Source organism: Vidua macroura, chromosome 9, assembly GCF_024509145.1.
Source record: "Vidua macroura isolate BioBank_ID:100142 chromosome 9, ASM2450914v1, whole genome shotgun sequence".
Taxonomy (NCBI): Eukaryota; Metazoa; Chordata; class Aves; order Passeriformes; family Viduidae; genus Vidua; species Vidua macroura.
Genome location: NC_071579.1, coordinates 18392 through 86671, shown reverse-complemented (window position 1 = coordinate 86671; position 68280 = coordinate 18392). Strand labels below are relative to the sequence as shown.

General features: G+C 51.2%; 1 protein-coding gene and 5 long non-coding RNA genes across 6 annotated transcripts in view; all 6 read left to right on the top strand.

Annotated features, from left to right (window-relative positions):
- LOC128811257 (uncharacterized) overlaps positions 1-3557 on the top strand; it is a 13004-nt gene extending 9447 nt beyond the window's left edge. The window contains exons 4-5 of the long non-coding RNA XR_008438277.1: positions 2972-3057; positions 3161-3557. This is a non-coding gene — a long non-coding RNA (uncharacterized LOC128811257). The remainder of the gene's footprint in view (positions 1-2971; positions 3058-3160) is intronic.
- Positions 3558-3957: 400 nt separating this feature from the next.
- Positions 3958-5252, top strand: LOC128811259 (uncharacterized). Its single transcript, XR_008438279.1, has 3 exons — positions 3958-4090; positions 4359-4500; positions 5178-5252. It is a non-coding gene; the product is annotated as an uncharacterized LOC128811259 (long non-coding RNA).
- A 20243-nt stretch (positions 5253-25495) lies between these two features.
- Positions 25496-31200, top strand: LOC128811261 (uncharacterized). The gene is made up of 5 exons (XR_008438281.1): positions 25496-25900; positions 26990-27220; positions 28740-28951; positions 29343-29374; positions 30872-31200. It is a non-coding gene; the product is annotated as an uncharacterized LOC128811261 (long non-coding RNA).
- A 6743-nt stretch (positions 31201-37943) lies between these two features.
- On the top strand, positions 37944-38927 carry LOC128811258 (uncharacterized). Its single transcript, XR_008438278.1, has 3 exons — positions 37944-38472; positions 38726-38790; positions 38905-38927. It is a non-coding gene; the product is annotated as an uncharacterized LOC128811258 (long non-coding RNA).
- Positions 38928-38935: 8 nt separating this feature from the next.
- LOC128811256 (maestro heat-like repeat-containing protein family member 6) lies at positions 38936-43673 on the top strand. The gene is made up of 13 exons (XM_053984711.1): positions 38936-39234; positions 39418-39566; positions 39824-39971; positions 40179-40363; positions 40446-40583; positions 40854-40968; positions 41141-41278; positions 41511-41687; positions 41813-41968; positions 42117-42218; positions 42580-42682; positions 42957-43016; positions 43306-43673. Exons 1-13 carry the CDS (start codon positions 38986-38988, stop codon positions 43407-43409), a joined length of 1824 nt encoding a protein of 607 aa, XP_053840686.1. The 5' UTR covers positions 38936-38985; the 3' UTR covers positions 43410-43673.
- Positions 43674-45054: 1381 nt separating this feature from the next.
- On the top strand, positions 45055-46693 carry LOC128811260 (uncharacterized). Its single transcript, XR_008438280.1, has 3 exons — positions 45055-45252; positions 46144-46229; positions 46333-46693. It is a non-coding gene; the product is annotated as an uncharacterized LOC128811260 (long non-coding RNA).
- The last annotated feature ends 21587 nt before the right edge of the window (positions 46694-68280 follow it).

The window sequence follows — 68280 nt, the reverse complement described above, 5'->3', positions numbered from 1 at the left end:
ATATGTATAAAATATAAAATAAAATAAATTATAAGCAATAGGAAAGAATGTAAGAAATGATAAAATTATCGTTATACATGAATATACATTCTAAATCAAACTGTGAATATAAATATGAAACATAAGAATAAAATAGATTGAAAACTAGTTTAAAAGAAAAGATTTTTTATTTTGGTTCTTATTGGGTTAGAGGCAGGGTTTTCTTTGTTGGTGTTTTTTTTCGTGCGGGCTGTTTAGGGGCATTTATTGCAGAGGATGTTTGGAAGGGGGTCGCGCCTGTTCTTCTTTGCGCGCCTTCCCCGCCTGCAGCCCCAAGGCGGGCGGCAGTGCCGCCGCCTTGTGGCCAGAATGCGGGACTGCAGCCCTCGCCCGAGGTCCTCCCGCGGCCGCCATCTTGGAAGTGGGTTGTCGCGGACTCGCTTGACCTTCCCAATATGGCGGCAAAAAGGGCGGGAAAAAGGAGGACCACGGTCTGTTTACTGCACTGCCTGCACGCCACCCTGACGCCGGCGCCGTCCCCGCGGGATTTTTTACGCTCTTTCCCGTGTCGTGGCCACGGACTGTGAGCTCAGCGGCTCCGCAGGCGGTCAGGTTTTCAGCGGGCGCCGACAGGCATCGGCATAATCGCCTCTCTCTTCCCAGGGGCCTCACGCGGCCGCCATCTTGGAAGTGTCGCGGCGTCCGGGACATTCTTGACCTTCTCAATATGGCGGATAGAAAAAAAAAAAAAAAAAAAAAAAAAAAAAAAAAAAAAAAAAAAAAAAAAAAAGCAAGCGCGGGAAAATCGTGGTCCGCGTGCTGCACTGCCCGCGCGCCACGCAGGCACCGCCCCGCCGGGATTTCCCGCGGCCTTGCCAGTACTGCGGACACGGGCTGTTGCCACACTTGCGCCGCGGGCGGGCGGGTTTCAGGCAGCATTTTTCTTTTAAATAAGAGATCGTTAATATTAATATCATAGAGATAGAATTTGGTTACAGGCAGGGCTTTTATTTTAAATAACAGAACTATTTTTTGAATATAAATATAGAAATGTATATTAATATATCTGGATATATAAAAAGATAAAATATAAATAAATAGAAGTCATAGGAAGATATTTAATATAGAATCGAAATAACATCATGCATCAATATACATGATAAATGGGAATGTGAAAAGTATAAATATGAAAGATAGTTCTAGAGAGTTTAAAAGAAAAGGATTTTGGAGGGGTTTTATTGGGTTAGAGGCAGTGTGTTTTAGTTTGTGTGCGGCTGTGTTTGGGCCGTTTATTTTTCAGGATTTTTCCAAGGGGATCGCCCCCGTTCTTTTCTGCCTCCCTTCCCTCCGGGCGAGCGGCAGCCCCCGGCTGTGGCCGCCGCCGGCGGTGCTGCCGCCTTGTGGACAGAGAGCGGTACTGCAGCCCCCCCCAGCCAGCGCCCTGCCCCTCGCCGCTGGGTGCCGGCTGAGGGGGGAAGGACGGCTGCCGAGCGTGGGAAGGGCGAGGCGCGGGAGCGAGCGGCAAGCGGGGCGGTGTCTGTAAATAGAGGGGAGGGGTGAAGGAGATTCGGGAGAGCAAAGGGACCCGATGACCGAGAAGAACGGCAGCGGCGAGGGCGGCCCGGCGGGGCCGCTTTCGGCGGGCGGCGGAGGCGCGGTCGCAGCGCTCACGGGCCGGGGGCGGCGGGCGGGGGGCGAGCGGCGTCGGAACAGGGCTGCACTCCCCTTTCCCGATCCCCGCGCGCGTCCCTCTCTAGACGCTGGAAGCGACCGCGTGCCGGAAAATGCCGCCGGGGCGGCGCGCAGGCGGCGGAGCGGGGCCCCGGCTTTCCCCGCCCCTCCTGCCGCCATCTTTGGAAGGTCAAGCGAGTCGTCGCCGTCCCGCCGCGTCCCCGTCTCGTCCCGCCGCGTTCCCGCCGCCTCCCCGTGCTTCCCCGCCGTCTCCACTCTGACACGATCCGCCCCCGTCCCGGACCCCCTCCGCTGCAGGGAAATGCAGGAGAACGCGAAAGCATCGGGGCAGAGCAGCCGCTGGAGGTGCCCGAGCCGTCTCCCCCTTGCCCGCAGGGCCGGAGTTGCCCACCGCCGGGAGCTGACAGGTACGCTGACAGCACGGGCGGCTCCGGCACGCTTTGCCTCGCTGTGTTCCGGTGCCGTGCTGCTGCGGGAGGACGGGGCCAGCGCTCCAAAGGCCAGAGCAGAGCGCTGGCGAATGGGAGGCGAGGAAGGCTTGGGCTAAGGATGGATTGCAACCGGGCTGCCTGTAAGTGCGCAGAGAGAGACCTTTGTCGTCCACGCTGCCAAAAGGAGCACCTGGCACACCCTATAGGTGTGCCTTGTGTTTCACGTGTTTTCATTTCCTGTTTGTGTCATCCCAAAAAGCAGGGACGGAGCAAATGGGACTGGTTCCCACTGTTGCTGTGTGAAGGCTTTTTACAGGCTCCTGTATTGATGTCATCTTTTTTTCACCCCAAGCTTGGCTTCTCCCATCCTTTTCCCGTGGCTGCGGCATTGGGTGTTCCCAGGAGGGCTGGGTTCCTCAGCAGGGGTCTTAGGAGTTGCTGTGGATTCTGATTTTTCTGAAGCTGTATGGAAGCGTGCTAGCGAATCAGCTCTTTTCTCTCCTGAAAAGCTTTCCATCTATGTCCACCCGTGTGTCTCTGTGTTTTAATCACATAGCCGGACGCACTGAGGTTTTTACTTTCTAAGCCAAAAGCTGAAGCAGATGACTGTTTGCTTTGTGTGTGTGAGGAGTGGCATTTGTGCTGGAGAGCTGCGGTTGGGAACAAAAGATGGACTTAATGTGCTCTGGGGATGGGCACGGGAGGAAACGCACAGAAAGGCAAGCAGTGATGATTGCGGAGGAGAAATGAGAGGTGGTTGCTTCCGATCCGTGGGGACTTTCCTTGGGAATGATCGATCAGAGAGCATATGGAAGTAGAGAGCATCTTCTGGCTGCTTCTGTTCTGTAAACTTCTCCCTGGCTTCACAGGTCCGTGCTGGAGAGTGGGAGAAGGGTCCCTGCTGGCTGCCGTGTCCTGGGTGGGCACAGAGCTCTGACCTTGGCCAGATGGGCTGGTGAGTATTGAATCAATCCCTGGCTCCTCGTGAACAAGTTGTTTGAAGGAGTTTGAGGCAGGGACGGCTTTTAGCCGGCTGCAGTTCGGTTTCTTTCTCACAGGTCTCCGGGTGTTTTGATCCTGACGCTGAACTGGGGCTCTTACCTGTGTGACCTGTGAAATGTCCCGGAAGCTGATCGATGTCTTTGTGCTCCCGCTGTGTTCATTTGGGCTGCGCTTCAGGCTTCTCTCCCTGGGCCCTTGCCGTTGCTGTATCTCTTGGATGCCGTGCAGAACGGAATCAGGCAGCCAAGCCTCAGGTTCACCTTCTCCCTCACCCTCTGCGCTGCTCGTGTGGCACAGCAGATCCTGAAGCCAGGTACTGGAACGTGCTGCGTGTGTCACTGCTGGGGTGAAAAACAGAGCCCTGGGGAGTGTCGATCCCCTCACCTGCTCTGTGCTCGTGCGCTCTTGCCTGAGCTTTTCCTCCTGGGCAAGAGAAGGGGAGGGTGGGCAGCAATGGGAACGCGCCTCAGAGCAAAGGCCTTCTGCAGTTGCCGGGCTGTTCTCCCAGCTCGGAGCGCTGCACGCTCACTGACTGCAGCTTCCACGAATTGTCATCCGTGCTTGTGGATTGGGAGCGCTGTCCTCCTCCACCATGCCAGCCTTTTCTCTTTACAGAGGAGCACGTGTACATAAGGGTAAAGAGATTCCTTCTGTCGCACCGGTGTTTGGACCTGAGGAAGGTACCGGGTTTTCTCCAGCTTTTCTACAGTTTTGATTTTGAGGTGAGAGTCCCATTTTAGGTACCCAGTAATTCTTCAGAAATGTATTAAAAACAGCTGCAAAAATACAATGAAACCTCATTCTCCCACAGGTAGTTAATTAGAAGCGTCTTTCTTTTGTTTCATGTAGGAATTCAAAATGTTATTTCTGTGAGGTTTTTGTTGTCTTCTTAATACTAAGGCACAATGAGTTGTGCTGCGTATGCTCTGTGAGCACAAGAAAAGAATGTTCTGCCCCGGCTAGCTACAATTCCTCTTTGAGTTTAGGTTAGTAACTTTGAGTTCAACTGAAGTATTTTAGAAACAGCAACTTCTAAAATTCCATTTCCACTGCATGTTTGGGCTGCAGACTGACTGTTCCCAGTGGATGTTAGCGATTAAATTTGATAGGAATGGAAATTGAGAAGTCCAGAACAAGCTGTGGTAATTCCTGAGCTGGCACTCAGAGGGAACCGGGGTTTTCTGCTCTTTGGAGCAGGTATCCTTTGGAAATGTCGGAATGTCTGACGGTGGTATTTTTCTTTATGGCTTCCAGTACAAAACAGCACGAGTGGATCCTCAGATTTCTTGGGGAAGGGCTGCGTGACAAACATTGCTGTGAGCTTTATGTCTACCAGAGGATTTTCCGGGTCATTCTTTCCTTTCTCAGCAGTCCTTTGTGTGACCAGGGCTCCCAGGTAAGAATTGAAAAAGAACAGTTCCCAAATACCCCAAACCACAAAATATATATTTGTGGCCATATTTGAGGCCAATATATTTGAGGCCAATATATTTGTATGGCCTCAAGATCTCAAGTACAAACCAGAAAGGAATAGCTGATTCTGCCTTGGTCCTCTTGAAAATCTGTTCCTTGTTGGTTTTGTGTATGTGTGGAGGGGGAAATAATTTAGATTGTGTCTAAGCCAGTCCCATCCTGATCCCTTGAAATTGGAACAGGTTCCTGCCATCGTGGAGCCTCACGGGGGTGCCGTGGTTTTGCTCCTGCAGTCGGGGCCTTTTCTTTTTGGGGTCTCTATTCCCCCAGCCAGCACGTTTGTCACCTGCACAGTGCTTCGGCAGGAGGGAAACTCGCCTGCCGGGAGCTCTCAGGTTTGGGAGCATCCACCCTGAGGATTTCAGGTATCAAAACCTCGGACAAAAAGAGAAAACTGTCTTGCTACCTGAATACTTCTGGTAAGAGCAGCACCTGTGGTGTGAAGCGTTGAAGGGAGAATGTCTTTCCTTCTCTGGAGTTGCTGAGAACAGGCGGTGTTCATTTTAGCTGGAAGTTGATCGGGTACCAGCCAAATTGCTCATTTTAAGTTAGATAATCAGATCTTGGCTGTAAAAGAACAAGTTGCATTTTCTGTTTCAGAGTCGTATTCTGGAGATATGACAGAGTGCTGCCCGTGTCACCTCTAGAGCTGCCCATGAGCTGATAGAGGATCACAGCCTCCTCTCGTGGGTCCCGCACGGCTTAGAGAAAAGGTAACCAGCCAAGTACGGGAGAAATGGGGACAATTTCCTGTCCACGGCTGAAGAATGACGTGGCTGAGGATGAAAGCAAGGGGGACAGACCTGGAGACGGGGGCACCCCGAGGGCTGCACTGGCAGAACTTGCTGAACTCTGAGGTGTCCCTTGTGTTTTTGAGAAGAGAATCAAGAGGCTTTCAGGTGGTGGTGGGAGGGACGATGGTGGGGGGGCTGTGTGATTTGGGAATCACTTCCTTGACAAAGCAAAAGGACACCTTGTGCTGGTGTCCTTAGCTTTTAAATGTCAAGCAGCCTCAGTTCCCATCCTGTCACAGGACCTGCTGCACAGGAAGTGGCACAGTAATGGATTTGAGCTGTCTAGAACGTTATTTCTCCTCCCCTTGCCTCTCCCTGGCAAAAAAAAATCTCTTCTGCAAGCACAGAGTGCCCTGACAGGTTCCGGCAAGTGCACCAAAAGTGCCCTAGAATATGGTCCCCCGTAGGAGATGGACCAGCTGCTGGTGAGGATCTGCCTTTCAAATGTGGTTTTCTTTTCTTTTTTTTCTTTTTGTTCTGTTTCATTTTGTTTTTCGGGTTTCTGGAGAACCAGATGATAAATAAAATGATTTCCTTACTCCATCCTCTGTGGCTAATAAATTTAGGAGACAAGAGAGAAAACAGGAATCGATCCCAGATGCTGCTGTTGAAAGGTTTGTTTAAAAGGTCTTCATCCTGGATTTAGTTTATGTGTTTTTCTGTATTAGTAGTAGTTTAATAAAGTTTTTTTCCTTTGTTATTAAGCTTGGCCTGCTCTGCTCTGTTCCTAATAACATCTCACAGCATTTATTTAGAAAAGGTGCATTTTCATGGGGACGCTGGCATTGCGCCAGTGTCCAACCATGACATCTTTGTATATGATCTACCTGTATATAGATATATGTGTATCAATGTATATCTGTGTAGTGATAATAATGGGAGTTTTTATGATACGTTGCTTTACTGTCTTATATTTTTAATAAAGTGTGATTTTAAGTTATTAGGTATAACATTTTATTCTGCTTATTGGCTAAAGTAACATTTTCTTGTATTTTATTGGTATCGAGTAATGTTAATCATTAATTGGTAAGAGTTTATAATGAATTATTAAGGTGTGAATATTGTTCATTAAGGTACGTCTTTTTTTTACTGTCGGTATTTTCACGTGTTCGTATGGGTTTTTATGTTAATGATTTTGGGTTTTTGTGTTATGAATATATTAGTATTTTATTAGGGTTTTTTTGGTTAGTTTACTTGTTTGGTGTGTAGATCACTCCTGTTAAGTATGTTTATCTATATATGTTTTAAAATTTAAGTTATAAATCTACTTGTTAAGGATTTTTGTAGAGTTCTATGTAAAAATTTAAATCGGTAGGGGAGATAAAAAGCAGTAATTATTAATAAGATGAGTATTTTAGTTTTTAATAATGATTTAAGTTATTCAGCGATGTTTCAATTTTTGAAAATATTATTTAGTTATTTTTTATGTGTGATTGATTAATTTTTTTTAAAGAATTAGTAATGTTTTTGTAAATTGATTTCTTGTGATTTCATCAATTTATATATTTTTAAAAACGTTTTCTATTTATGATTGTGTGTGAATAATAAAAAATTAACAGTTGTTTTATTTTGTAAGGTAGTATGTTTAAAGATGTTCATATTTGGCAGTAATTTATTTAACGTTATACATGTGTTATTGTTTCATTTGGTTAGTTAATAAGTAAGTTCATTTGATGTGGTTCAAGTGTGAGTTGTAGTTATTTTAGGTGTTAAAAGAGATGTAGAACTAATAGAATTAGGTTGTTAAAAGGTTGTACGATTTTGATCCTGAGAAGTAAATTTGTGTTGGAGTGATTGGGTATTTTTGGGCGGGTGTTCTTTTTTTTTTGGTTGTTTTTTTTTTTGTGTCTTATTGTTATGTTTGGTCTTAGTGGGTTAATTGTTTTAAATTGTAGGTTTGCTGTTTTGAGGTAACTTCTTTGTGGTTTTGTGTGGTTTGGGGGTTGTTTTGTAACTAAATATTGTACAAGTATTTGTTTGTAATGATTTGAGTAATTTTACTTTTGGTGGTTTACCTGTCATTTGGGGCATGAGTGTATAAATGTTACTTGAAGAGTTTATGTTACGTGTAAGTTTTTTGATTTGCAATTTAGTGTTTGTAAAGGATAAGGTTAGTTGTGAGGAGGTATACAAACGAGACACGTTGAAAAGAGATTTTTCGGGTTGGTGACTGATAAACAGAGCGTATGTGGACGTGTGGTTTTAGTTAGTGTTACTTGTTTGTTCTGTTTTGGTTGTGGAACTATTTCTTTCGGGGTTGGGTGTTTGGTTTTGTTTTTTTTTTTTTTGGTGTGTTTTAAATAAGGCTTGACACAGTGAGTAGGACTCTTGTGTGATTTTTTTTTTTTTTTTTTTAATTGTGGAACCATAAGTATGACGTGTTCTTTAGGTTATGAAATTGACGGGACTACATTATTGGCTGCTTACTAAATCTTGTAGTTGTGAGTAGGTTTTTGTAACTCTGATTTTGAAATCAAAGAAGAAAACTGAGGAGACGAAGGAGGTAGAGAAGTTATCTCCTTCTAGGACAGAAAGGGTTTAGCGCAGAAACTGCTGGCTCTGATGTGGCGCGGGGGTTTCCGTGCGCCGGCCGGGCCGGGCGCGGGGCTCGGCGGCAGGAGAGCGGCGAGCTGTGCGCGTGCGCGGGAGGCGCGCTGCCGCGGGGAGCCGAACGGAGCCGAGCGGAGGTGAACGGAGCCGAGCGGAGCCGAACAGAGCCGAGCGGAGGTGAATGGAGCCGAGCGGAGCCGAACGGAGGTGAATGGAGCCGAGCGGAGGTGAATGGAGCCGAGCGGAGCCGAACGGAGCCGAGCGGAGCCGAGCGGAGGTGAATGGAGCCGAGCGGAGCCGAACGGAGCGAGCGGCTCCGAGTTGAGGCGAGCCGAGCTGCGCCGAAGAGGCGAATCCAGCCGAGTCTAGCGGAGAACAGCCCGAGTGTAGGCGAGGAGCCGAGTGGGACCGAACCGAGCCGAGCTCCGCCGAGCGCAGCATCCCGAGCAGGGCGGGCCGCCGGGGCGGGCTCGGGTGGAGTCGGCGCTCTCTGAGGCTCCCCGTCCTGTCCCGCTCTCTACCCCTCCTTCTTCCTCCCCGTATTCCTCTTCTTTCTCTCTTTCCCCCATTTCCCGCTCTCCCCAAAGCCGACCCCTTTCTCTCCCTTTTCGGCCTCCCCTCTCGTCCCCCCCTCCATCCTTCCTTCCTCCTCCCCGTATTCCTGTTCTTTGTCCGCAGACCCTCCCCTCCCCTCCTCTCCCTCCCAAACCCGACACCCCGCGCCCCCCCCCCCCCACTCCTTCCTGCTCTGTCCCTATCCCGCTCCTCCGTTCTATTCCTCTTCTCTCCCTCCTCTGTGCACCGTCCCTCTTCCCCGCTCCCGGCCTTTCCCTTGCCCTCCCGCTTTCCTCCACAGCCCGACCTCCCTCCCTCCCTACCCTTTCTCACGCCCTGCTGTCCCTATTCTCTTCCCGTCGCCCCGTTCCTTCTTTCCCCGCAGCCGCGGGGCCGGGGGCGCCGGAGCATAAAGCCCAGAGGGCCGGAGCCCGGCGGCCCCGGGCCCTTGCGGGAGTCCCCGCACGGGGCCGGAGGCTCTCGGCGGATCCCCCCGTGCCGGTCAAACCCCGCCCGGCCCCGCCGGACCTGCGGCTTTGCCGGCATCGCGCTGAGAGCGGCCCCCGCTCGGTGCCGTGCCGTCCGTGCCGCGTCCCCGCCGTCTCTGCCGCTCCCTCTCTCTGCCCCTCGCCCGTGACAGCGAGGCTGGGCAGGAGCTTCGACCCTTCTGGGGGCTGCCCCCCTTTCTCGTTGCGGCAGAGTCCCTTTCGGGGGGGATGTACATGTGGAAAGGGATGGAAGCAAGTGCTGGGCTGCTGTCCGGGGCAGTTAGACTCCTTCTGTGCCTTCTTTGGGGGCCAGGAAAAAGGGGTGAAGACTCGGGGCTCTGGTGTCATTTGGGGCACCCCAAGGTCCCTAGGAGAGGGACGCACGCTGCGGCGGAGGAGCAGGTGGGTGGTGAATGAGGGGGGGTTCCTGCCGGGTGCCGTCCCCCCGAGGGACCCAAAGCTGCCCCAAAATGCACAGGGAGGGGGGTGTGTAGAATACTACTAAATCCTGGCAAATGTTTCGTTTTTATAGGTCTTGGTAAAAATAGGAAAGTATTGCTAAATTCATTTGGAAAGAAACCCTCTCTCTATCCACTCATTTATATCCAGGAATGTAGGAAACTCTGACTGGGCATGGGTAGTAGTTTTGAAAATAATGCCATAACGTTTTGATCTAGGAATGAACCAAGCAAGTGCCCTGAAACCATCAGAACAGCTGCAGGGGCTGAAGGGAATAGAAAAGGCGCTCTGGCACCTTTTGCCTCCATTCTCTGCCAGTCCCCAAAACGTGTCACAGTCTCGTAAGAGGCGTTTGTCATCCAGACTGCCAAAATGAAGACCTGTAAAATCCTAGCTCTGCCTTTTGTTTAACGTGTTTTTACTTCATATTTATGTCATCACAGAAAGCAAGGAAAGGAGAAATGTGACTGGTTCCCACTATTGCTGTGTGCAGGCATTTTGAAAGGCTGGTGTACTTCTGTTCTCTTTTTCCACTCCAAGCTTGACTTTTCCCCTCCTTTTTCGAGGTCTGCTGCTTTGGGTGTCCCAAGGAGGGCTGGGTTCCTCAGCAGGGGTCTTAGGAGCTGGTGCTGATTCTGCTTTTTCTGAAGGTGTATCAAAGTGTGCTTCCAAAATGACTATTTTGTCCACTGGAAAGCTTTCCCTCAATGACCATCAATGCATGTGCGTGTTTTAATCGTCTAACCAGACGGACTAAGAAAAGCCAACACCCCTAGTGGATTTCTGCTTGGTGTGTGTCTGTGAGAAGTGGGCTGTGTGCTGGACAGGGAGACGCGCTGTTGGAGAGTGGCAACAGCGCCAGGTGTGAGCTGTGAGGATGATGAGGGCTCAGAGCAGCCCCAGGTGTGAGCTGTGAGGATGATGAGGGCTCAGAGCAGCCCCAGGTGTGAGCTGTGAGGATGATGAGGGCTCAGAGCAGCCCCAGGTGTGAGCTGTGAGGATGATGAGGGGGCGGCTCCTGCCGGCGGCTGTTTTAGGGCGTTTGCCTCAGCTCACTCTTGCATGGAGCTGTTGGAGAAGAGGAGTTTGGGGGGGGGGGGCTCCCGGGGTTGTCTCATGGAAGGACAGTGAGAGCTTCAGACAGGGTCTGGGGGATCGCTTGGATACCTGGAGCATTGCTCAAAGGAGGTGCCGAGGGACAAACCTTTGTGCCGGGAAACAGCAGCCAAACAGGTGAGGCGGTGTGCCTTTGTAGTGGGGCCTTTTCTCCTTTCCCTTTTAAATTTCGTTTTGCCAATCCCTCCCCATTGCTCCCCGAAAAAAAAAAAAAAACCCACCAAAAAACCCCAAAACAAAAAAAAAAAAAAAAAAAACAAAACAAAACAAAACAAAAAAAAACAACAACCCCAAACAAACTAGGGTTTATTAAGACAAAAGAAATTCAAAATGAGGGAAGCAACTTCTCTTCCATTATTGCCTGTGTTTGAACTGGGCGGGATTCCCGTGCACTCGTGGTTTTGAGGGTCTTGATTGAAGGAAAACATGCCTTTTCCAGGGTGTTAGGGGTATCCCGGGGTGGCAGCAAATCCCTGTGTTCTATTTCAAATAGAAGGGGAAAAATATTGTTGTTGTATGCTGGGTTTTAACTTGAGGGTAGCCCCCCCCCCCCCCCCCCCCCATTTTCATCATCCTGAGGTTTAAATGGAGGGGGTAGCTGGTAGGGGACGTGTTGTCCGTCCTTGTAAAGGGTTTGGATTGCGGTAAAAATCCCCCTTTTACCATCATTTGAGGAAAGTACTTTCTTTTCTGCTCTTATAGGGGCTGAAACTGAAGGGGAGAATACATTTATTTGCCCTTGTTGAAGTGAGGCGAGCACCTGAGTGTGGCGTAAGTTCCGGGGGTTGAATTGAAGGAGGCTGCAGCGTTTGAAGGGTTGGAATCGGGCTGTGCCGCTGCATTGGAGGGCGCTTCTTCTGCCCCTGGCCCGGCAGCCAAGGCTGTGGCGCGGGAGCTGCTGGCGTTGCCTGGGGAGCTGCCGAGGTGGAAGGGGACTTGGGCGCGGCCGGGCTGGCGCGGGACTGCCGGAGCCGCGCCGGAGCGAGGCGTGCGGAGCCGCGGGGAGCTTTGCCGGGCCGGCGGGCGGGAGAGGCGGCGCGGGCGCTGCGCCGGTGCCGGCCGGTGCCGGCCGCTCCGTCCGCTCCGGGCGCGGGGCTCGGGCGCCGTCGGGGCCCCCTGCAGCCCTCAGGAGCCGCCGGAGGAGCCGCTTTCTTACCGGAAGCCGCGTTCCGCCCGGTGCCGGCAGCGCGGCTTTTAATTTTCCAAAGTTCCTTGATGTTGTGACTTTGAGGTGGTTCTTAGGAATTGATTGTATCGTTTTATTTTGTTCGTAGTTGATGTATGATAACGGACATGGTGTACTTCTATAATGTTATGGTTCTTGTTTCAGGTGCTGATGGCAAGGGTTTTTTGGGATTGAGTTTTGTTGAATATTTTTTGTTGTGGAATTTGCTAGATTTTTTTGTTTTGATTTTTTTTTTTACTATGTAGTAATATTTTTATGCTATAAAAATATAATTAAAAAAGTAGAATTTTACGAGGATCTGTTGTTTAAGGTCTACAAAAGTCTATATGGGTCATACCATGAAGTAGAGGGTAGGTTTATAATTCTGCTGTAGTGGGTTTTATAAGTGTGAGTATGTAGTGTTCGTTTTGATGGGTTTTAGGTACTGTCCTGTAGTTAATCAGTGAGGTATTTATAATATTGAAAATTGCATTATTACTTATTGTATAATGGAGGTTTTATTCATTTAGTTTGTTTGATTGTCGTGTATGTTTTATTTGTTGTTGCAGAGAATCTGTGAAATACTGATTATGGTAACATGTTTCTTTGGTGTTCTTGATTGTAGCTGAGCAAGGGGCCTAGGAAATTGCCAGCGGGCGAGGCGGCCTTCCTCGGCACCGGACGTGGATTCTCGTCCCCGGACGTCCGAGAGATAAGTCGAGGGCTGGGACCCTGAGAGGGGATGGAAGCGAGGCGCTGGGAGGGCTTTTGGAGGCAGCTTTGGAGATGGGGGTGGCCCTTTAGGCCACATAAAGGAAAAGCCTCGCAGTGCTGAAGTGCTCAGGGCAGAGCAGTGCCGGTGCACGGTGTGTCACTTGTCTGTCGTGCCTTCTGTGTCTTTTGCCTTAGTCCTTTGAGGGGCTTATCGGAAGCCCGGGCGTCCATCTTTGCATCTCTCATCTCTGTGTTCCTCGGCCCCGTGCTGATTCCTTCTCACCTTTGGCTCGGGAGCCCGGACAGGCCTTGGAGTAGCATCCGGTCAGATGTCTTTTGAGGTCTTGTTCTGGGCTGTTCTCGACAGCTGTGATTTGTGACAATAGTGACGGCAAGGATGCGTTCTAGCAGATTAGGACTCGTAGCAATGCGGAGATCCGTAGAGCATTCTGACGCTAGGGTTCTCGGGCATCCGTCTCTGCCTTGCTTGGAATAGGTCATTCAGTTAGCATCTTGTTCCTGCAGGGCTCTCTGAGCCTTAGAGGCTCGCCATCAGTCTCAGCTAGGTCATCTCATTCTGCAGTCTCTGTCTCCCTGAGGGCATTCTTCTCGCTCAGAGCTTTCTCCCCCTGTTGTGTCCCCTTGTTTGTCTTGTTCTGTGTCACGGGTGTCTGGGTATTTGGCTGGAGCTGCTCTGCCCTGCTGCATAGCCTGGTGTAGGTCTAGAATGGGGTGTGTCCTGGGGCCTGGAAATTTGTAATGTGGGGTGTATTTGGACTCTAGATGGGATCTGTAGATTGATGAAGGCTATCTGGAGCTGTTAAGTTATCCTGCAGTGCTCTGACTTTTGTCCTAACGTTCTTTCAGATGCAGCCAGATGGAATCCGTGGCAGAGGGCCCCGTCCCGGGTGAGGGGGGTCCCCCGAGAAGGTCAGTCACCGTTTGTCTTTGCAGGGGGAGTATAAATGGTGCTTCTGTATTACAGCTATTTTCTTTGTTGTTATTTTTAGGAACTAAAGCCAGATACTAGCAGTCAAGGTAAGTGAGCAGTGAGCGGTGGCAGGCAGCAGTTGTTCTTGCTCCGGTCTCAATTCCCGGTGCAGCTCTTAGGCTCCGTTCTTGTTTGCGTGCTCTAGGCGGTCCGCTCGTCTTACGCCGAGACCCCCCTCAGCAACGGGGCCGCAGACCCGCTTGGTCACTCTCGTGGGAATTCGGGAAGCAGTGCACGGATCTGTGATGAAGGCTTGAACTTTGTCATTTGAAGGTGTCACCCGGGGAGCCTTCAGGAGCGGCCGAGGAGTAGCTGTAAGTCGGGGAGCTAGGGAGGAGGAGCCAGGGTCCACTCGAGTTTCAGCAATGCCACGTCACCTCGTCTCCTCTTCACCCAGGCAGACCCTGCCACGAGGGCATCGGCCTCCGGGCGCGGCCAGATGAGGCGGACGTTCTTAGGAGAATGGTGAGTAGCAGAATTGTTATTGGTTATTGGCCGCTGTGCAGCTAAGATCCTGCAGTGATGTTTGGTGTTCTTGATTGTAGCTGAGCAAGGGACCACAGTCGGTGACTCTAGGAAACTGGGAGCGGGCGAGGCGGCCTTCCTCGGCACCGGACGTGGATTCTCGTCCCCGGACGTCCGAGAGATAAGTCGAGGGCTGGGACCCTGAGAGGGGATGGAAGCGAGGCGCTGGGAGGGCTTTTGGAGGCAGCTTTGGAGATGGGGGTGGCCCTTTAGGCCACATAAAGGAAAAGCCTCACAGTGCTGAAGTGCTCAGGGCAGAGCAGTGCCGGTGCACGGTGTGTCACTTGTCTGTCGTGCCTTCTGTGTCTTTTGCCTTAGTCCTTTGAGGGGCTTATCGGAAGCCCGGGCGTCCATCTTAGCATCTCTCATCTCTGTGTTCCTCGGCCCCGTGCTGATTCCTTCTTACCTTTGGCTCGGGAGCCCGGACAGGCCTCGGAGTAGCATCCGGTCAGCTGTCTTTTGAGGTCTTGTTCTGGGCTGTTCTCGACAGCTGTGATTTGTGACAATAGTGACAGCAAGGATGCGTTCTAGCAGATTAGGACTCGTAGCAATGCGGAGATCCGTAGAGCATTCTGACGCTAGGATTCTCGGGCATCCTTCTCTGCCTTGCTTGGAATAGGTCATTCAGTTAGCATCTTGTTCCTGCAGGGTTCTCTGAGCCTTAGAGGCTCGCCATCAGTCTCGGCTAGGTCATCTCATTCTGCAGTCTCTGGCTCCCTGAGGGCATTCTTCTCGCTCAGAGCTTTCTCCCCCAGTTGTGTCCCCTTGTTTGTCTTGTTCTGTGTCACGGGTGTCTGGGTATTTGGCCTGGAGCTGCTCTGCCCTGCTGCATAGCCTGGTGTAGGTCTAGAATGGGGCGTGTCCTGGGGCCTGGAAATTTGTAATGTGGGGTGTATTTGGACTCTAGATGGGATCTGTAGATTGATGAAGGCTATCTGGAGCTGTTCAGTTATCCTGCAGTGCTCTGACTTTTGTCCTAACGTTCTTTCAGACGCAGCCAGATGGAATCCGTGGCAGAGGGCCCCGTCCCGGGTGAGAGGGGTCCCCCGAGAAGGTCAGTCACCGTTTGTCTTTGCAGGGGGAGTATAAATGGTGCCTCTGTATTACAGCTATTTTCTTTGTTGTTATTTTTAGGAACTAAAGCCAGATACTAGCGGTCAAGGTAAGTGGGCAAGGTGAGCAGTGAGCGGTGGCAGGCAGCAGTTGTTCTTGCTCCGGTCTCAATTCCCGGTGCAGCTCTTAGGCTCCGTTCTTGTTTGCGTGCTCTAGGCGGTCCGCTCGTCTTACGCCGAGACCCCCCTCAGCAACGGGGCCGCAGACCCGCTTCGTCACTCTCGTGGGAATTCGGGAAGCAGCGCACGGATCTGTGATGAAGCCTTGATCCTTGTCATTTGAAGGTGTCACCCGGGGAGCCTTCAGGAGCGGCCGAGGAGTTGCTGTAAGTCGGGGAGCTAGGGAGGAGGAGCCGGGGTCCACTCGAGTTTCAGCAATGCCACGTCACCTCGTCTCCTCTTCACCCAGGCAGACCCTGCCGCGAGGGCATCGGCCTCCGGGCGCGGCCAGATGAGGCGGACGTTCTTAGGAGAATGGTGAGTAGCAGAATTGTTATTGGTTATTGGCCGCTGTGCAGCTAAGATCCTGCAGTGATGTTTGGTGTTCTTGATTGTAGCTGAGCAAGGGGCCACAGTCGGTGACTCTAGGAAACTGGGAGCGGGCGAGGCGGCCTTCCTCGGCACCGGACGTGGATTCTCGTCCCCGGACATCCGAGAGATAAGTCGAGGGCTGGGACCCTGAGAGGGGATGGAAGCGAGGCGCTGGGAGGGCTTTGTGAGGCAGCTTTGGAGATGGGGGTGGCCCTTTAGGCCACATAAAGGAAAAGCCTCACAGTGCTGAAGTGCTCAGGGCAGAGCAGTGCCGGTGCACGGTGTGTCACTTGTCTGTCGTGCCTTCTGTGTCTTTTGCCTTAGTCCTTTGAGGGGCTTATCGGAAGCCCGGGCGTCCATCTTAGCATCTCTCATCTCTGTGTTCCTCGGCCCCATGCTGATTCCTTCTCACCTTTGGCTCGGGAGCCCGGACAGGCCTTGGAGTAGCATCCGGTCAGCTGTCTTTTGAGGTCTTGTTCTGGGCTGTTCTTGACAGCTGTGATTTGTGACCATTGTGACAGCAAGGATGCGTTCTAGCAGATTAGGACTCGTAGCAATGCGGAGATCCGTAGAGCATTCTGACGCTAGGGTTCTCGGGCATCCTTCTCTGCCTTGCTTGGAATAGGTCATTCAGTTAGCATCTTGTTCCTGCAGGGCTCTCTGAGCCTTAGAGGCTCGCCATCAGTCTCGGCTAGGTCATCTCATTCTGCAGTCTCTGGCTCCCTGAGGGCATTCTTCTCGCTCAGAGCTTTCTCCCCCAGTTGTGTCCCCTTGTTTGTCTTGTTCTGTGTCACGGGTGTCTGGGTATTTGGCTGGAGCTGCTCTGCCCTGCTGCATAGCCTGGTGTAGGTCTAGAATGGGGCGTGTCCTGGGGCCTGGAAATTTGTAATGTGGGGTGTATTTGGACTCTAGATGGGATCTGTAGATTGATGAAGGCTATCTGGAGCTGTTAAGTTATCCTGCAGTGCTCTGACTTTTGTCCTAACGTTCTTTCAGATGCAGCCAGATGGAATCCGTGGCAGAGGGCCCCGTCCCGGGTGAGGGGGGTCCCCCGAGAAGGTCAGTCACCGTTTGTCTTTGCAGGGGGAGTATAAATGGTGCCTCTGTATTACAGCTATTTTCTTTGTTGTTATTTTTAGGAACTAAAGCCAGATACTAGCAGTCAAGGTAAGTGGGCAAGGTGAGCAGTGAGCGGTGGCAGGCAGCAGTTGTTCTTGCTCCGGTCTCAATTCCCGGTGCAGCTCTTAGGCTCCGTTCTTGTTTGCGTGCTCTAGGCGGTCCGCTCGTCTTACGCCGAGACCCCCCTCAGCAACGGGGCCGCAGACCCGCTTGGTCACTCTCGTGGGAATTCGGGAAGCAGTGCACGGAACTGTGATGAAGCCTTGATCTTTGTCGTTTGAAGGTGTCACCCGGGGAGCCTTCAGGAGCGGCCGAGGAGTTGCTGTAAGTCGGGGAGCTAGGGAGGAGGAGCCGGGGTCCACTCGAGTTTCAGCAATGCCACGTCACCTCGTCTCCTCTTCACCCAGGCAGACCCTGCCGCGAGGGCATCGGCCTCCGGGCGCGGCCAGATGAGGCGGACGTTCTTAGGAGAATGGTGAGTAGCAGAATTGTTATTGGTTATTGGCCGCTGTGCAGCTAAGATCCTGCAGTGATGTTTGGTGTTCTTGATTGTAGCTGAGCAAGGGGCCACAGTCGGTGACTCTAGGAAACTGGGAGCGGGCGAGGCGGCCTTCCTCGGCACCGGACGTGGATTCTCGTCCCCGGACGTCCGAGAGATAAGTCGAGGGCTGGGACCCTGAGAGGGGATGGAAGCGAGGCGCTGGGAGGGCTTTTGGAGGCAGCTTTGGAGATGGGGGTGGCCCTTTAGGCCACATAAAGGAAAAGCCTCGCAGTGCTGAAGTGCTCAGGGCAGAGCAGTGCCGGTGCACGGTGTGTCACTTGTCTGTCGTGCCTTCTGTGTCTTTTGCCTTAGTCCTTTGAGGGGCTTATCGGAAGCCCGGGCGTCCATCTTTGCATCTCTCATCTCTGTGTTCCTCGGCCCCGTGCTGATTCCTTCTCACCTTTGGCTCGGGAGCCCGGACAGGCATCAGAGTAGCATCCGGTCAGATGTCTTTTGAGGTCTTGTTCTGGGCTGTTCTTGACAGCTGTGATTTGTGACCATTGTGACAGCAAGGATGCGTTCTAGCAGATTAGGACTCGTAGCAATGCGGAGATCCGTAGAGCATTCTGACGCTAGGATTCTCGGGCATCCTTCTCTGCCTTGCTTGGAATAGGTCATTCAGTTAGCATCTTGTTCCTGCAGGGTTCTCTGAGCCTTAGAGGCTCGCCATCAGTCTCAGCTAGGTCATCTCATTCTGCAGTCTCTGGCTCCCTGAGGGCATTCTTCTCGCCCAGAGCTTTCTCCCCCTGTTGTGTCCCCTTGTTTGTCTTGTTCTGTGTCACGGGTGTCTGGGTATTTGGCCTGGAGCTGCTCTGCCCTGCTGCATAGCCTGGTGTAGGTCTAGAATGGGGCGTGTCCTGGGGCCTGGAAATTTGTAATGTGGGGTGTATTTGGACTCTAGGTGGGATCTGTAGATTGATGAAGGCTATCTGGAGCTGTTCAGTTATCCTGCAGTGCTCTGACTTTTGTCCTAACGTTCTTTCAGACGCAGCCAGATGGAATCCGTGGCAGAGGGCCCCGTCCCGGGTGAGGGGGGTCCCCCGAGAAGGTCAGTCACCGTTTGTCTTTGCAGGGGGAGTATAAATGGTGCCTCTGTATTACAGCTCTTTTCTTTGTTGTTATTTTTAGGAACTAAAGCCAGATACTAGCGGTCAAGGTAAGTGGGCAAGGTGAGCAGTGAGCGGTGGCAGGCAGCAGTTGTTCTTGCTCCGGTCTCAATTCCCGGTGCAGCTCTTAGGCTCCGTTCTTGTTTGCTTGCTCTAGGCGGTCCGCTCGTCTTACGCCGAGACCCCCCTCAGCAACGGGGCCGCAGACCCGCTTGGTCACTCTCGTGGGAATTTGGGAAGCAGCGCACGGATCTGTGATGAAGCCTTGATCCTTGTCATTTGAAGGTGTCACCCGGGGAGCCTTCAGGAGCGGCCGAGGAGTTGCTGTAAGTCGGGGAGCTAGGGAGGAGGAGCCGGGGTCCACTCGAGTTTCAGCAATGCCACGTCACCTCGTCTCCTCTTCACCCAGGCAGACCCTGCCGCGAGGGCATCGGCCTCCGGGCGCGGGCAGATGAGGCGGACGTTCTTAGGAGAATGGTGAGTAGCAGAATTGTTATTGGTTATTGGCCGCTGTGCAGCTAAGATCCTGCAGTGATGTTTGGTGTTCTTGATTGTAGCTGAGCAAGGGGCCACAGTTGGTGACTCTAGGAAACTGGGAGCGGGCGAGGCGGCCTTCCTCGGCACCGGACGTGGATTCTCGTCCCCGGACGTCCGAGAGATAAGTCGAGGGCTGGGACCCTGAGAGGGGATGGAAGCGAGGCGCTGGGAGGGCTTTTGGAGGCAGCTTTGGAGATGGGGGTGGCCCTTTAGGCCACATAAAGGAAAAGCCTCGCAGTGCTGAAGTGCTCAGGGCAGAGCAGTGCCGGTGCACGGTGTGTCACTTGTCTGTCGTGCCTTCTGTGTCTTTTGCCTTAGTCCTTTGAGGGGCTTATCGGAAGCCCGGGCGTCCATCTTAGCATCTCTCATCTCTGTGTTCCTCGGCCCCGTGCTGATTCCTTCTTACCTTTGGCTCGGGAGCCCGGACAGGCATCAGAGTAGCATCCGGTCAGCTGTCTTTTGAGGTCTTGTTCTGGGCTGTTCTCGACAGCTGTGATTTGTGACAATAGTGACAGCAAGGATGCGTTCTAGCAGATTAGGACTCGTACCGATGCTGAGATCCGTAGAGCATTCTGACGCTAGGATTCTCGGGCATCCTTCTCTGCCTTGCTTGGAATAGGTCATTCAGTTAGCATCTTGTTCCTGCAGGGTTCTCTGAGCCTTAGAGGCTCGCCATCAGTCTCAGCTAGGTCATCTCATTCTGCAGTCTCTGGCTCCCTGAGGGCATTCTTCTCGCCCAGAGCTTTCTCCCCCTGTTGTGTCCCCTTGTTTGTCTTGTTCTGTGTCACGGGTGTCTGGGTATTTGGCCTGGAGCTGCTCTGCCCTGCTGCATAGCCTGGTGTAATTGCACAAGTCCTGGAGACCTGCAATTTGGAATGGGGGGACGTAGTTGTATTCTAGATGGTATTCCTAGATTCACACAGGATGCTTGGACCTGTTAAGTTATCCTACAGTTGTTTGAATTTTCTCCTAACTTTCTTTCAGATGCAGACATTTAAGATCTGTGGCAGGGCGACCCTCCTGGGTCAGGGGGTTTTCCCTGAGAAGGTCAGTTGCTGTTTGTATTTGCAGGGGAAGCATAAATGGTGACTATGTTACAGCACTGTTCTTTGTCTATTATTAGGAAGTCCAGGCAGATAGCTGCAGTCAAGGCCAAGTGTGCCAGGTGAGCAGCGGACAGAAGCAGTTGTTCTCGCACAGGTCTCAGTTTCTGGTGAAAGTCTAAGCGTCCCCTTTTTTTTTTTTTTTTTTTTTTTATTTTAGGCGGTCCTCTTGCGAGATGTGTCTGATCCCAGATGTCTGAGGCCAGGTGGGTGCAAGCTTAAGGTGTAGGTGGGCGTACTTGTCGGGTCAGGGTGGTGGTCTTTTCTCGGTATCTCAGTGTGGTTTTTTTTGCTTTGTTTCTTTGCAGGTATCATTGCTGCCCTAGGCGTGTGAGGGAACAGAGTCAAGCGGGTGAGTCGGCATTTAGGCAGGGTGACTCATAGGTGACCGTTATGCGGCAGCACGCTCAGCCTGTACCTTTTCCTTTTGTAGGTATCCTCCTGGCAGCCCGTTGAGTCGCGTCAAGATTTCAGGTGAGCCGGGGCAGCGGTGCGTCAGAGTTCCGGGGATTCCTCTTTTGCAGGGCGCCAGTTGCATTTTCTGTTTTGTCTTAGGTACCGTGAGGAGGCGCATAGCTGAAGTTTGGAAACGGCAGCACCGAAGCGGACGTAGAGAACGTGTCGCCGTCCACGTCCGGCTGACGATGGATTTTGTCCGGTCGTCTTGCAAAAGCTAAGTGTCGGGGCCAGTAGGTGGGAGAAGGGGAAAAACCTTTACTATCACAGGAGACAATTAGATGTTAGCTTAGAGGAGAGGCCCGTAGTGGGACGGGCCCCTCGGAAGCAGAGGGAGAGGGTTTCTCCTCAGCCTCACCAGAGTCTTCGCCGGGCAGGGCAGTTCCGATCCGTCTTCGCGTCCTCGCGAGGTTCGCGTCGGCGGCCTTCTTCGACTCTCGATGTCGTCGTGGATCTTTTCACCCGAGGAGCCCGCCTTCACGTCCGGAGCTATAGCCACGGTCACGCCGTAGTCATCGCTTTCTTGTCTAGGCCTACTGAGCTTCTTAGGCTTCCTCTTAAGTCCTTTGGCACTAACATCTTGAAAGGAGTTAAATTTCATTATCACATGCTATTGCCCTAGGGCTTTCTTTCCTTTGGCATCATCGGCCTATGACTCATCTTGGACTAGCAATCTTGGGTCCATAAGGTGGAACTGGCAGGCAGTTTCCACTCGTGTCTGTGTTATGTCGTCCGTGTCTGTGTTATGTCGTCCGTGTCCATTGATTTCTGCGTCATAGGCCTTTGTTACATCTCGAGGCTTTATCGGCATTGTTCTCTGCAGTATCGGCCATATTTTACTCGTGTACCTTCCTGGATATCGCTTATTCCGGCATCGTTACATTTTTACTTTTTGAGACGGGAAGAAGTACAGGAGACGTTCTCATCCATCTTCTTTCTCGCCTTCGGTAGCGCCTTCTCTTCCCGTGCCATTCTCTCGGACTTCTAGAGGGAGCGTATTAGACCCTCATCACCTGACCGCAGTAGTTCCGTAGCTTGCGCCTTCTCAAAGGGTATAGGGCTCAACAATTAATCTTCCGGAGAGTTACGTCAAGTCCTCACTTATATTGTATCTACGTCGGCTTATATTGTACGTGCTTAGGTTGTACCTACCTATGTTGGCTTATACTGTATGTGCTTATATTGTATGTACTTATGTCGTATGTACCTATGTCGGTTTATATTGTATGTACTTATACTGTATGTACCTACGTTGGCTTATATTGTGCATATATTGTATGTACCTACCTTGGCTTATGTTGTACATGCCTCTGTCGTGCCACTTACGATCGGAGCTGCCCTGCCCAGGCGCGTAGTCACGGTTAGGTAGAGCAGTTATAAAACTTTACAGTTCATCTGTCTTCTGTGGGGGTTTTGGGTACAAAATTTATGGACCCGGAGCGGGAATAGCTCCTAGCCGTCAGATAGTCACTCGTCGACCGCCTCCCGTCGTCTCTGTCGTCTCGCAGGTCCCCGGGTCCCTACACGTTATCCCGGAATCTACCGCCGGACGTGGAAGAGCCGCGGTCAGAAGACGCGTCGAAGCGTCAACGTAGCGTTTCAAGTAAGGGTCGCGGTCAGCGTGTAAGCGGAAGAGCGTGTGAGAGAGCGTGATTGGCCGTGTCTGTCTGTGAGAGCTTGTGTCTGCAGGTGTGAGTGTGTGTTGACCGGTTCTAACCTTGTGCGTATGGCCTTTGCCTTTCAGGTTTTTCAGCTCTTTTTTAAATTTAAAATAAAAAATCCCCAGCTGGGGTTTTTTTTCTTTTTCCCCCCCGGCTGGGTTTTTTTTTTCCTCTGTCCCGGCCGGTCCGCGAGGCGAAGTTCATCGCCAAAGTTCGGAGGCGGACCGTCCCGGGACCGGGGTTTTCGTCAGGCAGGAGGATTTTTTAGGAGGCTCCCGGGAACCACGTTCCCGAGGAACAACGATTGCAGGGGCTTAATGGAGCGGTTGAAACGAGAGCAACAGTGAGTTTGCGTGCAATGTGAAGGAGGCGGTCACGGTGGATGACTGTTGGTTTCTGTGTGCTATTTTTGTTTTGGTCTTTCCTCTAACAATCAAACAAAATGTAATGTAAATAGAAAAAAGTTATATTGTGTTAATATGCGTTTGGTTTCTATTGCCCCGTATCGTTCTGTGTTTGCATTTGCCGCCGCATTTCCACATACGGCTCCGTAAGTAAGTGCGATTTCTACCGGTCAGCGTACGGATTGTATCTACGCTCCCATTCGTATACATCGTTTCCATGTGTTTTGCTGGAGTGTAAGTAAAAAAAATCATTCAATAAAGTTGAATCAACCCTAATAATGATGCCCCCCGCTCCCTCCCCCTCCCCCTTTGGCTCCTCTTTTTTTTGGTGTGGTTTAGTAATTTTTTTTTCCCCACTGTATTTCTTCCTTTGCTTCTTCTCTTAGTTTTCTTTCTGTCTCGTCATTTCTGTCCGTTCCTAACTTTGTTTCTGTTTCTCACTGTTTCTAACTCTCTCTCTGCTTCTCTATTTCTCTATGTCTTTTCTTCTGTTTCTCTATTTCACTATTTCTAACTATTTATTTGTCTCTCTAGTTGATGCTTTTACTCTTTATTTCTTTTTCTCTCCAGCTTCTCTTCTTTTTTTTCTCTCTTCTTTTGTCCTCTTTTTCACTCTCACCCTCTGTCTTTTTCACTGTAAACCTTCTCATTTTTTACTCTTTGCCATTGGTTTCCTGTTTCTTTTCCTCTCTTAAGTCCTCTCTTAAGTCCTCTCTCGAGTCTTAAGTCCTCTCTTGAGTCCTCTCTTGAGTCCTCTCTTGAGTCCTCTCTTGAGTCCTCTCTTGAGTCCTCTCTTGAGTCCTCTCTTGAGTCCTCTCTTGAGTCCTCTCTTGAGTCCTCTCTTAAGTCTGTCTTTTTCTTTCTTTCCATCTTTTCATTTCTAACTTTGTTTCCCTTTCTAGCTTTCAAAAAGCAGCAGTAGAAACTTTCAGGCTCCCTGGGCGTAAAATAAAAAACAAACTTTAAATAATTATTAAAAAAAAAAAGAAATTATTCCCCGGGAGCCTGAAACTTTCTTCTGCTGCACCGGACATATAGTTTTTCTTCTTTTTTATATATACCTATACAACCCCTAATTAGTGCTCCACCTGGCACATTACAATACCCACTACCCACATCACCCCCACCATGTAGACACCGCCACCTTGCTCCCCATCACGTGACCCGATGGGCGCCACCATCTTGCTCCCTGTCACATGACCACACGGATGCCGCCATTTTGTAGAGCTAAGGAGCTGCGTTCAGGGTTAGGGGGCAGGGGTTGGTTAGGGTTGGGTTAGGGTTGCGGTTAGGGGTTGGGGTTAGGGTTAGGGTCAGTTTGTAGGGTTCCCTTGGGACTGTCAGGGCAGCACAGGTTTGAGGTGGGGGCAGCTTGGGTCTGCGACACATCTTCGATCGTTTGGATTTTTGGAGGTGTCCGGCCACTCAGGGCCACAGGCCCCTGGAGACACAGACCGGTCCTTTTCCCTGGGAAAGAAAAGTGGCCAGCCCAGGTTCCTGATGTCAGTTTGTAGGGTTCCCTTGGGACTGTCAGGGCAGCACAGGTTTGAGGTGGGGGCAGCTTGGGTCTGCGACACATCTTCGATCGTTTGGATTTTTGGAGGTGTCCGGCCACTCAGGGCCACAGGCCCCTGGAGACACAGACCGGTCCTTTTCCCTGGGAAAGAAAAGTGGCCAGCCCAGGTTCCTGATGTCAGTTTGTAGGGTTCCCTTGGGACTGTCAGGGCAGCACAGGTTTGAGGTGGGGGCAGCTTGGGTCTGCGACACATCTTCGATCGTTTGGATTTTTGGAGGTGTCTGGCCAGTCAAGGCCACAGGCCCCTGGAGGCAAAGATCAGCCTTTTTCCTTGGAAAAGAAAAGTGTCCAGCCCAGGTTCCTGATGTCAGTTTGTAGGGTTCCCTTGGGACTGTCAGGGCAGCACAGGTTTGAGGTGGGGGCAGCTTGGGTCTGCGACACATCTTCGATCGTTTGGATTTTTGGAGGTGTCCGGCCACTTCAGGGCCACAGGCCCCTGGAGACACAGACCGGTCCTTTTCCCTGGGAAAGAAAAGTGGCCAGCCCAGGTTCCTGATGTCAGTTTGTAGGGTTCCCTTGGGACTGTCAGGGCAGCACAGGTTTGAGGTGGGGGCAGCTTGGGTCTGCGACACATCCTCGATCGTTTGGATTTTTGGAGGTGTCCGGCCACTTCACGGCCACAGGCCCCTGGAGACACAGACCAGCCTTTTTCCTTGGAAAAGAAAAGTGTCCAGCCCAGGTTCCTGATGTCAGTTTGTAGGGTTCCCTTGGGACTGTCAGGGCAGCACAGGTTTGAGGTGGGGGCAGCTTGGGTCTGCGACACATCCTCGATCGTTTGGATTTTTGGAGGTGTCCGGCCACTCAGGGCCACAGGCCCCTGGAGGCATAGATCAGCCTTTTTCCTTGGAAAAGAAAAGTGGCCAGCCCAGGTTCCTGATGTCAGTTTGTAGGGTTCCCTTGGGACTGTCAGGGCAGCACAGGTTTGAGCTGGGGGCAGCTTGGGTCTGCGACACATCCTCGATCGTTTGGATTTTTGGAGGTGTCCGGCCACTCAGGGCCACAGGCCCCTGGAGACACAGACCGGTCCTTTTCCCTGGGAAAGAAAAGTGGCCAGCCCAGGTTCCTGATGTCAGTTTGTAGGGTTCCCTTGGGACTGTCAGGGCAGCACAGGTTTGAGGTGGGGGCAGCTTGGGTCTGCGACACATCTTCGATCGTTTGGATTTTTGGAGGTGTCCGGCCACTTCAGGGCCACAGGCCCCTGGAGGCAAAGACCTGTCCTTTTCCCTGGGAAAGAAAAGTGGCCAGCCAGGGCTGTTAAGACTCGTTCTGTGCCTTCTTTGGGGGCCAGGAAAAAGGGGTGAAGACTCGGGGCTCTGGTGTCATTTGGGGCACCCTAAGGTCCCTAGGAGAGGGACGCACGCTGCGGCGGAGGAGCAGGTGGGTGGTGAATGAGGGGGGGTCCTGCCGGGTGCCGTCCCCCCGAGGGACCCAAAGCTGCCCCAAAATGCACAGGGAGGGGGGTGTGTAGAATACTACATCCTGTCAAGTGCTTCGTTTTTATAGGTATTGGTAAAAATAGGAATTTGTCTCTAAATTCATTTGGAAAGAAAGCCAGAGCAGCCCCAGGTGTGAACTGTGAGGATAAGGAGGGGCCGGCTCCTGCCGGCGGCTGTTTTAGGGGCTTTGCCTCAGCTGATTTTACAGGGAGCTGCTGGAGAAGAGGAGTTTATGGGCGGCTCCTGGGGCTGTCCTTGCAGGGACGGTGACAGCTTCGGACAGGGTCTGCGGGATCACCTGGATACGCACTTGGATACCTGGAGCATTGCTCAGAGGAGGTGCCGAGGAACAAACCTTTGTGCCGGGTAGCGGCAGCCAAACAGGTGAGCCCATGTGCATTTGTAGCGGGGACATTTCTCCTTTCCCTTTTAAATTTCATCTTGCCAATCCCTCCCCGGTGCTCCCAGAAAAAAAAAAAAAAAAGAAAAAAAAAAAAAAAAAAAAAGTATTTTGAGTACAAAAGAAATTCAAATTGAGGGTAGCGACTTGTCTTCCATTATTGACCGTGTCTGAACTGGTGGGGGATCCCCTTTCACGTGTGGTTTTGAGGGTATTGATTGAAGGAAAACCTGCCTTTTCCAGGATGTTAGGGGTATCCCAGGGGTGTCAGGGAATCCCTGTGTTCTATTTTAAATGGAAGGGGGGAAATATTGTTGTCGTATGATGGGTTTGATTTGAGGGTAACCCCCCCCACACACCATTTTCATCACCCTAAGGTTTAAATTTGGGTGGGCAGCCCTGTTGTCCCTACTTTTAAAGGATTTGGATGGAGGTAAAAATCCCCCTTTCCCCATCATTTCTGTCGCCAGCCGGGGGTCTATGTACAAATCACGAACGGGACGGGACTGCTGAGGAAGGCGTCTCGAGCTGTTTTATTTTTTTGCATCACTCTCATGACATGGTTATGACAATGGGAAGGTGCCAGCAGCTCACATCCCCGCCAGCAGACCAAGAAGTTAATGTTAGAATTTACTTTAAAGTTTTTTGACCAGTCACACGAAGCAAAAGCATATTGACACCCGTTCTATCCCACCACTGCAAGCACACGTACCTTTGGTTAAAACAACGCTCGCTTTTTTCCAATGCAATGCCTGCTCGTAAGCCTTAAAGCACAATGCACAGGGCTCCATTCTTAAGCTTAGAACTTCCTAACATCTCGCTAGATACACTTTTCTGTGGCTTAGGGAGTTATTCCAGACAAGCGATAATACACAGCCCATTGTTCTATTTGTAGTTAACCTCTACTTCTTATATAATTTTTCTGCTGACAAGTCTTATGCTTAGCTCGAATCGCAGTTCTGCTGTTTCTGAAGCCTGCCTTTTGCAGCTTTCCCAAAACCCTCTGGTTTGAAAGATTCCCACAACTTGAGGGATTTCATTTGAGGACAAGCCCTTCTTTTCTGCTCTTATAGGGGATGAAACTGAAGGGGAGAACACATTTATTTGCCCTTGTTGAAGTGAGGCGAGCACCTGAGTGTGGCGTAAGTTCCGGGGGTTGAATTGAAGGAGGCTGCAGCTCTCGCAGCGTTTGAAGGGTTGGAATCGGGCTGTGCCGCTGCATTGGAGGGCGCTTCTTCTGCCCCTGGCCCGGCAGCCAAGGCTGTGGCGCGGGAGCTGCTGGCGTTGCCTGGGGAGCTGCCGAGGTGGAAGGGGACTTGGGCGCGGCCGGGCTGGCGCGGGACTGCCGGAGCCGCGCCGGAGCGAGGCGTGCGGAGCCGCGGGGAGCTTTGCCGGGCCGGCGGGCGGGAGAGGCGGCGCGGGCGCTGCGCCGGTGCCGGCCGGTGCCGGCCGCTCCGTCCGCTCCGGGCGCGGGGCTCGGGCGCCGCCGGGGCCCCCTGGACCCGGTGCCGGCCCCGCCGGGCAGGGGGAGCGGGCGGGGGGCTCCCGGCGCGGCGCCGCCTCTGCCTGCCGCAGGAGCCGCTTTCCTGCCGGGAGCCGCGCTCCGCCCGGTGCCGGCAGCGCGGCTTTTCATTTTCCGAAGGTCCTTGGTGTAGCGGTTTGGAGGTGGTTCTTAGGAATTGGTTGTATCGTTTTGTTTTGTTCGTAGCTGGTGTATGCTAAGGGACATGGTGTGCTTCTTGAGTGTTATGGTTCTTGGTTCAGGTGCTGATGGCAAGGATTTATTTGGATTGAGTTTTGTTGTTGGATTTTTTTTTTTTTGATGGTGTATTATGTTTTTAAAGGACATGTTTTTAAGTTTCACAGTGTTTTTTATGGGTCGTAGCATGAAGTCGCGGGTAGGTTTTAAATTCTGTTCTGGTGGCTCTTATTAGCGTATGTAGTGTTTGTTTTGGTGGGTTTCAGGTAGTGTCCTGGAGTTAATTCGTGAGGTTTTTAAAATATTGTTATCTGCATTATAGTTTATTATAGGGATTTTATTTCTTTGGTTGGTTTGATTGTAGTGTATGTTTTATGGTTACAGATCCTTTGGGAGATATTGTTTATGGTTACATTTATCTTTTGGCATCCTGTTTATTTCTAGGTGGTATTTTTGTTTTGATGGTTGAGGCATTGTGAGTTCATTGAGTTAGGAATAATTTTTGTATTGTTTTTAATGGAAGTGTTTTTTTGTAGTTTTATGTATTTGGTTGTTTTTTATTAGTTTTATTTTGGGAACATGGGTATTTATATGGTGGAATTTTTTAGGTAGTTTTATTTTGGTAGTGATTTTTTATTTCTTGGTGGTTTAGATTTTTTTATATGGTTAATTAGGTTGGTGGGGTTTTTTTAGTTAGTTTTATAGAGTATTGGTTGCTCTTTATGAGCTAGTGTAGAGGTAGAGTTTTGGTTATTTTTTTTTAGTAACAGTCAGTGTCTGTTGTACGGTTTGGAGTTTAGTAAGTTGGTTGGATTTATTTTTTTAGTGGCTTCTGTGATTTGCTGTGTGGGTTTCTATATGGTTGTTTTTTATTTCTGTTTCATTTTTGTGATCTGATAAGAATTGTTAGTGAAAAGAGTGTAGTGTGTTTTTTTGCTGGTAGTTGGTTCTATGGTGGCGTTTCTTTAGTGTTATTTGGTTTTGGGGGTTTTTTGTTAGTTAGAGATTAAACTTTTTATTTTGGGGTTAATTTGTAATGATTTTTAAGGATTTAGGGCAATTTAGATTTTTGACAGGGTTGTGCTGTATGATGAGAGTAATTTATTTCTTGTATTTCATTGCAGAAGTGTTGCACACACACTTGTATTTCATTATGGAAATGAAGCAAGGAAGCTGGAGAATAATCAGTATGAAAATCAGGGGCCTGGCTTCTCATTTATGTTGAAACAAGCAAAACTTTTCACCTGCTTGCTTTCCATCCAGCAAACGGCTGGACTCTAGCTGAGCCTCACAACAGCAGCTTGAATCCCAAAATCCGGATGAAGCCCCAAGTCTGGTTTGTTTTACGTGCCTTTGCTGGAACTTGGACTATTTTATGTGGCTGTTAAATATACATGTGGCATGAAATCAGTTGAAATATTATGCAGCAATCACAGATGGTGATAATTGTAGATCCAAAATAGCTTGTAAAATAATAATTAAAAAATGGTTGCCAGAAGCTGAAATTACATAGCTGGTGGCAGCTATTGCTCTCTGCTTTGAAATGGGTGGGCTGGTCTGTGTTGTGTATTTGAAAATCTGTTGCTGTTGTAGCAAAACCTGAAGTAATTTAATATGAATTTAATTTAATGAATGAATTTAATTTAGTAATTTAATATGAATTTTATGTTTTTAGAGACCATTGAGTAGAAATTAAAACCAAACACTTTTTTTCCTTCTTTATGCAGGGGATTTGGGAAGCAAGGATTCCAGTGCCAAGGTAAGCCACAACTGCTTTGCTGGCACACACAGGTGGTGGCACCTCATTTTGAAGGTACCCAAAACTCGCCAGCAGCAAGGGAGAAACAGTCCTGGGAAAACCAAGCAAACATCATTGCCTATGTGAATTCTAAAAGAAGGCAATTATTCAATTAAGTAATTAGTGATTTTTATATAATTGACATTGAACAATCAAGTAATTATTCATACTGTGATAATATAAAAGGTTGGATTTGTTTGTTGGTGTTTTTTTTTTTAATCCCAGCACAGTAAATATTGTATAATCTGCAAGATTCTACCTTTTCATGGAAATAATCTGTGCAGTTTAGCTTTGCAGAGATCATTTTTCTCATCAGAAGCTCTTGTCTGTGTGGGTGTTTTGGAACATGGATTCACTCTTTAGTCATATGGCTTCTTTTCATAACCCAAACTCCCTGGTTTTCATTTCCCTACAATGCATGTTCAGGAGGACCTTTGGCTTTATCTCTGTATTAGGACAAGACAGTTCAGCCTTATGTAATACTGAATTACAAAAAAGAAAATTCCACCTGTATAAAATCACTGATTTAATGAATCTGCTAACCTTGAGAAACTGAAAGCTGCTGTAGTAGAACTGTAAATGCTGTATTCTCACGGAGCCTGTACTTCTGCCAAATACTTACCATTATTTAGCATTTAATCATGAAAAAAACCACGCCCAACTAGTGCAGGTTTTTTCCTTTGTCATATGGTTGCTTAATCAGGATGAGCTTTTTGATGTCCCTCTCACTTCTCCCTGTCCCTTCTGCTGCAGCTGCATGTTGGGTATTCATTAGTTGGCCTTTCCCTTCCTTCTTTCATGGCATTTCTGATGGGTATTTGCTCTTGCCTTAGAGCACGTTTGACTCTCCTGAACATTGCTCTTACTTAGCAGTTAGGGAAATGATGGATTCTGTGGTGTTTTTGTGAAAGTTGATGTGAGCTGATGCTTCTTGAAATTAAACCCCTGAGAAAGTGGATGTCAAAGACTGATGCCTATTAAAGATTAGTGATCAATAAGTTTTCTTTCTGCAAGTTGAGCCTTGCAGACACACACACAGAGCATTTCCTGATGGAGCTAAGCAGACATCCATGATTTTTCCTCTGTGCCCCAAAACATTGATATGAAATTTTGTAGCTATCGTCCAGGTTTTTGCCCCCCATCACATCCAAAGCAGCGCCGTAGATGAGTGTGCAGTGCTTAGGTGGTAATGGAATGGCATTTCCCCAGTCTCATTCAGGACAGCTCAGTGGTTACTAGTTCAGGAATTATTTAGAGGTTCATTACAGATTCCTCTTGGTATACAGAAAATAATTGGGGCTGCATTATCCAGCTTAGCTTTTGCAGCTTGCACGGTGCTGACTTTCTCCTGTCTCCCAGCTGGGGGCTCAGGCTGGGCAGGATGCCCTGCCCTGAGCCACAGATCCACCCTGGCCTGGCAGCTCATCCCCAGGCCTTTGGGTTTCCTTTCCTTTTCAGTTTCCTTTCCTCTGCCTGGAATTCCTTCTACCATCGTCATTCTGCTGAGCCAGGAGCAGTTCTGCTGCTGAGGACTGATCTGTACAGAGCCAGCTGAAGTTCTGGAGTCAGTCTTGTTTCCCCGGCAGATGCTATTCATGGATACAACCAAGAGTAAAAGCAGTAGGGCAGCTCTGTTTGTTCTTAAGTGCCTCAGAAGTGACTCTTTTTAGGAATCTACACATGGTCAAACTTGACTTTTGTCTCTATCAGAGCGAGAACCTACACTTTTTCTTTGGAGACTGCTGTATCCAGTGGTTTTGTCTGTTTTCTTGGTCAAAATCTCTGAGAAAAACTCTGCTTATACATGGTTTGTAGCAAGCTGTTGTTTGTGCTCTAACAAGTTTGAGTAATGGGGTTTTGTAACCATCATTCATTACACTTGTGTTCAAAATCAATGTGTTCGTACTCTTGGGATAATACTCTTGAAAACATAAAGCTTCCATGATAAAGTTAAGCCACCGAATCAATGTTTTTTCAGTTGAACTTTCTGAAGCTTCTGTCTAAAGCGTCACCAGCTAAAGCTGGAAAGTCCAATCAGTGATCAAAGTTACTGAGAACATGAGGAATTAAAGCCAAAATTCTGAAACTAGAAGGTAGGCTGCAGAAAAAAACCCTAAATTCTATAATCTATATATTACTGTCTTTACAGAGAAGAATGACAAATGGAGAATTAAGTGGAATTTTCAGTAGGACACGAAGGAAAGAATACTGCAGCGACAGCTCTTAGCATGACTGCAGTTCTTGGTCCTTCAGCGTTTCCATTATAAAAAGCCTTTTCTACTCTGTTTTCAAGAGTGTTGTAAAATCTCTCACTAGATACAAACTTGATCTCGGGCAGAATTCAGAGCTGGGGGTTTTGTTCTTTCCAGTTGTTTGAAATTCCCCTGGCCTTTTGATACAAAGGGGAAGAAGAGGAAGGCCCACAACAGCCACACACCACACTCAAGTGATGTTTCTACGATAAAAAACTGCAATTCTATCAGTGTTTGCATTACAGTGCTTTAATTAAACAAAAGGTCTTAGTTGTTGTGCAGTTTTAAGTATTACAGCAAATGTAGTATGTTTTTATGTATTTTTTAATCTTCCATTAAAAAAGTGTCACACAAAATGCAGTCCTAGTTTTATTTTTGAGATGCCCTCAAACAAAATATTTCAATATTTTAATAAAGATTTTCTTAGAATTTAAACTGTGCTGTAGTGAAATGATCTGATTTTGGACCATCAATACCTTTCTTCATTGGACTTGCTTAGATCCTGTTCCCACTCGTATGTTATCACTTTGGTTTTCAGATTTTGATGCCTGTTTCTGCTGTAGTGTTCAGCTTCAGCATTCCATAAAGACATTTAAATGAGCTCTTAAGAATTGAAGAGAATTATTTCCATTTATTTTCCTAAAACATTTTGCAATATCATTATTTTCACCTCCTTATTTATGGGATCCTGATGAATTTGCAAGAGACAGCAAATTAAATTTTGGTGTGGTTTTCATGCCCTGAATGTGGCAGAGGGTCAGGTGCAATTGCATTATTACCACACAAATGCTCAGCAAGGGACAGTCCACATCCTAAGTAGTTTGTCTTTCTTGATGGGTGTATTTTAATGTGGCTGCTGAATATTCCAGCAAACAGAACCTCAGAAAGACTGCTGAGGTTTGCAGCCAGGAACTGGGATGTGTTAGTTCATGGAGAGGAGGCAGAATTCTGTTGCACGATTGAAAAGAAGTTTTTTAGATAAGGGGGTTGGGGATCATGAAGTAGCAGTGGAAAAGGTCTGTCTTTGTGGCCGTGTGTGGGCTGGAAAATCAGCTTGAAAGACTTCAGCTGGATTAGTGTTCACATAGGGATAGGATTCAGGAAGAATTTCTTCACAGGAAGGTTGGTCAGGCATTGGAAGGGGCTGCCCAGGGAGATCTGGAGTCTCCTCCATCCCTGGAGGTGTCCAAGGAATAACTGGACGTGGACTCAGGTTTCTGGGCTGGTGATAAGGTGGGGATTGGTCGCAGGTTGGACTCGGTGCTCTGCGAGGTCTTTTCCAACCTCAGTGATTCTGGGATTCTATGCAATTTTTATTCCTGTTACTAGAAAGCATTTTGCCATTTGATATTTGTGGTTTGTTGTTGATTTATAGAAACATGAAGTATTTTCAATATTGTGCTTGTGAAACAGGAGTTCTCATTCTGCTGTTTTGCTTTGGCTCTTTGCTGTTGATCATGTCTGTGGCAGTGCAAACACGATGGGAGGATTATTCCAGGGAGTTTTGGCTTTGTTTTGTTTTCTTACATTGTCAAGCAGGCCCGCACGCTGTCTGTAGCACTGAAAGCTTTCCTCTGAAGTGCACCTGCAAGAACAAGTTGAAAAACAGAATAATTTAAACCTTTTTCAATCTGCCATAGCATGAAAGTTCCTCTTTTGAGACAGCCAACTTTAAATTAAGCAAGCAATTAAGTTAAATTTTGGCTTCATCATTCTTTTGATAGACTGTTCCACTCTTGAGTGTAACCTACACTTGTTTCTTTCTGTTGGATTTGTAAGAAGCATTTTTCTGGCAAACAGAGATCAACAAATAGGAACTCACTCACTAAGATGTGAGGAGCCAACATTGTAGACCATGTATTTCTGTAGAGGTTGTTGGAGGTTGTTTTAAGTTCAGCACTGAAGGCTCAGCACATTTCCTCAGGGCAGAAATATTTTTAGTTACATTCATATAAATGTGATCAGCTCATGTTCCTGATCAAGGGTCTGTTGTTAATTCTCTCCTAAATGGTCAGAATTTGTAGTTATTGCAGCAAGGTTTCCCTCTTTTACATGGTTGCTGCAGGCTTTACTGAAGTGCAATATTCTGCTGTAGTTCACCCGTGAAATACATTTGGCTTTAGGAGAGTAATGAGCTAAGGAAGAGTTTCACATTTGTGTCCTAATTTGCATAAATAAAAATTAGAAAAATCAATTGAAGCAGATCATTATGCTTCCCTATCTGAGCAACTTTTGCTTTTTCCACTGTTTTTTCCTGTCTTCCCTCAATTTCTTTTCAGATCAGCTTTCTCTGAATGTTGAATTTTACCTTCCATTCTTGCCCTAAGCTGCTTGGAACAGCTTGTGCCACGCTGGCTCTGGGCTGGGCAGACATCTACAGCAATTCCTTCAGTAAAAAGGAAAATGGGGACATTTTATTAGTTTTTAATACTCAGCTATTGTAACATTGGCACATCAAACCAGCACTTCATTTCCTCTGCATTGTTTATCTTTTATCTGATGATTCTTGACCTCTCTTCTACAACAAAAAGACCAAAGAACCCCTTGGTGCCACCTCATTTTTAAATCATGTCTTTTCATTAGAAATGTTGTATTAAATGTCTGTGTAGTGATTTGGTTTTGAAACTAATTTTTCATGTTCTATGATCTGAAGATTTGAACCAATGAAAACTCTGACCACTTCCAACCCGGTTGACACACAGAGTTTTTCATCAATGCTCAGTGCTGACATATTTATAGTAGGAGCGGCACCATTCTTTTCTGTCTTTGCATCAAGACTTAATACTTGGTTTTCCATCCTGAAGGCTGTGTTTCCCCTACAGTTTCTACTTCCTTTTACAGTCTTCATTTTCCTTTGTAACCTAAGAAAAATCTATTGCCTTGTGACATTGCTTCTCATAAAAATAATTTCTCTTCCTTACTTGGAAATATTTTTGCCAAAGGGTGAACAAGACATAAAGCAAGTTCTCTTTGCTATGCCAGAACTGCTCCTCTTGTGTCATTATCATTTTCTGTGGTGAGATGGGGTATTAAAGACCAGGGCTTGAACAATGGGGGTGCTTTCCTTTGTACTCTTTATATTATTTATTAGTTATGTGCTACAGTCTACATTAACTAATGTTGCTGTAAGCCTGAGACTGAGAAATTAATTCCATGGAAGGCTGTGACTGTGGAGCTTGAAAGCCAGCGTGAAATCTTCTCCAACAGGAACTCAGTAAAAACACACTTCCAGCAGCTGCCTCATGAATGTATTTCCATGTGCATAACTTGGAGGTATCTGTTCAAAAATGGAACCCCCCAGAGCAAAACCCAAACAGTTACACACGCTCCCAAAAAAAATCACAACCCAAACAAAATAATAAACAGCACCTGGGAGCATAAATTGAATCTGCACTCAGTTTCCATGATTCCTCGCTCTCCTTTGGCCTTTCCTTTGGCCTTTTGCCCTCAGCCTGATCTGTGGACTGTGCATTTCTGGACCTCTTCTCAAAGGGCAGTAATTTTACTGACCTGCAGATAATTTGACATATACACACACAGAGATAAGATGCTTCTTGTGCATTTGTCTTGTCAGCTTCTATTTATTGTTCCTCCCCTCGTTTGGCTGTCCTTACTTTTCCAACATCTGACCCATTTTATGAGGCAATATGGTGCCATTAATTGCTGATGCCTGTGGAAGTTGAGATTGTTCCTTTTTCTGCAGGTGAACTCTGAGCGATCTTTGAAAAATTGCCCATGTTCTGAGTTCCTCCTGAGAACAGCAGTGATGGGTGAAACTCCTGAGTCTTAATGAGTGCAGACCCATCAGTGCTGGTTCAGACCAGGAGAACCCTTTGGAAATGTGTATCCCAGTCATCCCAGCTCTGTCTGTGTTGCTGGGTGGTCCTGGGGCATGGAGCTTGTTTTTGGTTCCTGGATCCCACTGCAACTCATTGGACATAAAAGCCCTGCCATGGAGAGCTTAGTTCACAGCATTTTCCTCCACAGATGTGCTCCCGTTGGCTGGCTCTCTGCATCTTGGAGAGCACAAGGGAGGCATTTCTGGCAGCTGGGCATCAGCAGGCCTTAAAATGGGGGTGTGTTGTGGAGCGAGCCCAGCTGAGATACCCTGAGGGGAGCCCAGTGCTCCTTGCTCCTCTCTGCTGACACGGGAGCGTCTGTCTGCCTTCGGGACGGCCCTGGCTGTGTCAGGGGTGCTACGTGGACACGAGACAGCCGGTCCTGTCCCGCTGGGTCCCAGCAGTGCCTCACAGCAGTCCTGCATCCACGTCAGGATGCTGGCCAAGAGAGGCCCTGGAAGCTGAGGCAGCTGACTTTAAGCTTTTGCAGATACACACAGGGGATGGCCAACAGTGCTCCCTCAGGATACAGCAGTCCTCAAGTGCCTCCCCAGAGCTGCCTGATGCTGCCCACTCCTTGTGGCACCAGTTGCTTTCCTCTGGAATGTTCTACCTCCCCCGAGAGTGAAGAGGGAGCTGGAGAAAGAGCTTGCCAGGCTGCTCTCCATCCTTTCCCAGCAGCCCTGGCTGAGTGGAGAAGCCCGAGCTGAGCGCAGATGTGCCAATGGAACAGCCGTGCACAGGAAGGCTCGGTGGGAAGGATGAGCCAGGATCCATAGGCCTGGCAGCCTGAGCTTGCTGCCAGGGAAGGCCTTGGAGCAGATGCTCCCGAGTGCCATCCCACAGCACGTGCAGGGAACCAGGGGGTCTGCTGGAGGGTGGGAAAGCTCTGCGGAGGGACGGGGACAGCTGGGGGTCCTGGTGGGCTGTTGAGGGCTTCTGTGGGAATGTTTGCGGGGGGTTGGTCTTGGGGAGCGTGTTGGGGAAGGAGTTGTCTGCAAGGTGAGAGGTCTAGGCTGGAATTGGAGTCAGCTTGAAGGCAGCATCTGTGGTTTGGCACAGCTTTGCTTATGGAGGGCAGAAAGAATATCTGTGACTATTTCTGTTCATGGTCCTGATTCTCCTGCAGGGAACAAGATGGGAGAGATGTACTTTATTGGCCACTTAGATATCTGTACTGGGGGAGGATGAGCCCTTCTTCCATCTACTCATTTGTTTGGGCTACTTTTGTAAGACTGAGTGGACTACCATTCCTTGAGAGCTTTCATTCCTTAAGAGAATCACGATATTATCATCCCTTCATCGAAAACCATTTGCACTGAAACATAAACTTTAAGAGATTTAGAGATTCTAGAGGAGCTAAGATTTTAGTTAGAGATAAGCCTTTCTAGAGTTAATTAAAATAAAGGGATTCTGTAAGTAGGCCTTGATGAAGTTAAGAGTTAGTAGTTAACTAATAATTGATTGCTTGTCAACACAGTGTTTAGTGAGCTGAGTTTATAATGAAGAATATAGAAACTGACAAATAGCTTTTAGGAACGTAAGACAATTGTGGGCCTCCTCTGTTCTGAAACCAATTGAAGACAAGGAATGGGAGTTCTACCAAGGTTCATATTTGCATTGAAAAGGTAGAAAGGTCAGAATGAGGAAGACTTCATTTACTTCCTCATTTTGGGACCCCTCCCCATGAAAGGGACCACCGACCCATTTCAAGGAACAAACTACGCATGCTTAATAGCTTTTGAAATGATTAGCACAGGAAGCGAGGAATGGGATGTACCATAATGATGAATATGTCTTTGTATTTTAAATATTCAATTCTTGTGTGGATAAAAGGACTCTGTAATCATTGGAAAGGTGCGGTGGGTATTTGGGAGCTGTCCCACACGCTGTCCGGCGTCGCAATAAACATACACTTTCTAACTTTAAACTGTTAGAGAGTTTTTGTCCGTCACAGTTGGATATTGGTGCTAGATCAATATCCATATTTCTTTAATAAATCAGCACACCAAAGACTGGCCTTCTTTTTGCCTCTGTATAGTGCTATGTTTCCAAAGTGACTTTCAATGGAATGTGTTAAGGCAAATTAATTGCTGCTTTTAGATGTGAACAAACTTCCAAATCCTTCACATTCTCCGGCAATCGCTATTAATTTGAGAAGTTTGCAAATGTTGGAAACTCCTTCAGTTGTGCAATGAGAAGTAAAGCCTTTAAGAATTGAGGATTCTTAAATGCCCTGATCCCGCAGAGCAGGGCAGGGTTTGCTGGTGGTTTGAGCTGTTCCTAAAGATCCTGTCGGGCTGTCTTAGACACTTGGAGCCAGGGATTCCTTCCAAGCTGGGCCATTTTGGGGGGGCTGGGGGTGGCCCCAGGGCAGGTGACAGTGTGTGCAAGGTCCCTTTGTGACACGCTGCACCTGGTCAGCCTGGAATGGAACAGGACAGGGTTTCCAAGGGCCCTCCCTTTGTGACACGTGGTGACATAGGAGCTGGCGGTGACAAGAGCACGCCACAGTGCTTGGTGCACGCATCAGGACAGGACAGAACCGAGTAGTGCTGTGAGGAGCCCCCCCACAGCGTGCTCATTTGTGTCTGACCCAGCAATTTTCCAAGGCGTTATTCCTGCAGCTGACCTCGCGGCCAGACTGTGGGACTTGGTGATCAGAATCATTTACGAGGAGTCTCCTGTCATTGTGGCAGGAGCCCTCCAGACCAGAGTGCAGGACTTGCTGTCCTGCAGCCTTCCTGAGGCTCCTCTGTCTCAGGTGTCTTCAAGGGTCAACTGCAATTGTTGACTTGGATATATCCTGAGGCATCTCTCTAGAAGGTGCCTTCAAGGCTAGCTGGTGGAATGGCGGGCAGATTTCTCAGCCTGTGCAAAGTGTTCAGGAGGGGAAAAAAGAAAGGCCCTGGAGTTGCCCCAGCACAACAGCCTGAAGAGCCAGAGCAGATCCAGACACTGCAGGATGGTGAGTGGCAGAGTGGGGCCACAGGGCTGATGCCTGCAGCCAGCTTGACCCCATCCCATCCCAGCCCATCCCATCCCCTGGGGACATGCCCATGGACAGGACGGCACAGGGGCCGGGCAGACACCCCGCAGTGGCCGTGCTCCATCCCCTGGGGCATCCCGGGGCTCTCCCTGCTTGGGGAGCGCAGGGCTGGGCTGTGTTCTCCGGCCTCTCCCGCAGCCCCTCAGCTCTGGCTGCGCTCGCTCTTTGCCAGATGCAGCCCTGGGCCGGACACAAGAGCGGGAACCCGCCCGTGGCCGCTTCCGCAGAACCCTGAAGGTACCAGCAGCCATCCCCACCTGGGCTGGGCCTGCTGTCACTGCTCAGCCCAGCACCACGCTTGGAGCACTCCATGGAACACTCCGGGCTTCCCTGTCCTTTGTTCTCCTGCAGATGTTCCGGAGGTTCCTGCACATTCGGCGTAGAAAGACCGGCAGCACAGCAGCTGCGGGCCCGGCCGAGCCTGACTCGGGGATGACCGAGCTCCAGGCAGAGCCTGATGTCAGCCCAGATTCGGCTGAGCTCTCAGAAGACTCTGAGGCTGCAGTGAATGGTCACAGGGCAAAGCCTGAAATGGCAGTGAATGAGGATGTGCCCATCACAAACACCAAAACGAGGGAGACTCAGGGCCTCACAAATACTGGTACCACGCCTGCTCCAACTATGATTCCCGCTCCCACTATGGATTTTTTCAAAGAGACTGCTGTTCCTTCTCAGCAGCGGGTAAGCAGCCGGGGGCCAGGCCTGGAGGCCTCCCAGGATGGTGTGTCCCCTCAAGCCACGGTCACTGGGCCCCTCAGCCTTTGAGGCCAGCACAGTGTGGCGGGAACAGAAGCACTTCTTGGGGGAAGCTGGGCAAGTTTCTCCCTTGGACAGTGCTCCAAGTCTCCCCCATGTCTCCTCCAGGTGCCAGCCAAGGTGAAGGACATCCACCAGAGTCTCCTGTCCCACGTCTCTGCAGATGCCAGGCTGCAAAGGGACATTGTGAGGCTGGCTGAAGAACACCCTGCTGACGTGGTGCTGACCCTCCTGCGCTGTGCCCCAACGTGTGACAGGTACGGGGCCCACGAGTGTTGAGAGCTCAGGGCTCAGCAGCCTTTAGGGCCCGTGGCCCTGCACAGCCTGTCCAATGGGGTCTGCCAGACAGGCAGAGAGGCCCAGGACCCTCGGGCCCCTCTGTTTCCTGAGCCTGCTGCCAGTGCTCCTTCCCTGCCCTTCAGGGCACCGGGGCTCTGTCACCTGGGCCCCCACAGCTGCACAGGGCATGGTGCTGTGACTGAGATGCCCCTGACACAGAGCTCCCATCCCACAGAGCAGCTGCAATGATGTGGAGAGCCATAGGCTCATCGGGCCCAGCAGTGGAGAAAGTGCTGCCAACACTGCTCTGTGTGATGGAGGACTGGCCACAGCACAGAATGTGCACCTCCGATGGGGACAACGAGGCTGTTTTTGCCCTGGCTGTGAGTTTCTGGACCTGGCCTCTGCTCGCCCCCAGGTCACCTTTCCAGCAGCACTCCATCCTCTCCATGCCCCAGGCGCTGGGATGAAACCTGGCCTAGGGGCAGGCTCAGGGGGCACCAGGCCCGCTGCTCCCCCTGCCTCTGCCCTTGGGCCCTGCCCATGGACACCTCGGCACTGAGCGCTGCCTTGGGCTGCTTCTTTTGCAGGCAACTCTGGTGATCTGGGTGATTGTGCCCAAGTACAACAAGGCGATGATCCCTTTTACTGGGCAATTGTTTGTGGCTCTGCTCTTCCATGTTGCCATCACCACACAGCAGATGCCACCAGAGGAAGTTGGTCACTTCTGGAGAGCGTGCCAGGAGGAACACCGCCTTCCCAGCAAGCCCAACAGGTCCCAGTCCTCCTGTCCTTCCCGTGCCCTGGTGGCCAGTGCCAGTGCTCCCAGTGTGACCTGGGCTTTGCTCTGCACACAGGTTTGCAGTGCAGGCCATGAAGGCTCTGCTCTACCGACTGCCGTGTGACAAGCTGGTGATGGCTATGGAGCGCAAGCGTGGCTGGGACACGCTGCTGCGTGCTCACACCCAGCACTATGCCATGGGTCTGCTGGCCAGGTGAGACCCCCCTCTCCCCACTGCCCCCGGCATTTGTGCCCTGTCCCCAGGTGCCACTCACAGTCCCTGTGGTCATGGGCCAGAGGGCCTTGTCACTGAGGAACAGCTGAGCAGACTGGAAAAGGCTGGGAAAGGAGGGTGCCCAGAAAGGGCTGCCTCACAACGCGCCCACATCCCCTCCAGGGATGCTGGGGAAAGACCGGACCTCTGTGACTCAGTCCTGGGAGAGGATTGGTCTCCCCACCTCAGTGCCTTTTTCCCCCCTGCCAGGGAGATGCGCCGTGTCTCGATCATTTTCTGTTCTTGCATCGCATCCCACGTGCTCTGGCACCTCAGCAGGGAGGAGCCATGCTGGGATCTGCCTGCCCTGGCATTCCTTGTGGAGGTGAGCCTTTTGGTCAGCGCTGCCTCGCTCAGCTGCCTCCCAGCTCTCTGCCCTCTCGTAGCCACAGCTGCCTGGGACGGTGCCCACGCCCTGTGCTGCTGCCTGGGCCCAGCCCTGTGCGCTTCTGGGCTCCTGCCGGCCGGCTCCCCTGTCACTGCCCTGTGCCTTTCAGGTCCTGGATTGCCTGGACTTCAGTAAATACGGTGGCAGCGTCCTGAACATCATGTCAAGGCACCTCCAGAGTGAATGCAGTCAGAGGCGTCGCCTGGCACTCAGAGGCCTCGTGCTGCTCAGCAAGGATCCCTCGATGGTGAGAAGGGGGCAGCAGCTGAAGCTGCGCCAGGCAAAGCAGCCCCTTGGGCTGGCAGGGCTTCAGGAGCTGAGGCAGCTACTCCCAGCTCTCCTGCCTCACCTGCCCCAGTGCTTTGGGACAGGCCTTTGGCCTGTGGGCCCTGCAGCAGCAGGGTGGGGTTGCAGTGCCAGGGCGGTGTTGGCCATGCAGCCGTCCATGGCTTCCCAGCACAGCCTTGTGTTCCACACAGGCCAGAAGGATGTGCAGTCTGTCTCGCAGCCTTCTGGAGCTGGTGGGGGATGCAGATGAAGAGGTGGTCAGCATGAGCCTCCGTGTGCTCACGAATGTGCTCCCGCACCACGGCATCCTGCGATCCAGCATCATTGCCCCAAAGCTGGCTGAGGTGCTCCTGCTGCTCTTTGACCACGTAAGGTTCTGCATCCTGAGCCACAGGCATCGGGTGCTTCCCAGAAACTTTGTGCCCTGTGGATTTTCAGGCCTTTGCCCAGGTGGGCCTGGAGTAGCTGGTGTAGGTCTTTTCCCTTCCTCTAGAAAAACAGCCACGTGCAGTTGCTCTGCATTCAGCTCTTCTGTAAGCTGATGGAATTGGTAGCGGATGAGGGGAAAAAGCCCCTGAAGACAATTGTGAACGAGAGCCTGTACACACTTTTAATCTACTGCCATGATGACAACTGGCACGTGGCAAAGGTGAGCATTTCTATGATGCTGGGAGGGGGCTCGGCTGCCTCCTGCCCTGGCGCCTGGCGGGCCGCAGCCTCCTCCAGGCCTTGGCACAGGGACACAGGTCTTGTGCCCTGGGCTGTGGGGCCATCTCTGGGTCTCTGCTGCTCTCCAGGCCTCTCGGGAAACGCTGCATTGTGCGGCCAAGTTCCTGATGAGGAGAGATCTCGAACAGCTGGTGGAGAAGGAGCAGCTGTCAAAGTTTGTCAAGTGCCTGGTAAGAACGGCCTGGAAGGCCCAGCCTCAGCCTGGAGAAGCCCCCTGAGCGCGGTGCTCAGTGTGTGGGCTGGCAGCTGTGCCCCTGCCCGCTGCTGCAGCCAGAGGCCGCGCGGGCTCTTCTCCAGGCTCCCGTGGGCCCGAGCCGGGTGCCGATGGAGCCCCGGCCCGGCGGGGCTGCGGGGCGGCCCCGCGGCTCCCCGGGCAGCAGCCGGCCCTCTGCCCCCTCCAGAGCCCGGCGCCAGCGGCTGCTGGCCGCGCCTCAGGGCTGTGCGGGCAGGGGAGGCCGGGGCTGGGCGCAGGGAGCGGCCGGCCCAGGGGCTGAGCCCGCGCCAACTCTTCCCTCCTGCCGCTCTCTCCAGCTGGCAGAGGACAGGATCCGAGCGGCCGAGCACCTGCGCCGGGCCCTGCCCTACCTGCAGAGCCCAGAGGAGCCCCTGCGAGAGGCGGCCCTCAGCTTCATGGGTGAGCCACGAGCCCGGGCTCCCTCCCCGCCCCGCCGCAGCTCGGCCCCAGCCCCGCCTGCTGCCCCGGCAGCGCCATCCGGGCCCGGCGCCGGGGAGCCCCGCCTGGCCTGGGCGCTGCTGCCGCCCTCCGGCAGCCGTGCCCTCGGGCGGCAGCGTGCGGCAAGGGCCCGGGCTGAGCCCTGCCGGGCCACGAGGCCGTGTGGCCGCAGGGCTGGCAGCGCCGCTGGCAGGGAGCTGTGCCGCCGGGGCCAAGATGAGCTCTTTGTTCTCAGGGATGGACGAGTTTCCCATGATGAGGGGGCAGCAGGAAGAGCTCCACGCCCTCAGTCAGGGTGAGTGAGGGCAGCGGGCTGTCAGCGGGGGCTGCCCGGAGAGCTGCAATCCCTGCCCCAGCTGCAGTGGGCTTCGCTCCCTGGGTGGATGAAGGGCGGCATGGGCAGAGCACACAGAGATTTCAGGGCCAAGTGGGGGATTCGTGGCCAGCACATTCTGGCTGATCCTGTTGGCAACTCCTCTCTGTTGGCCATGGCAGGAGTTGGGCGTGGTGGCTCTGGCACCATGGTTTCCTCAGGTCGCAGCAGTTCCAGGCTCTGACCATGGCTCTCCTGTTCTCTGTTCCAGGCCTTGAAGCCCCAAGGAATAATGCCAGCCAATCCTGCTCTAAAAATGAAATCAGTGTCCCAAGAACAGCACCAGGAGACACTGAAGAGCACATCACCTCTTAGTGCTGCTGGCGCTCCAGGCAGAGCTGACGCTGGGCACAATTCTTGTGGCTTCAGCCCTCTCCCTGCCTCTACATAGCTCCCTCCCTCTAGATAGCTCCCTCCCTCCAGCCCTCAGACACTGTCCGTCCCCATTTTTTCCCTCCACTCTTCCTGCCTTTTGACAGCTCCATTCCTCTAGCCCTCAGACCCTGCCCATTCCCTTTTTTTACCTCCCCGCTCATCCCTTTGTTTCATCTTCCATTAATAAAGAGTTTGGCTTTTTCACTTTGCCTCCGTCTCTGTGGAGATCAAACGACGCCAATCCCGAGCCCTGGGACACACAGACCCCTGCTGCCCTTCTCTTCCACACCGTCTTTTGTGCACACACACAGAGGAACGAGGGCAGATCAGGCTGGAAAGGTGCCTGTGCTGAAGCTGCAGTTCCACAGCACTGTGGAGTTGCAGATCTTGCTGAACACCCTGGAGCCCCTGGAATTTGGAAGAGCCAACCTGAGGATGCTCTGAAGCCAGCTGTGAGGGATTCCATGGCAAGCACCCACGGAGGGAAAAGGAGCTTGGAATGCTGGAAGGTTTCAAGAATAGCTTCCTGAAAGCACAGCAGTGCTCCATCCCTGCACAGCATGAGGAAGAGGACAGAACCAGCGACCATCTGGGCTTAACAGGGAGCTTTAGGTGTGCCTAAGAGCAAATGAAGCAGCAGCGCAGTGCCCGAGACTGGGACGCGCCACCGTGCCAGTGCCCGGAGCGCTGTCAGGCAGTGCTGGGATCCCGGGTGTGGTTCTGGTCTCCAGAGGTGAGGAATGGCAGCCCCAGGCTCAGAGCCAGTCAGAAAGCCAACCAAGTGAGCCCACAGAGAGGGCACCCTTCCCATTTCTCTTGGGCATGGCTGCAGAACAGCCCCTGCTGCTTCTTCCTCCGCCTGTGTTTGGGGTGTGCTGCTGGCAGAGGCAGCCAGGTTGTGCTCTGCCTTCCAAAGCCTGTTGGGAGCGGGCATGAAAAGCGCTGCCTGCACAGCGGAGAGTCCTGGAAGGTGCTGGTAAGAGCATCCTGTGGGAACAGGGCTCTGGTCTGTGGCCGGGAACAGCCTGGTTTTGGTGCCGTGAGCGCAGGCAGGAGTTGAGGCAGGTGAAGAGGCAGTGAGCAGCTTGTGTTTGTAGAGGGCCTGGGGCTGCACGTCTGAACCTCCACCTGGAAACGCACTTGGGGGAATAGGAGCGAGAGCTGGAGTGCCTGGCCTGAAGGGACATGAAGTCCTTCAGCCTTGCCAGCGTTCCTTAAGGGTGTGTTGGTGTTCCCCAGAAAAGCTGCGCCTTTGGGAAAACGCCTTTGGAGGAAAGGGGCTTGCTTCTCAGGGAAAGCGCTTCCCAGGGAGCTCCCAGTGAGGCAGGTGCAAGTGGGCACCGGCGGAGGCGCGGTCGCAGCGCTCACGGGCCGGGGGCGGCGGGCGGGGGGCGAGCGGCGTCGGAAGAGGGCTGCACCCCGCTTTCCTGACCCCCGCACGCGTCCCTCTCAAGACGCTGGAAGCGACCGCGTGCTGGAAAATCTCGCGGGGTGGCGTGCAGGCGGCGCAGGCGGCGGAGCGGGGCCCCGGCTTTCCCCGCCCTTTCTGCCGGCATCTGTGGAAGGTCAAGCGAGTCGTCCCCGTCCCGCCGCGTCCCTGTCTCGTCCCGCCGCGTTCCCACTGTCTCCACTCTCACACAAACCGCCCCCCTCCCGGCCCCCCTCCGCTGCAGGGAAATGCAGGAGAACGCGAAAGCATCGGGGCAGAGCAGCCGCTGGAGGTGCCCGAGCCGTCTCCCCCTTGCCCGCAGGGCCGGAGTTGCCCACCGCCGGGAGCTGACAGGTACGCTGACAGCACGGGCGGCTCCGGCACGCTTTGCCTCGCTGTGTTCCGGTGCCGTGCTGCTGCGGGAGGACGGGGCCAGCGCTCCAAAGGCCAGAGCAGAGCGCTGGCGAATGGGAGGCGAGGAAGGCTTGGGCTAAGGATGGATTGCAACTGGGCTGCCTGTAAGTGCGCAGAGAGACCTTTGTCATCCACGCTGCCAAAAGGAGCACCTGGCACACCCTAGGTGTGCCTTGTGTTTCACGTGTTTTCATTTCCTGTTTGTGTCATCCCAAAAAGCAGGGACGGAGCAAATGGGACTGGTTTCCATTATTGCTGTGTGAAGGCTTTTTACAGGCTGCTGTATTGATGTCATCTTTTTTTCACCCCAAGCTTGGCTTCTCCCATCCTTTTCCCGTGGCTGCTGAATTGGGTGTCCCCAGGAGGGCTGGGTTCCTCAGCAGGGGTCTTAGGAGTTGCTGTGGATTCTGATTTTTCTGAAGCTGTATGGAGGCGTGCTAGCGAATCAGCTCTTTTCTCTCCTGAAAAGCTTTCCATCTATGACCACCCGTGCGTCTCTGTGTTTTAATCACGTAGCCGGACGCACTCAAGTTTTTACTTTCTAAGCCAAAACCTGTAGCAGATGACCCGTTCGCTTTGTGTGTGTGAGGAGTGGCATTTGTGCTGGAGACCTGCAGTGGGGAAGAAAAGATGGACTAAATGTGCTCTGGGGATGGGCACGGGCGGAAACGCACAGAAAGGCAAGGCAGTGATGATTGCGGAGGAGAAATGAGAGGTGGTTGCTTCCCATCCGTGAGGACTTTCCTTTGGAATGATGGATCAGAGAGTGTACGGAAGCAGAGAGCATCTTCTGGCTGTTGCTGCTCCGTAAATTTCTCTCTGGCTTCACAGGTCCGTGCAGGAGAGTGGGAGAAGGGTCCCTGCTGGCTGCCATGTCCTGGGTGGGCACAGAGCTCTGACCTTGGCCAGATGGGCTGGTGAGTATTGAATCAATCCCTGCCTCCTCGTGAACAAGTTGTTTGAAGGACTTGTTGGCAGGGACGGCTTTTAGCCGGGTGCAGTTCAGTTTCTTTCTCACAGGTTTCCGGGTGTTTTGATCCTGACGTCGCCAAAGCCTCAGATTTGCTGAACTGGGGCTCTTACCTGTGTGACCCGTGAAATGTCCCGGAAGCTGATCGATGTCTTTGTGCTCCCGCTGTGTTCATTTGGGCTGTGCTTCAGGCTTCTCTCCCGGGGCCCTTGCCGTTGCTGTATCTCTTGGATGCCGTGCAGAACGGAATCAGGCAGCCAAGCCTCAGGTTCACCTTCTCCCTCACCCTCTGCGCTGCTCGTGTGGCACAGCAGATCCTGAAGCCAGGTACTGGAACGTGCTGCGTGTGTCACTGCTGGGGTGAAAAACAGAGCCCTGGGGAGTGTTGATCCCCTCACCTGCTCTCTGCTCGTGCGCTCTTGCCTGAGCTTTTCCTCCTGGGCAAGAGAAGGGGAGGGTGGGCAGCAATGGGAACGCGCCTCAGAGCAAAGGCCTTCTGCAGTTGCCGGGCTGTTCTCCCAGCTCGGAGCGCTGCACGCTCACTGACTGCAGCTTCCACGAACTGTCGTCCGTGCTTGTGGATTGGGAGCGCTGTCCTCCTCCACCATGCCAGCTTTTTCTCTTTACAGAGGAGCACGTGTACATAAGGGTAAAGAGATTCCTTCTGTCGCACCGGTGTTTGGACCTGAGAAAGGTACCAGGTTTTCTCCAGCTTTTCTACAGTTTTGATTTTGAGGTGAGTGTCCCATTTTAGGTACCCAGTAATTCTTCAGAAATGTATTAGAAACAGCCATAAAAATACGACGAGACCTCATTCTCCCACAGGTAGTTAATTAGAAGCGTCTTTCTTCTGTTTCATATAGGAATTCAAAATGTTATTTCTGTGGGGTCTTGGTTGTTTTCTTGACACTAACGCACAAGGAGTTGTGCTGTGTATGCTCTGTGAGCACGAGAAGAGAATGTTCTGCCCCGGCTAGCTACAATTCCTCTTTGAGTTTAGGTTAGTAACTTTGAGTTCAACTGAAGTATTTTAGAAACAGCAACTTCTAAAATTCCATTTCCACTGCATGTTTGGGCTGCAGACTGACTGTTCCCAATGGATGTTAGCGATTAAATTTGATAGGAATGGAAAATTGAGAAGTCCAGAACAAGCTGTGGTAATTCCTGAGCTGGCACTCAGAGGGAACCGGGGTTTTGTGCTCTTAGGAGCAGGTATCCTTTGGAAATGTCGGAATGTCTGACGGTGGTATTTTTCTTTATGGCTTCCAGTACAAAACAGCACGAGTGGATCCTCAGATTTCTTGGGGAAGGGCTGCGTGACAAACATTGCTGTGAGCTCTATGTCTACCAGAGGATTTTCCAGGTCATTCTTGCCTTTCTCAGCAGTCCTTTGTGTGACCAGGGCTCCCAGGTAAGAATTGAAAAAGAACAGTTCCCAAATACCCCAAAACCACAAAAGCTTGTATTGGCCTCGAGATCTCAAGTACCAAACAGAAAGGAATAGCTGATTCTGCCTTGGTCCTCTTGAAAATCTGTTCCTTGTTGGTTTTGTGGATGTGTGGAGGGGGAAATAATTTTGCTTGTGTCTAAACCAGTCCCATCCTTATCCCCTGAAACTGGGACCGGTTCCTGCCGTCGTGGAGCCTCACGGGGGTGCCGTGGTTTTGCTCCTGCAGTCGGGGCCTTTTCTTTTTGGGGTCTCTATTTCCCCAGCCAGCACGTTTGTCACCTGCACAGTGCTTCGGCAGGAGGGAAACTCGCCTGCCGGGAGCTCTCGGGTTTGGGAGCATCCACCCTGAGGATTTCAGGTATCAAAACCTCGGACAAAAAGAGAAAATTGTCTTGCTACCTGAATACTTCTTGTAAGAGCAGCACCTGTGGTGTGAAGCATTGAAGGGAGAATGTCTTTCCTTCTCTGGAGTTGCTGAGAACAGGCGGTGTTCATTTTAGCTGGAAGTTGATGGGGTACCAGCCAAATTGCTCATTTTATTTTAGATAATCAGATCTTGGCTGTAAAAGAACAAGTTGCATTTTCTGTTTCAGCGTCGTATTCTGGAGATATGACAGAGTGCTGCCCGTGTCACCTCTAGAGCTGCCCATGAGCTGATAGAGGATCACAGCCTCCTCTCGGGGGTCCTGCACGGCTTAGAGAAAAGGTAACCAGGGAAGTACGGGAGAAATGGGGACAATTTCCTGTCCACGGCTGAAGAATGACGTGGCTGAGGATGAAAGCAAGGGGGACAGACCTGGAGACGGGGGCACCCTGAGGGCTGCACTGGCAGAACTTGCTGAACGCTGAGGTGTCCCTTGTGTTTTTGAGAAGAGAATCAAGAGGCTTTCAGGTGGTGGTGGGAGGGACGATGGTGGGGGGGCTGTGTGATTTGGGAATCACTTCCTTGACAAAGCAAAAGGACACCTTGTGCTGGTGTCTTTAGCTTTTAAATTTCAAGCAGCCTCAGTTCCCATCCTGTCACAGGACCTGCTGCACAGGAAGTGGCACAGTAATGGATTTGAGCTGTCTCGAACGTTATTTCTCCTCCCCTTGCCTCTCCCTGACAAAAAAAAAAATCTCTTCTGCAGGCACAGAGTGCCCTGACAGGTTCAGGCAAGTGCACCAAAAGTGCCCTAGAATATGGTCCCCCGTAGGAGATGGACCAGCTGCTGGTGAGGATCTGCCTTTCAAATGTGGTTTTCTTTTTTTTTTTTTTTTTTCTTTTTGTTCTGTTTTATTTTGTTTTTCAGGTTTCTGGAGAACAAGGTGATAAATAAAATAATTTCCTTACTCCATTCTCTATGGCTAATAAATTTAGGAGACAAGAGAGAAAACAGGAATCGGTCCCAGATGCTGCTGTTGAGATGGATATATGATCTATCTATCTGTATATAGATATATGTATATACGTATATCTGTGTAGTGATAATAATGGGATTTTTTATGATACGTTGCTTCACCGTTTTATATTTTTAATAAAGTGAGATTTTAAGTTATTAGTTATGATATTTTATTATAGTTATTGGCTAAAGTAACATTTTCTTGTATTTTATTGGTATCAAGTAATTAATGTTAATCATTAATTGGTTGGTAAGAGTTTGTAATGAATTATTAAGGTGTGAATATGTTCATTAAGGTACGTCTTTTTTAACTGTAGGTATTTTCATGTGTTTATATGGGTTTTTATGTTAATGATTTGGGGTTTTGATGTTATGAATATATTAGTATTTTATTAGGTTTTTCTTGTTAGTTTAGTTGTTTGGTGTGTAGATTATTCATGAAGTATGTTTATCTATAAATGTTTTAAATTTAAGTTATAAATCTACTTGTTAAGGATTTTTGTAGAGTTCTATGTAAAAATTTAAATCGGTAGGGGAGATAAAAAGCGGTAATTATTAATAAGATGAGTATTTTAGTTTTTAATAATGATTTAAGTTATTTAGTGATGTTTTAATTCTTGAAAATATTATTTCGTTATCTTTTATTTATGTGTGATTGATTAATTTAAAATTTTTGTAATGTTTTTGTAAATTGATTTCTTGTGATTTCATCAATTTATATATTTTTTAAATGTTTTATATTTATGATTGTGTGTGAATAATAAAAAATGAACAGTTGTTTTATTTTGTAAGGTAGTATGTTTAAAGATGTTCCTATTTGGCAGTAATTTATTTAATGTTATAGATGTGTTATTGTTTCATTTGGCTAGTTAATAAGTAAGTTCATTTAATGTGGTTCAAGTGTGAGTTGTAGTTATTTTAGGTGTTAAAAGAGATGCAGAAATAATAGAATTAGGTTATTAAAAGGTCGTACTGTTTTGATCCTGAGAAGTAAATTTGTGTTGGAGCGATTGGGTATTTTTGGGTGGGTGTTCTTTTTTTTTGGTTGGTTGTTTGTGGTTTTTTTGGGTTTTTTTTTTGGTGTTTTTTTAATGTATTATTGTTAAGTTTGGTCTTAGTGGATTAATTGTTTTAAATTGTAGGTTTGCTGTTTTGAGGTAACTTCTTTGTGGTTTGGTGTGGTTTGGGGGTTGTTTTGTAACTAAATATTGTACAAGTATTTGTTTGTAATGATTTGAGTAATTTTACTTTTGGTGGTTTACCTGTCATTTGGGGTATGAGTGTATAAATGTTATTTGAAGAGTTTATGTTATGTGTAAGTTTTTTTGATTTGCAATTTAGTGTTTGTAAAGGATAAGGTTAGTTGTGAGGAGGTATACAAACGAGACACGTTGAAAAGAGATTTTTCGGGTTGGTGACTGATAAACAGTGTATTTGGATGCGTGGTTTTAGTTAGTGTTACTTGTTTGTTCTGTTTTGGTTGTGGAACTATTTCTTTTAGGGTTTTTTTTTGTGTGTTTTAAATAAGGCTTGACACAGTGAGTAGGACTCGTGTGTGATTTTTCTTTTTTGAAGTGTGGAAACTTAAGTATAACGTGTTCTTTAGGTTCTGAAATTGACGGGACTACTTTATCGGCTACTTACTGAGTCTTGTAGTTGAGTAGGTTTTTGTAACTCTGATTTTGAAATCAAAGAAGAAAACTGAGGAGACGAAGGAGCTAGAGGAGTTGATCTCCTTCTAGGACAGAAAGGCTTTAGCGCAGAAAGTGCTGGCTCTGATGTGGCGCGGGGGTTTCCGTGCGCCGGCCGGGCCGGGCGCGGGGCTCGGCGGCAGGAGAGCGGCGAGCTGTGCGCGTGCGCGGGAGGCGCGCTGCCGCGGGGAGCCGAGCGGAGCCGAGCGGCTCCGAGTTGAGGCGAGCCGAGCTGCGCCGAAGAGGCGAATCCAGCCGAGTCTAGCGGAGAACAGCCCGAGTGTAGGCGAGGAGCCGAGTGGGGCCGAACCGAGCCGAGCTCCGCCGAGCGCAGCATCCCGAGCAGGGCGGGCCGCCGGGGCGGGCTCGGGGTGGATCGGCGCTCTCTGAGGCTCCCCCTCTTGTCCCTCTCTCTACCAATCCTTCTTCCTTTCTTCCTCCTTCCCGTATTCCCCTTCTTTCTCTCTCTATCCCTTAGTTCCCTCTCTCCCCAAAGCCGACCCCTTTCTCTCCCTTTTCGGTCTCCCCTCCCGTCCCCCCCTCTACCCTTCCTTCCTCCTCCCCGTATTCCTGTTCTTTGTCCGCGGACCCTCCCCTCCTCTCCCTCGCAAACCCGACCCCCACTGCCCTGTCCCTATCCCGCTCCTCCGTTCTATTCCTCTTCTCTCCCTCCTCTGTGCACCGTCCCTCTTCCCCGCTCCCGGCCTTTCCCTTGCCCTCCCGCTTTCCTCCACAGCCCGACCTCCCTCCCTCCATACGCTGTCTCACGCCCTGCTAGCCCTCCTCTCTTGCCGTCGCCCCGTTCCTTCTTTCCCCGCAGCCGCGGGGCCGGGGGCGCCGGAGCATAAAGCCCAGAGGGCCGGAGCCCGGCGGCCCCGGGCCCTTGCGGGAGTCCCCGCACGGGGCCGGAGGCTCTCGGCGGATCCCCCCGTGCCGGTCAAACCCCGCCCGGCCCCGCCGGACCTGCGGCTTTGCCGGCATCGCGCTGAGAGCGGCCCCCGCTCGGTGCCGTGCCGTCCGTGCCGCGTCCCCGCCGTCTCTGCCGCTCCCTCTCTCTGCCCCTCGCCCGTGACAGCGAGGCTGGGCAGGAGCTTCGACCCTTCTGGGGGCTGCCCCCCTTTCTTGTTGCGGCAGAGTCCCTTTCGGGGGGGATGTACATGTGGAAAGGGATGGAAGCAAGTGCTGGGCTGCTGTCCGGGGCAGTTAGACTCGTTCTGTGCCTTCTTTGGGGGCCAGGAAAAAGGGGTGAAGACTCGGGGCTCTGGTGTCATTTGGGGCACCCTAAGGTCCCTAGGAGAGGGACGCACGCTGCGGCGGAGGAGCAGGTGGGTGGCGAATGAGGGGGGGTCCTGCCGGGTGCCGTCCCCCCGAGGGACCCAAAGCTGCCCCAAAATGCACAGGGAGGGGGGTGTGTAGAATACTACTAAATCCTGGCAAATGTTTCGTTTTTATAGGTATTGGTAAAAATAGGAAAGTATTGCTAAATTCATTTGGAAAGAAACCCTCTCTCTATCCACTCATTTGTATCCAGGAATGTAGGAAACTCTGACTGGCGATGGGTAGTAGTTTTGAAAATAATGCCATAACGTTTTGATCTAGGAATGAACCAAGCAAGTGCCCTGAAACCATCAGAACAGCTGCAGGGGCTGAAGGGAATAGAAAAGGCGCTCTGGCACCTTTTGCCTCCATTCTCTGCCAGTCCCCAAAACGTGTCACAGTCTCGTAAGAGGCGTTTGTCATCCAGACTGCCAAAATGAAGACCTGTAAAATCCTAGCTCTGCCTTTTGTTTAACGTGTTTTTACTTCATATTTATGTCATCACAGAAAGCAAGGAAAGGAGAAATGTGACTGGTTCCCACTATTGCTGTGTGCAGGCATTTTGAAAGGCTGGTGTACTTATGTTCTCTTTTTCCACTCCAAGCTTGACTTTTCCCCTCCTTTTTCGAGGTCTGCTGCTTTGGGTGTCCCAAGGAGGGCTGGGTTCCTCAGCAGGGGTCTTAGGAGCTGGTGCTGATTCTGCTTTTTCTGAAGGTGTATCAAAGTGTGCTTCCAAAATGACTATTTTCTCCACTGGAAAGCTTTCCCTCAATGACCATCAATGCATGTGCGTGTTTTAATCGTCCAACCAGACGGACTAAGAAAAGCCAACACCCCTAGTGGATTTCTGCTTGGTGTGTGTCTGTGAGAAGTGGGCTGTGTGCTGGACAGGGAGAGGCGCTGTTGGAGAGTGGCAACAGCGCCAGGTGTGAGCTGTGAGGATGATGAGGGCTCAGAGCAGCCCCAGGTGTGAGCTGTGAGGATGATGAGGGCTCAGAGCAGCCCCAGGTGTGAGCTGTGAGGATGATGAGGGCTCAGAGCAGCCCCAGGTGTGAGCTGTGAGGATGATGAGGGCTCAGAGCAGCCCCAGGTGTGAGCTGTGAGGATGATGAGGGGGCGGCTCCTGCCGGCGGCTGTTTTAGGGCGTTTGCCTCAGCTCATTCTTGCATGGAGCTGCTGGAGAAGAGGAGTTTGGGGGGGGGGCTCCCGGGGTTGTCTCATGGAAGGACGGTGAGAGCTTCAGACAGGGTCTGGGGGATCGCTTGGATACCTGGAGCATTGCTCAAAGGAGGTGCCGAGGGACAAACCTTTGTGCCGGGAAACAGCAGCCAAACAGGTGAGACGGTGTGCCTTTGTAGCGGGGACTTTTCTCCTTTCCCTTTTAAATTTCGTTTTGCCAATCCCTCCCCATTGCTCCCCGAAAAAAAAAAAAAAACACCAAAAAAACCAAAAAACCCCAAAACCAAAAAAAAAAAAAAAAACACAACCCCAAACAAACTAGGGTTTATTAAGACAAAAGAAATTCAAAATGAGGGAAGCAACTTCTCTTCCATTATTGCCTGTGTTTGAACTGGGCGGGATTCCCGTGCACTCGTGGTTTTGAGGGTCTTGATTGAAGGAAAACATGCCTTTTCCAGGGTGTTAGGGGTATCCCGGGGTGGTAGCGAATCCCTGTGTTCTATTTCAAATAGAAGGGGAAAAATATTGTTGTTGTATTCTGGGTTTTGACTTGAGTGTAGCCCCCCCCCCCCCCCCCCCCCCCCATTTTCATCATCCTGAGGTTTAAATGGAGGGGGTAGTTGGTAGGGGACGTGTTGTCCGTCCTTGTAAAGGGTTTGGACTGCGGTAAAAATCCCCCTTTTACCATCATTTGAGGAAAGTACCTTCTTTTCTGCTCTTACAGGGGCTGAAACTGAAGGGGAGAACACATTTATTTGCCCTCGTTGAAGTGAGGCGAGCACCTGAGTGTGGCGTAAGTTCCGGGGGTTGAATTGAAGGAGGCTGCAGCTCTCGCAGCGTTTGAAGGGTTGGAATCGGGCTGTGCCGCTGCATTGGAGGGCGCTTCTTCTGCCCCTGGCCCGGCAGCCAAGGCTGTGGCGCGGCAGCTGCTGGCGTTGCCTGGGGAGCTGCCGAGGTGGAAGGGGACTTGGGCGCGGCCGGGCTGGCGCGGGACTGCCGGAGCCGCGCCGGAGCGAGGCGTGCGGAGCCGCGGGGAGCTTTGCCGGGCCGGCGGGCGGGAGAGGCGGCGCGGGCGCTGCGCCGGTGCCGGCCGGTGCCGGCCGCTCCGTCCGCTCCGGGCGCGGGGCTCGGGCGCCGTCGGGGCCCCCTGCAGCCCTCAGGAGCCGCCGGAGGAGCCGCTTTCTTACCGGAAGCCGCCTTCCGCCCGGTGCCGGCAGCGCGGCTTTTAATTTTCCGAAGTTCCTTGATGTAGTGATTTTGAGGTGGTTCTTAGGAATTGATTGTATCGTTTTATTTTGTTCGTAGTTGATGTATGATAAGGGACGTGGTGTACTTCTTGAATGTTACGGTTCTTGGTTCAGGTGCTGATGGCAAGGGTTTTTTGGGATTGAGTTTTGTTGAATATTTTTTGTTGTGGAATTTGCTAGATTTTTTAGTTTTGATTTTTTTTTTTTACTATGTAGTAATATTTTTATGCTATAAAAATATAATTAAAACAGTAGACTTTTACGAGGATCTGTTGTTTAAGGTCTACAAAAGTCTATATGGGTCATACCATGAAGTAGAGGGTAGGTTTATAATTCTGCTGTAGTGGGTTTTATAAGTGTGAGTATCTAGTGTTCGTTTTGATGGGTTTTAGGTACTGTCCTGTAGTTAATCAGTGAGGTATTTATAATATTGGAAATTGCATTATTATTTATGGTATAATAGAGGTTTTATTCACTTAATTTGTTTGATTGTCGTGTATGTTTTGTTTGTTGTTGCAGAGAATCTGTGAAATACTGATTACGGTAACATGTTTCTTTGGTGTTCTTGATTGTAGCTGAGCAAGGGGCCACAGTCAGTGACTCTAGGAAACTGGGAGCGGGCGAGGCGGCCTTCCTCGGCACCGGACGTGGATTCTCGTCCCCGGACATCCGAGAGATAAGTCGAGGGCTGGGACCCTGAGAGGGGATGGAAGCGAGGCGCTGGGAGGGCTTTTGGAGGCAGCTTTGGAGATGGGGGTGGCCCTTTAGGCCACATAAAGGAAAAGCCTCGCAGTGCTGAAGTGCTCAGGGCAGAGCAGTGCCGGTGCACGGTGTGTCACTTGTCTGTCGTGCCTTCTGTGTCTTTTGCCTTAGTCCTTTGAGGGGCTTATCGGAAGCCCGGGCGTCCATCTTAGCATCTCTCATCTCTGTGTTCCTCGGCCCCGTGCTGATTCCTTCTTACCTTTGGCTCGGGAGCCCGGATAGGCCTTGGAGTAGCATCCGGTCAGATGTCTTTTGAGGTCTTGTTCTGGGCTGTTCTCGACAGCTGTGATTTGTGACAATAGTGACAGCAAGGATGCCTTCTAGCAGATTAGGACTCGTAGCAATGCGGAGATCCGTAGAGCATTCTGACGCTAGGGTTCTCGGGCATCCGTCTCTGCCTTGCTTGGAATAGGTCATTCAGTTAGCATCTTGTTCCTGCAGGGTTCTCTGAGCCTTAGAGGCTCGCCATCAGTCTCAGCTAGGTCATCTCATTCTGCAGTCTCTGGCTCCCTGAGGGCATTCTTCTCGCTCAGAGCTTTCTCCCCCTGTTGTGTCCCCTTGTTTGTCTTGTTCTGTGTCACGGGTGTCTGGGTATTTGGCCTGGAGCTGCTCTGCCCTGCTGCATAGCCTGGTGTAGGTCTAGAATGGGGCGTGTCCTGGGGCCTGGAAATTTGTAATGTGGGGTGTATTTGGACTCTAGGTGGGATCTGTAGATTGATGAAGGCTATCTGGAGCTGTTAAGTTATCCTGCAGTGCTCTGACTTTTGTCCTAACGTTCTTTCAGACGCAGCCAGATGGAATCCGTGGCAGAGGGCCTCGTCCCGGGTGAGGGGGGGTCCCCCGAGAAGGTCAGTCACCGTTTGTCTTTGCAGGGGGAGTATAAATGGTTGCCTCTGTATTACAGCTATTTTCTTTGTTGTTATTTTTAGGAACTAAAGCCAGATACTAGCAGTCAAGGTAAGTGGGCAAGGTGAGCAGTGAGCGGTGGCCGGCAGCAGTTGTTCTTGCTCCGGTCTCAATTCCCGGTGCAGCTCTTAGGCTCCGTTCTTGTTTGCGTGCTCTAGGCGGTCCGCTCGTCTTACGCCGAGACCCCCCTCAGCAACGGGGCCGCAGACCCGCTTGGTCACTCTCGTGGGAATTCGGGAAGCAGTGCACGGATCTGTGATGAAGCCTTGATCTTTGTCATTTGGAGGTGTCACCCGGGGAGCCTTCAGGAGCGGCCGAGGAGTAGCTGTAAGTCGGGGAGCTAGGGAGGAGGAGCCAGGGTCCACTCGAGTTTCAGCAATGCCACGTCACCTCGTCTCCTCTTCACCCAGGCAGACCCTGCCGCGAGGGCATCGGCCTCCGGGCGCGGCCAGATGAGCCGGACGTTCTTAGGAGAATGGTGAGTAGCAGAATTGTTATTGGTTGTTGGCCGCTGTGCAGCTAAGATCCTGCAGTGATGTTTGGTGTTCTTGATTGTAGCTGAGCAAGGGGCCACAGTCGGTGACTCTAGGAAACTGGGAGCGGGCGAGGCGGCCTTCCTCGGCACCGGACGTGGATTCTCGTCCCCGGACGTCCGAGAGATAAGTCGAGGGCTGGGACCCTGAGAGGGGATGGAAGCGAGGCGCTGGGAGGGCTTTGTGAGGCAGCTTTGGAGATGGGGGTGGCCCTTTAGGCCACATAAAGGAAAAGCCTCGCAGTGCTGAAGTGCTCAGGGCAGAGCAGTGCCGGTGCACGGTGTGTCACTTGTCTGTCGTGCCTTCTGTGTCTTTTGCCTTAGTCCTTTGAGGGGCTTATCGGAAGCCCGGGCGTCCATCTTTGCATCTCTCATCTCTGTGTTCCTCGGCCCCGTGCTGATTCCTTCTTACCTTTGGCTCGGGAGCCCGGATAGGCCTCGGAGTAGCATCCGGTCAGATGTCTTTTGAGGTCTTGTTCTGGGCTGTTCTCGACAGCTGTGATTTGTGACAATAGTGACAGCAAGGATGCCTTCTAGCAGATTAGGACTCGTAGCAATGCGGAGATCCGTAGAGCATTCTGACGCTAGGATTCTCGGGCATCCGTGTCTGCCTTGCTTGGAATAGGTCATTCAGTTAGCATCTTGTTCCTGCAGGGTTCTCTGAGCCTTAGAGGCTCGCCATCAGTCTCAGCTAGGTCATCTCATTCTGCAGTCTCTGGCTCCCTGAGGGCATTCTTCTCGCTCAGAGCTTTCTCCCCCTGTTGTGTCCCCTTGTTTGTCTTGTTCTGTGTCACGGGTGTCTGGGTATTTGGCCTGGAGCTGCTCTGCCCTGCTGCATAGCCTGGTGTAGGTCTAGAATGGGGCGTGTCCTGGGGCCTGGAAATTTGTAATGTGGGGTGTATTTGGACTCTAGGTGGGATCTGTAGATTGATGAAGGCTATCTGGAGCTGTTAAGTTATCCTGCAGTGCTCTGACTTTTGTCCTAACGTTCTTTCAGATGCAGCCAGATGGAATCCGTGGCAGAGGGCCCCGTCCCGGGTGAGGGGGGTCCCCCGAGAAGGTCAGTCACCGTTTGTCTTTGCAGGGGGAGTATAAATGGTGCCTCTGTATTACAGCTATTTTCTTTGTTGATATTTTGAGGAAATAAAGCCAGATACTAGCAGTCAAGGTAAGTGGGCAAGGTGAGCAGTGAGCGGTGGCAGGCAGCAGTTGTTCTTGCTCCGGTCTCAATTCCCGGTGCAGCTCTTAGGCTCCGTTCTTGTTTGCGTGCTCTAGGCGGTCCGCTCGTCTTACGCCGAGACCCCCCTCAGCAACGGGGCCGCAGACCCGCTTGGTCACTCTCGTGGGAATTCGGGCAGCAGTGCACGGAACTGTGATGAAGCCTTGATCTTTGTCATTTGGAGGTGTCACCCGGGGAGCCTTCAGGAGCGGCCGAGGAGTTGCTGTAAGTCGGGGAGCTAGGGAGGAGGAGCCAGGGTCCACTCGAGTTTCAGCAATGCCACGTCACCTCGTCTCCTCTTCACCCAGGCAGACCCTGCCGCGAGGGCATCGGCCTCCGGGCGCGGGCAGATGAGCCGGACGTTCTTAGGAGAATGGTGAGTAGCAGAATTGTTATTGGTTATTGGCCGCTGTGCAGCTAAGATCCTGCAGTGATGTTTGGTGTTCTTGATTGTAGCTGAGCAAGGGGCCACAGTCGGTGACTCTAGGAAACTGGGAGCGGGCGAGGCGGCCTTCCTCGGCACCGGACGTGGATTCTCGTCCCCGGACGTCCGAGAGATAAGTCGAGGGCTGGGACCCTGAGAGGGGATGGAAGCGAGGCGCTGGGAGGGCTTTGTGAGGCAGCTTTGGAGATGGGGGTGGCCCTTTAGGCCACATAAAGGAAAAGCCTCGCAGTGCTGAAGTGCTCAGGGCAGAGCAGTGCCGGTGCACGGTGTGTCACTTGTCTGTCGTGCCTTCTGTGTCTTTTGCCTTAGTCCTTTGAGGGGCTTATCGGAAGCCCGGGCGTCCATCTTTGCATCTCTCATCTCTGTGTTCCTCGGCCCCGTGCTGATTCCTTCTTACCTTTGGCTCGGGAGCCCGGATAGGCCTTGGAGTAGCATCCGGTCAGATGTCTTTTGAGGTCTTGTTCTGGGCTGTTCTCGACAGCTGTGATTTGTGACAATAGTGACAGCAAGGATGCCTTCTAGCAGATTAGGACTCGTAGCAATGCGGAGATCCGTAGAGCATTCTGACGCTAGGATTCTCGGGCATCCGTGTCTGCCTTGCTTGGAATAGGTCATTCAGTTAGCATCTTGTTCCTGCAGGGCTCTCTGAGCCTTAGAGGCTCGCCATCAGTCTCAGCTAGGTCATCTCATTCTGCAGTCTCTGGCTCCCTGAGGGCATTCTTCTCGCTCAGAGCTTTCTCCCCCTGTTGTGTCCCCTTGTTTGTCTTGTTCTGTGTCACGGGTGTCTGGGTATTTGGCCTGGAGCTGCTCTGCCCTGCTGCATAGCCTGGTGTAGGTCTAGAATGGGGCGTGTCCTGGGGCCTGGAAATTTGTAATGTGGGGTGTATTTGGACTCTAGGTGGGATCTGTGGATTGATGAAGGCTATCTGGAGGTGTTAAGTTAACCTGCAGTGCTCTGACTTTTGTCCTAACGTTCTTTCAGATGCAGCCAGATGGAATCCGTGGCAGAGGGCCCCGTCCCGGGTGAGGGGGGGTCCCCCGAGAAGGTCAGTCACCGTTTGTCTTTGCAGGGGGAGTATAAATGGTGCCTCTGTATTACAGCTATTTTCTTTGTTGTTATTTTTAGGAACTAAAGCCAGATACTAGCAGTCAAGGTAAGTGGGCAAGGTGAGCAGTGAGCGGTGGCAGGCAGCAGTTGTTCTTGCTCCGGTCTCAATTCCCGGTGCAGCTCTTAGGCTCCGTTCTTGTTTGCGTGCTCTAGGCGGTCCGCTCGTCTTACGCCGAGACCCCCCTCAGCAACGGGGCCGCAGACCCGCTTGGTCACTCTCGTGGGAATTCGGGAAGCAGTGCACGGATCTGTGATGAAGGCTTGAACTTTGTCATTTGAAGGTGTCACCCGGGGAGCCTTCAGGAGCGGCCGAGGAGTTGCTGTAAGTCGGGGAGCTAGGGAGGAGGAGCCAGGGTCCACTCGAGTTTCAGCAATGCCACGTCACCTCGTCTCCTCTTCACCCAGGCAGACCCTGCCGCGAGGGCATCGGCCTCCGGGCGCGGGCAGATGAGGCGGACGTTCTTAGGAGAATGGTGAGTAGCAGAATTGTTATTGGTTATTGGCCGCTGTGCAGCTAAGATCCTGCAGTGATGTTTGGTGTTCTTGATTGTAGCTGAGCAAGGGGCCACAGTCGGTGACTCTAGGAAACTGGGAGCGGGCGAGGCGGCCTTCCTCGGCACCGGACGTGGATTCTCGTCCCCGGACGTGCGAGAGATAAGTCGAGGGCTGGGACCCTGAGAGGGGATGGAAGCGAGGCGCTGGGAGGGCTTTGTGAGGCAGCTTTGGAGATGGGGGTGGCCCTTTAGGCCACATAAAGGAAAAGCCTCGCAGTGCTGAAGTGCTCAGGGCAGAGCAGTGCCGGTGCACGGTGTGTCACTTGTCTGTCGTGCCTTCTGTGTCTTTTGCCTTAGTCCTTTGAGGGGCTTATCGGAAGCCCGGGCGTCCATCTTTGCATCTCTCATCTCTGTGTTCCTCGGCCCCTTGCTGATTCCTTCTTACCTTTGGCTCGGGAGCCCGGACAGGCATCAGAGTAGCATCCGGTCAGATGTCTTTTGAGGTCTTGTTCTGGGCTGTTCTCGACAGCTGTGATTTGTGACAATAGTGACAGCAAGGATGCGTTCTAGCAGATTAGGACTCGTAGCAATGCGGAGATCCGTAGAGCATTCTGACGCTAGGGTTCTCGGGCATCCGTCTCTGCCTTGCTTGGAATAGGTCATTCAGTTAGCATCTTGTTCCTGCAGGGCTCTCTGAGCCTTAGAGGCTCGCCATCAGTCTCAGCTAGGTCATCTCATTCTGCAGTCTCTGGCTCCCTGAGGGCATTCTTCTCGCTCAGAGCTTTCTCCCCCTGTTGTGTCCCCTTGTTTGTCTTGTTCTGTGTCACGGGTGTCTGGGTATTTGGCTGGAGCTGCTCTGCCCTGCTGCATAGCCTGGTGTAGGTCTAGAATGGGGCGTGTCCTGGGGCCTGGAAATTTGTAATGTGGGGTGTATTTGGACTCTAGATGGGATCTGTAGATTGATGAAGGCTATCTGGAGCTGTTCAGTTATCCTGCAGTGCTCTGACTTTTGTCCTAACGTTCTTTCAGATGCAGCCAGATGGAATCCGTGGCAGAGGGCCCCGTCCCGGGTGAGGGGGGTCCCCCGAGAAGGTCAGTCACCGTTTGTCTTTGCAGGGGGAGTATAAATGGTGCTTCTGTATTACAGCTATTTTCTTTGTTGTTATTTTTAGGAACTAAAGCCAGATACTAGCAGTCAAGGTAAGTGGGCAGTGAGCGGTGGCCGGCAGCAGTTGTTCTTGCTCCGGTCTCAATTCCCGGTGCAGCTCTTAGGCTCCGTTCTTGTTTGCGTGCTCTAGGCGGTCCGCTCGTCTTACGCCGAGACCCCCCTCAGCAACGGGGCCGCAGACCTGCTTGGTCACTCTCGTGGGAATTCGGGAAGCAGTGCACGGATCTGTGATGAAGGCTTGAACTTTGTCATTTGAAGGTGTCACCCGGGGAGCCTTCAGGAGCGGCCGAGGAGTTGCTGTAAGTCGGGGAGCTAGGGAGGAGGAGCCAGGGTCCACTCGAGTTTCAGCAATGCCACGTCACCTCGTCTCCTCTTCACCCAGGCAGACCCTGCCCCGAGGGCATCGGCCTCCGGGCGCGGCCAGATGAGGCGGACGTTCTTAGGAGAATGGTGAGTAGCAGAATTGTTATTGGTTATTGGCCGCTGTGCAGCTAAGATCCTGCAGTGATGTTTGGTGTTCTTGATTGTAGCTGAGCAAGGGGCCACAGTCGGTGACTCTAGGAAACTGGGAGCGGGCGAGGCGGCCTTCCCCGGCACCGGACGTGGATTCTCGTCCCCGGACGTGCGAGAGATAAGTCGAGGGCTGGGACCCTGAGAGGGGATGGAAGCGAGGCGCTGGGAGGGCTTTTGGAGGCAGCTTTGGAGATGGGGGTGGCCCTTTAGGCCACATAAAGGAAAAGCCTCGCAGTGCTGAAGTGCTCAGGGCAGAGCAGTGCCGGTGCACGGTGTGTCACTTGTCTGTCGTGCCTTCTGTGTCTTTTGCCTTAGTCCTTTGAGGGGCTTATCGGAAGCCCGGGCGTCCATCTTTGCATCTCTCATCTCTGTGTTCCTCGGCCCCTTGCTGATTCCTTCTTACCTTTGGCTCGGGAGCCCGGACAGGCATCAGAGTAGCATCCGGTCAGATGTCTTTTGAGGTCTTGTTCTGGGCTGTTCTCGACAGCTGTGATTTGTGACAATAGTGACAGCAAGGATGCGTTCTAGCAGATTAGGACTCGTAGCAATGCGGAGATCCGTAGAGCATTCTGACGCTAGGGTTCTCGGGCATCCTTCTCTGCCTTGCTTGGAATAGGTCATTCAGTTAGCATCTTGTTCCTGCAGGGCTCTCTGAGCCTTAGAGGCTCGCCATCAGTCTCAGCTAGGTCATCTCATTCTGCAGTCTCTGGCTCCCTGAGGGCATTCTTCTCGCTCAGAGCTTTCTCCCCCTGTTGTGTCCCCTTGTTTGTCTTGTTCTGTGTCACGGGTGTCTGGGTATTTGGCTGGAGCTGCTCTGCCCTGCTGCATAGCCTGGTGTAGGTCTAGAATGGGGCGTGTCCTGGGGCCTGGAAATTTGTAATGTGGGGTGTATTTGGACTCTAGATGGGATCTGTAGATTGATGAAGGCTATCTGGAGCTGTTAAGTTATCCTGCAGTGTTCTGACTTTTGTCCTAACGTTCTTTCAGATGCAGCCAGATGGAATCCGTGGCAGAGGGCCCCGTCCCGGGTGAGGGGGGTCCCCCGAGAAGGTCAGTCACCGTTTGTCTTTGCTGGGGGAGTATAAATGGTTGCCTCTGTATTACAGCTATTTTCTTTGTTGTTATTTTTAGGAACTAAAGCCAGATACTAGCGGTCAAGGTAAGTGGGCAAGGTGAGCAGTGAGCGGTGGCAGGCAGCAGTTGTTCTTGCTCCGGTCTCAATTCCCGGTGCAGCTCTTAGGCTCCGTTCTTGTTTGCGTGCTCTAGGCGGTCCGCTCGTCTTACGCCGAGACCCCCCTCAGCAACGGGGCCGCAGACCCGCTTGGTCACTCTCGTGGGAATTCGGGAAGCAGTGCACGGAACTGTGATGAAGCCTTGATCTTTGTCGTTTGAAGGTGTCACCCGGGGAGCCTTCAGGAGCGGCCGAGGAGTAGCTGTAAGTCGGGGAGCTAGGGAGGAGGAGCCAGGGTCCACTCGAGTTTCAGCAATGCCACGTCACCTCGTCTCCTCTTCACCCAGGCAGACCCTGCCGCGAGGGCATCGGCCTCCGGGCGCGGCCAGATGAGGCGGACGTTCTTAGGAGAATGGTGAGTAGCAGAATTGTTATTGGTTATTGGCTGCTGTGCAGCTAAGATCCTGCAGTGATGTTTGGTGTTCTTGATTGTAGCTGAGCAAGGGGCCACAGTCGGTGACTCTAGGAAACTGGGAGCGGGCGAGGCGGCCTTCCCCAGCACCGGACGTGGATTCTCGTCCCCGGACGTCCGAGAGATAAGTCGAGGGCTGGGACCCTGAGAGGGGATGGAAGCGAGGCGCTGGGAGGGCTTTTGGAGGCAGCTTTGGAGATGGGGGTGGCCCTTTAGGCCACATAAAGGAAAAGCCTCGCAGTGCTGAAGTGCTCAGGGCAGAGCAGTGCCGGTGCACGGTGTGTCACTTGTCTGTCGTGCCTTCTGTGTCTTTTGCCTTAGTCCTTTGAGGGGCTTATCGGAAGCCCGGGCGTCCATCTTTGCATCTCTCATCTCTGTGTTCCTCGGCCCCGTGCTGATTCCTTCTTACCTTTGGCTCGGGAGCCCGGATAGGCCTCGGAGTAGCATCCGGTCAGATGTCTTTTGAGGTCTTGTTCTGGGCTGTTCTCGACAGCTGTGATTTGTGACAATAGTGACAGCAAGGATGCCTTCTAGCAGATTAGGACTCGTAGCAATGCGGAGATCCGTAGAGCATTCTGACGCTAGGGTTCTCGGGCATCCGTGTCTGCCTTGCTTGGAATAGGTCATTCAGTTAGCATCTTGTTCCTGCAGGGTTCTCTGAGCCTTAGAGGCTCGCCATCAGTCTCAGCTAGGTCATCTCATTCTGCAGTCTCTGGCTCCCTGAGGGCATTCTTCTCGCTCAGAGCTTTCTCCCCCTGTTGTGTCCCCTTGTTTGTCTTGTTCTGTGTCACGGGTGTCTGGGTATTTGGCCTGGAGCTGCTCTGCCCTGCTGCATAGCCTGGTGTAATTGCACAAGTCCTGGAGACCTGCAATTTGGAATGGGGGGACGTAGTTGTATTCTAGATGGTATTCCTAGATTCACACAGGATGCTTGGACCTGTTAAGTTATCCTACAGTTGTTTGAATTTTCTCCTAACTTTCTTTCAGATGCAGACATTTAAGATCTGTGGCAGGGCGACCCTCCTGGGTCAGGGGGTTTTCCCTGAGAAGGTCAGTTGCTGTTTGTATTTGCAGGGGAAGCATAAATGGTGACTATGTTACAGCACTGTTCTTTGTCTATTATTAGGAAGTCCAGGCAGATAGCTGCAGTCAAGGCCAAGTGTGCCAGGTGAGCAGCGGACAGAAGCAGTTGTTCTCGCACAGGTCTCAGTTTCTGGTGAAAGTCTAAGCGTCCCCTTTTTTTTTTTTTTTTTTTTTTTTTATTTTAGGTGGTCCTCTTGCGAGATGTGTCTGATCCCAGATGTCTGAGGCCAGGTGGGTGCAAGCTTAAGGTGTAGGTGGGTGTACTTGTCGGGTCAGGGTGGTGGTCTTTTCTCGGTATCTCAGTGTGGTTTTTTTTGCTTTGTTTCTTTGCAGGTGTCATTGCTGCCCTAGGCGTGTGAGGGAACAGAGTCAAGCGGGTGAGTCGGCATTTAGGCTGGGGACTCATAGGTGACCGTTATGCGGCAGCACGCTCAGCCTGTACCTTTTCCTTTTGTAGGTATCCTCCTGGCAGCCTGTTGAGTCGCGTCAAGATTTCAGGTGAGCCGGGGCAGCGGTGCGTCAGAGTTCCGGGGATTCCTCTTTTGCAGGGCGCCAGTTGCATTTTCTGTTTTGTCTTAGGTACTGTGAGGAGGCGCATAGCTGAAGTTTGGAAACGGCAGCACCGAAGCGGACCTAGAGAACGTGTCGCCGTCCACGTCCGGCTGACGATGGATTTTGTCCGGTCGTCTTGCAAAAGCTAAGTGTCGGGGCCAGTAGGTGGGAGAAGGGGAAAAACCTTTACTATCACAGGAGACAATTAGATGTTAGCTTAGAGGAGAGGCCCGTAGTGGGACGGGCCCCTCGGAAGCAGAGGGAGAGGGTTTCTCCTCAGCCTCACCAGAGTCTTCGCCGGGCAGGGCAGTTCCGATCCGTCTTCGCGTCCTCGCGAGGTTCGCGTCGGCGGCCTTCTTCGACTCTCGACGTCGTCGTGGATCTTTTCACCCGAGGAGCCCGCCTTCACGTCCGGAGCTATAGCCACGGTCACGCCGTAGTCATCGCTTTCTTGTCTAGGCCTACTGAGCTTCTTAGGCTTCCTCTTAAGTCCTTTGGCACTAACATCTTGAAAGGAGTTAAATTTCATCATCACATGCTATTGCCCTAGGGCTTTCTTTCCTTTGGCATCATCGGCCTATGACTCATCTTGGACTAGCAATCTTGGGTCCATAAGGTGGAACTGGCAGGCAGTTTCCACTCGTGTCTGTGTTATGTCGTCCGTGTCTGTGTTATGTCGTCCGTGTCCATTGATTTCTGCGTCATAGGCCTTTGTTACATCTCGAGGCTTTATCGGCATTGTTCTCTGCCGTATCGGCCATATTTTACTCGTGTACCTTCCTGGATATCGCTTATTCCGGCATCGTTACATTTTTACTTTTTGAGACGGGAAGAAGTACAGGAGACGTTCTCATCCATCTTCTTTCTCGCCTTCGGTAGCGCCTTCTCTTCCCGTGCCATTCTCTCGGACTTCTAGAGGGAGCGTATTAGACCCTCATCACCTAACCTCAGTAGTTCCGTAGCTTGCGCCTTCTCAAAGGGTATAGGGCTCAACAATTAATCTTCCGGAGAGTTACGTCAAGTCCTCACTTATATTGTATCTACGTCGGCTTATATTGTACGTGCTTAGGTTGTACCTACCTATGTTGGCTTATACTGTATGTGCTTATATTGTATGTACTTATGTCGTATGTACCTATGTCGGTTTATATTGTATGGACTTATACTGTATGTACCTACGTTGGCTTATATTGTGCATATATTGTATGTACCTACCTTGGCTTATGTTGTACACGCCTCTGTCGTGCCACTTACGATCGGAGCTGCCCTGCCCAGGCGCGTAGTCACGGTTAGGTAGAGCAGGTATAAAACTTTACAGTTCATCTGTCTTCTGTGGGGGTTTTGGGTACAAAATTTATGGACCCGGAGCGGGAATAGCTCCTAGCCGTCAGATAGTCACTCGTCGACCGCCTCCCGTCATCTCTGTCGTCTCGCAGGTCCCCGGGTCCCTACACGTTATCCCGGAATCTACCGCCGGACATCGAAGAGCCGCGGTCAGAAGACGCGTCAAAGCGTCAGCGTAGCGTTTCAAGTAAGGGTCGCGGTCAGCGTGTAAGCGGAAGAGCGTGTGAGAGAGCGTGATTGTCCGTGTCTGTCTGTGAGAGCTTGTGTCTGCAGGTGTGAGTGTGTGTTGACCGGTTCTAACCTTGTGCGTATGGCCTTTGCCTTTCAGGTTTTTCAGCTCTTTTTTAAATTTAAAATAAAAAATCCCCAGCTGGGGTTTTTTTTCTTTTTCCCCCCCGGCTGGGTTTTTTTTTCCTCTGTCCCGGCCGGTCCGCGAGGCGAAGTTCATCGCCAAAGTTCGGAGGCGGACCGTCCCGGGACCGGGGTTTTCGTCAGGCAGGAGGATTTTTTAGGAGGCTCCCGGGAACCACGTTCCCGAGGAACAACGATTGCCGGGGCTTAATGGAGCGGTTGAAACGAGAGCGACAGTGAGTTTGCGTGCAATGTGAAGGAGGCGGTCACGGTGGATGACTGTTGGTTTCTGTGTGCTATTTTTGTTTTGGTCTTTCCTCTAACAATCAAACAAAATGTAATGTAATTAGAAAAAAGGTTATATTGTGTTGATATGCGTTTGGTTTCTATTGCCCCGTATCGTTCCGTGTTTGCATTTGCCGCTGCATTTCCACATACGGCTCCGTAAGTAAGTGGGATTTCTACCGGTCAGCGTACGGATTGTATCTACGCTCCCATTTGTATACATCGTTTCCATGTGTTTTGCTGGAGCGTAAATAAAAAAAAAATTTCTCTCTAGTTGATGCTTTTACTCTTTATTTCTTTTTCTCTCCAGCTTCTCTTCTTTTTTTTCTCTATTCTTTTGTCCTCTTTTTCACTCTCACCCTCTTTCTTTTTCACTGTAACCCTTCTCATTTTTTTACTCTTTGCCATTCTTTTCCTATTTCTTTTCGTCTCTTAAGTGCTCTCTTAAGTGCTCTCTTAAGTGCTCTCTTAAGTGCTCTCTTAAGTGCTCTCTTAAGTGCTCTCTTAAGTCTGTCTTTTTCTTTCTTTCCATCTTTTCATTTCTAACTTTGTTTCCCTTTCTAGCTTTCAAAAAGCAGCAGTAGAAACTTTCAGGCTCCCTGGGAGTAAAATAAAAAACAAACTTTAAATAATTATTAAAAAAAAAAAAAGAGAATTTACTCCCCGGGAGCCTGAAACTTTCTACTGCTGCACCGGACATATAGTTTTTCTTCTTTTTTATATATACCTATACAACCCCTAACTAGTGCTCCACCTGGCACATTACAATACCCACTACCCACATCACCCCCACCATGTAGACACCGCCACCTTGCTCCCCATCACGTGACCCTATGGGCGCCACCATCTTGCTCCCTGTCACATGACCACACAGGTGCTGCCATTTTACTCCCCATCATGTGACCACAGGGGTGCCACCATCTTGTAGGGTTAGGGGTTAGGGTTTGGGTTTAGGGTTTAGGGTTAGGCCCTCAGTGGCCGGCTGCGTCCCAAAATCCGAACGATCGAGGGTGTGTCGCAGACCTAAGCTGCCCCCACCTCAAACCTCTGCTGCCCTGACAGTCCCAAGGGAACCCTACAAACTGACATCAGGAACCTGGGCTGGCCACTTTTCTTTCCCAAGGAAAATGGCTGATCTTTGCCTCCAGGGGTCTGTGGCCCTGACATGCCCTTTTCCCTGGGAAAGAAAAGTGGCCAGCCCTGGTTCCTGATGTCAGTTTGCAGGTGGTGTTTGGCTTTGCCCTGTCCACTAAACAACTTGTATTTTGCTGCAGCTTTGGTCTGGGATATGTGGACTGCCCCCTCCAAATGTCCCTCTTCCCTCTGC

Excerpts from the sequence above, each read along its gene's own strand:
- LOC128811256 (XM_053984711.1), top strand. The coding sequence starts at position 38,986 with ATGACCGAGCTCCAGGCAGAGCCTGATGTCAGCCCAGATTCGGCTGAG. Across the intron at positions 41,688-41,812 it reads TCCTGCTGCTCTTTGACCAC|AAAAACAGCCACGTGCAGTT; the intron begins GTAAGGTTCTGC and ends CCCTTCCTCTAG. Across the intron at positions 42,683-42,956 it reads GGCGGCCCTCAGCTTCATGG|GGATGGACGAGTTTCCCATG; the intron begins GTGAGCCACGAG and ends CTTTGTTCTCAG.